The sequence below is a fragment of the Corvus kubaryi genome, unplaced genomic scaffold, assembly GCF_017639235.1.
Source record: "Corvus kubaryi isolate FWS band 111438036 unplaced genomic scaffold, C.kubaryi_AGA036_p1.0 136, whole genome shotgun sequence".
Taxonomy (NCBI): Eukaryota; Metazoa; Chordata; class Aves; order Passeriformes; family Corvidae; genus Corvus; species Corvus kubaryi.
This window is the reverse complement of record NW_024580670.1, coordinates 3575915-3646815: the sequence shown is the minus strand read 5'-3', so window position 1 is coordinate 3646815 and position 70901 is coordinate 3575915. Positions and strand designations below refer to the sequence as shown.

At 42.8% G+C, this 70901-nt stretch overlaps 2 protein-coding genes across 5 annotated transcripts in view; both read left to right on the top strand.

The window, feature by feature from the left end:
- The window catches only part of GXYLT2 (glucoside xylosyltransferase 2), a 23828-nt gene extending 13037 nt beyond the window's left edge, over positions 1-10791 (top strand). For all 4 annotated transcript variants that reach the window (XM_042013927.1, XM_042013935.1, XM_042013945.1 and 1 more), the window contains 4 exons: positions 3150-3401; positions 4379-4502; positions 6791-6963; positions 7583-10791. In XM_042013927.1, coding sequence (XP_041869861.1) covers positions 3150-3401; positions 4379-4502; positions 6791-6963; positions 7583-7765 — 732 coding nt within the window. In that variant the 3' untranslated portion in view covers positions 7766-10791. The remainder of the gene's footprint in view (positions 1-3149; positions 3402-4378; positions 4503-6790; positions 6964-7582) is intronic.
- Positions 10792-14709: 3918 nt separating this feature from the next.
- On the top strand, positions 14710-42542 carry PPP4R2 (protein phosphatase 4 regulatory subunit 2). The gene is made up of 9 exons (XM_042013911.1): positions 14710-14876; positions 15579-15660; positions 32028-32198; positions 36645-36738; positions 37578-37615; positions 37935-38009; positions 38427-38570; positions 38844-39112; positions 40206-42542. The coding sequence occupies exons 1-9, from the start codon at positions 14843-14845 to the stop codon at positions 40517-40519; spliced, it is 1221 nt and encodes a 406-aa protein (XP_041869845.1). The 5' UTR covers positions 14710-14842; the 3' UTR covers positions 40520-42542.
- Positions 42543-70901: the final 28359 nt, after the last annotated feature.

Below are 70901 nucleotides of genomic sequence, written 5' to 3'. Positions count from 1 at the left end.
GAAAACACTTAATCTACTTAAGAGCTTTTAAGATAGATTAGCAATATCCCTGTGTTACAGCTCTCCTCTTGAGGGATGCTCAAGTATCCAGCCCAGTGGGAATAGATGCCAGGGCCTTATCTAGACAAAAGTCTCTGCTGTAACTTGAGTTAATCTCTTACTACAATGAGGTTTAGTAACTCAACTTTGTGGTACTGTTACTCCGGCATCAAGCTTTGTGATTTGTCCCTAATTTTGGATAAAGCTGTGCTAAGCTGCCATATGAGCCCTCACAAACCCTTAGGTAGCCCAGCTTCACAGTACACCAGCGTGTGTTTACTCAGGAGTGTGTTATTCCTTGCCAACCTTGCTAACACAGAGAGAATCTATGGAGACAGAAGTTGTGAAATCAAATTACAGATAATTGAGTATTTAAGTGAAGTGCCAGGCTAAATATAGCCAGTTCTGTGCAGAACTTTTTGACAGATTTACTAAGAATACTCTGTATAGCTGCAAAAAAAAAAAAAAAAAAAAAAAAAAAAAAAACTTTTAAGCTGTAAGTGCCTGTAGAACAAGGGGAAGACAAGCACAGCAAGCCGTGTTTCTGGCCATCCCTTTCCAAAATCCCAGGCTGTCAGGTGTGTCTACATGACTTGTGTGAGTTCAGACCTCCAGACACAGCGTGGCAAAGCTCCTGCTCCAGCTCACTGCGTGTCGCTTTTAACCTGCGCTGCAGGTTCTGCTCTGTGAGGAACTCCTACAGCTGCAGTTGGTGAAATTAAATCCCCCCTATCCAAGGCACAGCCAGGAGAGATGTGAGCAATTCAAACTGACATCTGCAGGGTTTAAAGGAGTCTTAACATGTGAAAGAGAAAGTGTGAAGGGCTTAAAGGAGGTAACAGAGCTCTTTTTTTAGCCGGTTGGGTGTCACTGCAGGGCAACACCTTGGACACAGGAGAAGGAAGAATCTTTTGACCAGCAGAAAGGAGGGCATGTGAATCCTGAGAGGAGGAATACCAGGTAGGGTCAGGTGCTGGTAGGTTGCCATTGCACAAAGAACTGAAGTACCTGCTTGAATCTGTAGGAAAATTGTTACAGTCTGTGGACTTCCACAAACTTAAATTTACTTGTGCATTGAAGGCTGCTGAAAGAATGTTTTTCTGCAGGAAGAGGCAGTGGCCGGGCTGTCACTTATGCCTGGGGAGGATGACAAGGGTCTGTAGGTACCTGTTAAATTTCCCCCTGAACTGGGGTAAGTTTTTCCTGCTGGAAAATGCCTGAACTTGTCTCTCTACCAGGACCCCCTTAGACAAAAATCTTACATGGTCTGCAGTATGCTGTGGTCTGCAGTCTGCTCTGCTTGTGTTCCAGAGTTACCTCCTGTCTCAGATAAAATTTTGGGTGATTTTTCTTTTTTTAATGTATTTTGATTTTATGTGACTTCATATAGCAGGCCCCTATGAATTAGGTAGTGCAGAGTAATTAATACACAATATCCAGGATATCCTTATACTGCAACCCTTTTCTCCTTTCAGGCTGTCTGTCTTCTATTGATTTGCTGTTACAGTAGCTGTCTTTTTTATTGGTTTGGTTTTTTAGTACTGGGCTTGAGGATACTTAACATCTGCAAATATTTACTCTGGGCTCTTAGTGTATTATTGAACTGTTTGTCACTCATTTATTGATACCTCCACATGCTGGTTTGTGGGTTTTTTTGTGGGAAAATGCTGTTTGCTATAATCTTCCATCCAGGCAGAGCGATCTGGATTGTGTTGAATGTGATTACTTGGAGTTTGTTGTAAGCATAACTTTTGTTTAAAATGCAGAGACAGTTCCTTCTCCTGCTTGCTTGCCCTGTTCTGTAGGAAGAACATGTAGTTATCCTGTCAGAAATACAGGTCAGGGATTTGTTAAACTTGACTAAATGTCAGTCTGAATCCCAAGGTGTTCAGTCAGGTGAAAAATCTCATTTAAGTCTTTACTCACGGATTTGGCATCTTAGTGGACTCCTGTTGAGCATGCTTAGAGGTGATATTTTTCACTCACTTGTTGAAAATCCTAATGTTCACTCTATTTCACAGGTAATCCTCAGTCCCAATACATTAGAATTTATGTAAAACCCACTTTCTTTGGTAGAATTTCCTGTAACCTGCATAAATAGGAGAGTTTGTCATTGCAGTTGGATGAGAGAGCGGTTGTTGTGTTCCACAACATGGTAAAAATCCAAAGCCTTTTGGATTTGCTTTTCAAAGAAAGAGAGAGAAACAAATAGGGTTTTTGGCTGAAACCAAAGTAAGAAAATTTCAGTCCTTCGGGAAATTTTGGACAGTTCTACCAATTAATGAAGAAGAGCAGCAAGAATGCAGTTGGAACTGGTGGTCATCTGTAGGTAATGATCTTTATTGCTTTAGAAAGATTTGAAGCACCAGATCATTTGTCCCACCATGGGGTACTAATGAACGAGTGTGTAAGGATTTGGTCAACCACAAGGGGGAACATGGTCAGCAGGAACAGCTGGAATATCCTGGCTCTAATCTGCAGTTTACACCCTTGTGACCTGACCAGCTGTACTGTGGTTATTCCTCATACAGAATCTGGTAACAGAGCTCAGAATACGACCTGGTATGTTCTAATGTGACACTTCTGTTTAACATCCAAATTTTGTTCTTCAGGGGGATGCACATATATTTGTGGTCAATGGGGTTGTCTTAATTAATGTGAAACAGTTATGTATATTAATACTGAATATAAGCTTAGAAGTTTTCTGCTCTCCTGGGTTACCCTTTCTGCCAGTGGAGAACACTGTGTGCTTCACCACTTAGAGATCTTGAAAAGAGCTCTGTAAATATATGTTACATACATGTAACTTCTGAGCAGATACTAAGTAGTCCTTGCAGGTATTTTTGGGAGCTCGGTGGATTGCTGCTTTATGTGAAGGTTAATCCAGCCCCAGTGCTCTGGTAGCTGTTTCATTGTGCAGTTCAAAAAAACCCCACCGCAAACAACAAGCCAATAATCTGATAACTGTTGTTCCTCTGTGTAATTACATTTAGCTGATAAATCAATATCCTCTTCCAAATTATCAGTTTAAAATAAAGGTACTTTGCCAATACTCTTTTTGTTTGTTGTCTCACTGATTTGTTTCTCATCTCGCTGCGCAAACCCCAAAGGTGATTTTAAAGGACGTGGATTCCCTGCTTTACGTGGACACTGATGTGCTGTTCCTGAGGCCCATCGATGACATCTGGCACCTCCTGAGAGAGTTCAACTCCACCCAGCTGGCTGCCATGGCCCCGGAGCACGAGATCCCCAAGATAGGCTGGTACAGCCGCTTCGCCCGTCACCCTTATTATGGCAGCACCGGCGTCAACTCCGGCGTGATGCTGATGAATTTGACACGGATCCGCAGCACTCAGTTCAAGGTGAGAACAGATGCAGCTGTTGCAGAAGCTCAGGATTGGTGTATTTTTCACATCTTGGAAAGCTTAGTGTAAAATTACTTAAAGTTCGTAATACAAAGAATCAGAGAAATATGGAATATGTATAATTGGATACTAAAAGCAATTGTGAACATGATTACTAAAATAAATGAAACTTCCTCAAGGCTGGAGCAGTGAGAACTTGCAGCTGAAGCAGTCTGGTAGCAATGTTAAAAATGGCTTCCCCAACTTCTTACTTTTCCCTGAAAAGATACATGAAAGAACAAACTCAAGGCTCTTCAGCGCAGTTGCTGTCTTGTTTTTAAAATTGGAAAGCTTGATGTGAGTACCAAGAGAAACTGGGAATTTTTGCAGCTGTTGTAAATAGACTTTTGCATCCTGGTGCAGATAAATGACTCTGTGAACTGGTGTAAGTGAGAAGGGAACATTTTCACGACAGATCCGTGTTATTGAGCACATATTCTGTAATCACTACAACTTTGCTTACCCCAAGTGGTTCCTCAGGCAAGGCCACAGGTTTCCTGCATTTTTACAGGAACAGCTGGAGTAAAAAAATAAACAACAAACATTGCTCTTGCTACCATAATTCCAAGGGAAGATGACCTTTGGTCCATGTTTTTCCTTGCTTTTATACCTTGGTTTTCACCTTGTCCCTGCATTTTTCCACTTTTTTACCTTTTTCCCCTCCTGTTTCTTGGAATAGAAAGACTGTGAATAGCAGGAGCTGACATCAGAGCTGGGCCCAGGAGACCTTGTTTTCCTGTTTAGACTAACACAGTGGGTTCTGTTGTTACAGCCCTGTCCATGTCTAACAATTCCTGGCAGTTCTTAATTTTTCACCTGGGTGTCTGACATGGCTTAGCAGAATTCAGAGATATCTCTGTGTGCCCCTCTCTGAGTCAGATATCACAGCACTGATCCTGATATTAACCCCTTGCTTTTGTTTTCATGCCCTGCAGAACAGCTTGATACCAGGTGGTTTGACTTGGGAGGAAATGTTATATCCATTATACCAAAAGTACAAAAATTACATTACGTGGGGAGACCAGGATTTGCTAAATATCATTTTTTACTTTAACCCAGGTAAGGAATGATTCTCGGAGTTGTGATTATCTGTGTTGAGAAAATACCTTGAACTTGATTCTTTTTAAACTGCTATTTGTTATTTATAATATTCATAAATACTCTGGTATGGAGTTACTGTGTTACTGCAACCTCATAGGATTTATAACCTATAAAAATATTTCTGACATTACTGCAGGTAATGGGGCTTGGACTTGGTTCCATTGAATATGTAAATCTGTTTTCTGGAGATTTCAGAAAATGATGAGGTATAAAATTAATGATGAAGTGAAGGGGTGAAGTTCACGTTGTGTCTGTGCTTCAGGGTGTCACTGGACCAGGGTGTAGCTGCAAAAATGTTTTTGTTTCATATGTTTATCTGAATGTGAAAGTGCCAAACTTCCTGCAAAGCTAAGGCCTGCTTTTCTGAAATTCAGCTGACTTGTGATACTTATGCATATAAGTAACAAAGCTAATATCGACAGAAAGTGGAGACAGCCGTTGGAATATCTCATCTAAAGCAGCTTCCAGCCTTTGAACTGAGTGACCCGGCCTCAGCAGGCACCAGGATGGTGTCATCGATGTCCTGCTGGTGAGAAATGCAGGGATTTAAACATTGGAGAGTAGCAGACACTTCCCAGAGAAGCTGAGAACCTTTTTTCATGTTTCTAAATGGATGCTGAGTATCCATCCTTACTGCTTTTCCTGGTTTCCTATGTGACCTTGTCACCTCAAGTGATCTTAAGAATAAAACAAGTTTGGAATTATCTTTATTTATTCTGCTCCCTTTTCTTTTTCTCTAAGGAGTCACAGGGTAGGTAATTGGATGTACCCAAATCCAGGCAAATTGCAGGAGTGAGGAGAAGCAAAGCAAAAAGCAAACATCTGTTTACTGCAGACAGACGTCAAACATCAGTGTCCCTGGTACACCATATATTGCCCCCAGTCCTAGGGAAAAATATAGTGGGAATTAATTTCCAAAAATAAATTAATATTATGGGAGTATGGTCTCCTGGAGAAAGAAAAAGATGGAGCCAGACTAGTGAAGTCAAACTCAAGCTGCTCACTGAAGTGTGCAGGAAAAAAACAAGGATTGTAAAAATCCTTTAATTTTGTGATGAGTGTTCTCTGTCAAAGCCACATGTGGGGACTCCTCTGCACCGCAGTCTGTCCTTTTCTTGGAACCGGTAAAGAATTTTTTATGAATTGCGTAATATCAGACTGCTCAGGAAAAGAAAACAAAAGAACTGGATACAATTAACACAGAAAACTGGACTTTCTGGGGTCTTAAGCTCTGGGTTGTTGAGACTGCCTGGGGAGGGAATTGGCCAAGACTGCTGCAGGTGCCTTTTTACAGATGTGAGTTAAAACCACAGAGAACTCTGTTACCTGGACCTGAGGAGCTGCTGCCTTTGCCCATCTCCAAAGACCGCTCTCCCTTCCTGGAGAACTCTGCTAGGGAGCCCTTAAGGGAAGAAAACGTTCAGAAAGTTTTTCTGCTGCTTTTCAAGAACCACATGGGACCAGCTGCAGGCTTCCCGGGAAGCTGGGAAAGGCCAAGGGAAGAATTCAATCTTCAGTGCTTCTGCCATGCCCTGCTGGCACCAGCCATGATTCATTGTTCCCCAGGGCCGAGGCAGAAAGGTTGCAGGGACTGGAGTGATTTATGACAAGCAGATTGCAAGCACTGTGTGCACAGAGTTTAAAAAAAATCACCAGGAGAAAGGGAGTTATGAGCCCTTTTGAGAAATTAGGTTCATCTCTAAATAACCTAGACCTGTGAAATTAATGGATGATGACTCTTTGGAGGGCTGTGGATAAAATACACCACCCCTTATGCTCTGCTGTGTAACAAATTGCCATGGCCTCTGTGACAGCTTCAGCAGCAAACACTGGATGTACTTTGCAAGTTTTCCCTTGCTGGCTCCAGGAAGAGTCAGAATTTTTCATAACCCTCATTGCTGTGTGTGCTTCCCAAGACATTCCTGTCACTCCAAAAACTCCTTCCTATGGCAGAGGGCGCTGGACAGTGCTGCCTGGTGTGTGCTCTGGTTCGATTCTTCCACTTCAGCTTTCTGGAGGGCTTCCTTGGGTTGTGTTTGGTCCCAGATTTTGTATTGTCCTGCCTGTTCAGGAACAACAGCTGGGGTGTGTAGTTACCCATGAGGGAAGGAAGTGTCTCTGCTGGGGATACTTGCAGAAGAAGTAACTGAATATTTCCTGATCATCAGTCCCAGGTTGGTTTAATTCACTGTAACTCTTGTCTGATTGTCTTTTCTCCTTGCGTGTGCCCTGGCCAATGTGGGCAGAGTGTCTGTACGTGTTTCCCTGCCAGTGGAACTACCGGCCTGACCACTGCATGTACGGCAGCAACTGCCGGGGGGCGGAGGAGGAGGGGGTCTCCATCCTGCATGGCAACAGAGGGGTCTACCACGACGACAAGCAGCCCACCTTCAGGGCCCTCTACGAAGTGATCCGGGATGTAAGTGCTGCCTCCACAGAGCTGCTCCTTCTATCCCAGGGTGGATTCCTGCTCCATTGGGATTGCTCTGCCAGCGAGCAGGCTGGGTAGTTGTGTTTGAGTAAAACCCATCAGACCCAAATGAACATGGTTACTTTGGCCTTGTATGCATTAGGGGTGGTTCAAACATTGCTCCTTCGTACATAGTAATCAAAAAGGCCAATTTTCTGTAATACTGAAGGAAGAAAAAAGGTGCAGGAGTGGAGCTTCTCATGGTGGGGCTGCAGCTCTGGTCCATAAATTGCCAGGGAAAGCTTGTCCTCCCTGAGCACCTGGAGCCTCTGCGCACATGGAGGGCAGAAGCTTGTCCCACAGACACCAGTGCCTGTGTGCACTTAAGGTGTTGTCTACATACAGCTCTGCTTGCCAAAACTCCTGTTTCCTTACAGGATCCTTACGTTAATAAAATTCCTGTAAAAGCACACTCTCAGGCAGGGTGTGAAGTGATGGGGTTGGTGACACTTGGGCAGGTGAGGGACAAGACGTTTCCCACCTATGGAAGGTTTTTCTTACAGAAACTTATAAAATGCCATTTCACAACTAGTGAAAACTAAAAATTCTTATTTCTTCTTTTCTTTAGTTTCCATTTGAAGACAATCTCTTCCAGTCCTTGTACTACCCTCTGCAGTCGAAGTTTCTGGATACAGTGCACACTTTATGTGGGAGAATTCCACAAGTATTTTTGAAGCAAATTGAGAAAACTATGAAGAAGGTCTATGAAAATCGTGTCATTGTCTATTTGGGGGCCAACCACAGATACTAACTGCAGCTCTCTTCTTACACAGAAGTTTTAAATCTTGTACTCCATTTCATGAAGGGTATAAATGAAGAATATGAACTCTTTGACTGAAACTCAGAATTAAAATATTTTTTTATCCAATTTCCTAATGACCCTTGAAATTACAAAAAGCAGGAAATCCTAGAAGCCTACTGAGATTGTTGCTGAGAACAGCAGGAGAATCCTTTCTTTGTGGAGTACAGTTGTAGCCTGCCTCCCCAGTCTCTTACAGTTTAAGAATATATTATCTGGCTTGGTAATGTGAATTGCATTAGGCACAGTCCAAGACTATTGTCAATGAAGAGTACAACCCCAGGTAATATTGATCTATTTTCCTCTTTAATTGCTATTCCCTGCACAGTAGTAGCAGTGTTTCACCACCAGACAGTTTTCCATCTCTGCCTTGGGAGATGGCCAGTGCTGCCCCTGACTCCCCTCTCCTGCATGGAAATGTATTTCTGCCTGGCACTTCCATTTCTGGGATCATAGAACCACAGAATTTTAGAGTGGTTTGGATTGGAAGGAACAATCATGGATATCTTGTTCCACCCCCTGCCATGGGCAGGGTCATCTTCCACTGGACCAGGTTACTCCAGCCCTGTCCAACCTGGCTTTGAATACTTCCAGAGATGGGGAGTTGAGAGCTTTATGCTGGGATCATAATGAATAGTCTCAAAGTGAAGGAGTATACAAGATGCCTTTGATGTTTATTTAAAATACTATATTTAGCCTAAATTTCCGAAGTGTGATCATCTTGTGATATGCACAAAGAGCTTCTTTAAATTGCAGTAGCTGAAAGGTGCTTGGGCCCGGTCCCTGGGGAACTGGAAGTGAGGACACTCTTATAGAGCAGCGATCCAAGAGCAGACTCACTCCTTCAGAGCAGTGATCCAAGGGCAGACTCCCAGAGGGCATTTTCTAGGAGTAAGCCCCAAGGGTGTGTGTAGGAGTGCTTCAAGGAAGCAGCAGAGAAAATGATGTTACTTTTCAAGTCTGTTCAGCAGAAAACATCAGCCACGACTCGGAACTGCTCACTTTTGTATCTAACAGGCAAAGTAGGAGCGGGGTGAGCAGGGTGAGATAATGAAGCCTTCCCGTAATGAAAGGAAAACTGGCACAGATGGGATATCCTGTACACATATGATGCGTTTGTCAGAGAGAAATGGTTGGGGGCTGTAGATGAGGGAAAAGATATGTTCCCAAAGTTAAAACAGGATTTCTGAGGAATTGCAGTTTTGGGCATTCTCCCCTATCCAGTCAGGGCTAATACAGAGTTTCATAAGAAAACAGACTCCAGGAGTCTTCCTTTTGTCTCACACATTTCTCTCTCCTTGTATGGCAATTCCAGAGAGGAGGGAAAACACGACCTTGGTGCCATCCCAGGCTGCCAGATAAGATGTGCACGGGATGGAGTTCCAACAAGCTTTTCCCAGACCCTGGAGTGTGGGAGTGTCTGTGACACAGCCTGGCAGAGAGCAGGACTTCAGGCAGCTGAGCGGGGGAGTGTTGGGACAGGGGCTTGGAGTAGGGGACAGCGAAACTGCCGGACCTCACAGGCGTGACAGGAACAGAAACCTTGTTTGCACCTCTGCTGGAAATTGTAATCACAGTTTGATTAAACAATGTGTTTTGACTCCAGCCCTTATCTCTCAGTGTTTGCCACCTCAGTAAATTGACATGTGAAGGACAGAGGCAGCTCGACTGTTGTGGTTGAAAGCCTGGGACTGAGGCTTAAACTTGAGCTGAGATGCCTTTCCATCTTGCCTTAGGATTTTCTATTTCAGCTGAAGTTGCAGTTGCCAATTTAAAGAGAGTACACTTCTAACTACTGAGAGAAGTTTGAAATGTAACCCAAACAAGCATTGAAGATTTCAGAACCAGAAGGCAGAGAAAAGAATGGGAAGCTGCTGATTTAAAAACTTTAAAATAATGTATGACAGGTAAACCTTTAGGCCAGCAATTCTGAGAGCTTGTATAAAGTCTTAGCTTACTTTTTGGTCTTCATTTTCAAGTATCAGGGTAAAGCTGACACAGGTCTAACGAGGCTGGATGAGCTGTGTGCTGGGCAGGCTGAATTCCTGATTTCCATGGTGTCTCCAAGCCACAGAAAGCTGCAGAGCAGTCTTGCTGCCCAGACAATTGCAGCCCCACTGCTGAGGCTCTGGAGTTTTGGAGGCTGTGGTTGTGTAAGCTGTGATTCAGCAGAACGCTGCAACTATGGGCACATTCAAATGAAGGAGTGGAATTCATTACAAAACAAAGGCATTATTGCATATGAACTGATTAGAGATTAAAGCAGTGCTTTTTATGTTCACAGGAGGTGCTACATTTTATTTAGGAAGAACTGAGTTATGTTCTTAACAGCTATTAAATATATGAAGTATTCGCTTTAACGTGAAGACTCTTGTTAATGTAATATCAGCTGGCAGGAAGAATGGGGGAGGTTCCCCCCTGCTGGGCTTTTTCTGAGGAAAAAAGCAATAATTTGAGCTCTCCAAAGTGTTTTAAAACAATTATGTAACTTTGATTTTTGTTGTTGTTAGAATTATTAATTTATATTTTACTACAGCTCCCAAAACCATGGTATATTTTAGTTTTAACAGTAGTTGATTGTAATATTCATCTTACTTAGAAACCAGTTTTAATTCATTTTGTATTTCATACTTGTGGCTAATTCCATGTTAATTAGCCTTCATTTATCTTAATAATGGGATGTGTAAATACTTACAAAGACTTTATGTCCTCATTTCCCCTTCCTCTCCTGTATTTTAGTTATTTCCAATGGTATAATTGATAGAGCTCACCAGCATTTTGCTTAAAGTGGAAACTGGAAACTGCTCAGTGTGCGTGTGTGCACAGCAGGAGCGTGTGTGTGAAAATGTCCCTTTTCTCGGTCACTGAATTGCTTGTGGATTTTTCTTTGACAAGTGCACTGATTGTTACAGCTCCCAAGGAGGCTGAGCAGTGCGTTTCCCTTGGCTTACAGTACAAATAAATGAAATTTTAAGCAAGCTCTGTACTTTGCTAGTTTTCTTTTAAATGCAAGATTTTGTGCTGGTCTGGTTGGGATAGAGTTTTGTAGGTGTGATGTTATAGCGTGTGTATACAGGGTATGACAGCAGAGAACACAGATAAATGTTCCTCTTTTACAATTTTACTGTAGTGAGAGAGTCTGATATTGGATATAAAGAGATAAATACATTTAACTTTCCCCAGAGTGCTCGTGTGTCATGCTGCAGCTCCAGTTGTGTTACGGTGAGCATAGATCAGAACCTGCTCTCAAAGGAAACAAGGAAACTGAAGTTTTACCTTTTACTCTTTACTGTTTCTCCTTTATGTTTCACTCTTTGGAGTCATTTAGCATCATTTCCCCTTCCTCCTTCTTGTATGCATTTTTTTGACGTTCTTGCATGGTCACTGCTGCGCTGTCCTTGCTTGTGACATGTCTGTGTGACAGAAACTTCTGGGCTGTCTGTTCAGCCAAACCCTGGTGCTGACACTGTTCCCAGCTGGGTGGTGGGTTGGGCTCAGCCTCAGCTCTCTGAAGTCAAAATAACAATCTGGGTGGTGGGTTGGGCTCAGCCTCAGCTCTCTGAAGTCAAAATAAGAATAAAACTGGCATTGACATGGATGGGCAGAGGTGGGGCCGGCTGTAAAACACCAGCCTGTGTGTGGGTTCTGGGAGGGCTGGGGGTGTGTGGGGTGTGTTACACACTCACAGTAACACTGCTCGGTGACTGAAGGTTTTTCACTTGCTCCAGTCAGTATTGCTGTGGGGAGAAGAGAGATTTTCCAAGCTGGGAATAAAGTACAACTAACTGAAAGAAATAAATCTTGACACTTTATCAACTGTCAGAGAATCTTTTTCTCCTCTCCATCAGGTACAATAAACTGTGCTGGTAGTAAATAGAGAGTGAGCACCCCTCCAGAGGTGAGGTGGGATGGGACAGTCACCAGGATCATCCCTCCAGAGTCTGGAAACATTCCCCCACTGCTCTTGAGGCAAGTGCTTGTTTGTGCTGGGATAAGCCTGCACCTCCCACTGGCATGAGATAAGGAATTGCTATCTGAGCTTCAAAAGAAAGAGCAGTGTTTGGAAACTTTGCTTTCATTCTGGATCGGAATAAAAACCAAACTGTCAACGCTCCCTTTGAAATGAAAATGGAGACAAAACACCAAATTGAGAATCAGCATTGAAGATGAACAAAGCACTTTGTTAATGTTTTCTTCTGAGGTAAAATATTTTGATTTGAATTTTACATTTCTATAAATGTACCTTAGTTGCTGCTGTTACTTTGTGAAAACTACAGTATAGCCCAAAAGTGTTTAAGTTTTGGTAATTAATACTGAAGAAATGACATGGCTCGTTATTTTAAAGACCTGTTCTTCTAGAAGCATCTTTTCCTGAATCCTTCTGAAAATGTTAATCCCCTCCTGTGAAGGTTAGAACTGTGCACAACAGGTTCCTTCTCAGGGTTCACACCTTCAAAGCAAGATCTCCTTCCCGTTTTGCTCAGTGCTTCCAAAGGGCACCATGGTTCCTCACACCTGAGGCTCCAGGTGAGAAAACAAGTTTGGTTTTAGTCTGACTGGTCCCGTAGTTTGTGGAGTGATGTCAGGAAGCTCCTGTTACAGGGATATACTGGGAGGAGGGTGTGAGAAACAGCTTGAAAAGAAAACTGAACCGGCCAGTTTGCCATGGGGTCTTGGATTAATAGGAGACAATCCCTGGGGACTGGCTGGGGTCAGTGGCTGAGCTAGGAAAAGCCTGGAATGTTTGTCACATCCAACTATTCTTTGTTTTTTTGTATCTCCTCTGGGTAATCTTTCAAAAGAAACACCAACTCCCACAAATACCATTTTCCTGTTTTCAACCTCTTTTTTTTTAAGGCACTGTGTGTGAGCTGTTCTCATCTTTCAATACTTCCAAGTCTTCCAGATTTTTTAAAAGCGTGGTAAAGATTTTTATTCATTTTCTCAGAGAAGAAACATAATTTGTCTTGAGGTGGCTGTGATGTACTTTAAAGGAAAAAAAAAACTTTCCCTCTCTGGATGGTTCAGAGATCCATGATTTTTAGTGTCATGTTACTGTGCCATACTCAGGTTTCTGCAGCTGTAAATTAAACCAAACAAAATCCCTATGCTCCTTTTGTAAATCCTTTGATGTGTATTGATGTACAATATTTTCTGAAGACCTAAGTGGGTCTTCAAATACAAGATCGTTCTCATTTTCTTATTGTTCTCACTGGATTCTGCTGCATCTCACTCGATGCTATATTGAATTGCTACAGTTTGTTTCAAAGCACAACAATCAATTTTGGTTCAAACTTGGTGGAATACCTTACAAATTGCTGTCACATATCAGTGAAGGGAAACTGCTTTAAGTAAATTTGGGTCAGGGATCTCTAGATACCTAATCTAAGCTTCATTACTGAGAGCAGAAGTAGCTGTTGGTCTTACACCCCAAATAATTTTAATTATTGATCCATGCCCAGGGGCTGGACAGCCTATAACTCTCAAAAAGTATGTTTTTAAATCTAAAACATAAATCTTAACAAGGCTTTGTGTAAATTCAGTGCAAGAAAAAAAACCAACCTGGATTGTAAAACAGTTTCTCATTGTTCTTTAGTTCGATGTTTAAACCACCCCATCTTCCCCAGCAAGGTGATTTTTCTTACTGTTGGATCTCAGTGAATAGTCTACAAGTAGGCTGGGAACTGACACAAAATGAAATCATCCGCTCTGTGTACATTTTTATTACAAGGTGTGTCAAATACCTTACAAGGAGTAATTATCATTTATGTTTCATTAATGAAGAAGCTCAGGTGTGATTGCCTCACCCCTTTGCCTGAGATCACACAACAACCCGATGATGAAACTTACCTACAAGGTTTTTGTGTTCTAGGATTATATTTAATTGTTTCATCTTTAAAAATGGAAGGAAAAGGTGATTCGCTGTGAATTGAAATCTTTCCCAGTTAGTAGAGGGGGCTGGCCTAGAGCTTCTTATCTGCCTCACCTTGGGACCTTGGCCAGGAAGGAGTGACAGGGCTGCCAGGGCTTCACGTCCTTGCCTTAGAGCCAAGTGCTGGCGATGGGTGAGCGAGGGGATCATCCCAGGAGCACAGGGAATGTGTGCCAGGGTGGGAGAGGTGGGAGGAGAGTCTCTTGGAGGAGTCTGAGGGGAGACCTCATGAGGGGAAGCGGAGGGGCAGGTACCGATCTCTTCACTCTCGTGACCCGTGACAGGACTCGAGGGAATAGCATGAAGCTGTCGGGGAGGTTTGGGCGGGATATCAAGATTCGACCCCCAGAAGGTGGTGGGGCACTGCCCAGGCTCCCCAGGGAATGGTCCCGGCCCCAAGGCTGCCAGAGCCCCAGGAGCGTTTGGACAACGCTCAGGCACAGAGTGGGATTGTTGGGGTGTTTGTGCAGGGCCAGGAGCTGGACTGGATGGTGGGTCCCTTCCAACTCAGCATATTCTGTGATCTTAAGAGTAGAAAGACAGGCACGTCCCTGCACAAACAGGGATTTGGGGTGGGCGGGGTAGCGCGGTTACCCTCAGCCGGAAAGCGGGGCGGAAGGCACGAGAGCTGCCTGAGGGGCCGGGGTGTGAAGGGGGAAGGTTCTGCGTTCCCTCCCCCGAAGATCTGCATGGCAGGGCCGGCATGAGGAGGACGATAACCCGCAGCCCGAAAGAAGACCAGAGCCGCCCTCAGACCGTCCCCGCCGGTCAGTCCCTGCCGGTCAGTCGGGAGGACGCTGCAGCGGAGCCTTTCCCGCCGCCTTTCCCGCCCCTCCCTCACGGCCGCTCGGCTCCGCCCCGTCACGCGGGGCCTCCCGTTAACCCCGCCCCCGCCGCGGGACCGCCCATTGGCCCCGCCCTGGGGCCCCGCCTCCGGCGGGCGGGGCCGAGGGGCCGCGGGGCCGCGCACGGGCACGGCGCGGGCGCCATGTTGGAGCGTCGCTGAGCGCGGGGTCTCGCTGTGAGCGCGGCCCGGTCTGCGCGGGACTGGGGCGGGGGAGCCGCGCGGAGCCGCGGGGGAATCGCCCGGGCGGATCATGGACGTCGAGCGGCTGCAGGAGGCGCTGAAAGGTGGTGGCGAGGCTGGCGGCGAGGGGTGGGGGAGCGGTGTCGCCGCGCTGAGGGGAAGACTGAGGTCTCTCAGACCCTGTGGGGGGAGCGCCCCTCGCTGAGGGCCACGGGTCCCCGCGCTGTGGGGAGGGGGCTGCTCGCTGGGGGGGGGTCCCGCAGAGGGGGGAGAGCCCGGAGGTCGTTGTGGGGAAGTGAAGGGCAGGGCCCCCGATCCCCCTACCCAACGATCCTCGGGGCTGCGAGAGGGGGGGATCAGTGACTCTCGGGTCTCCCCGGCTGCCGTCCTGGACTCCCCGGCCTGGCCGCCCCTTCCTCCTCATTCCTGCCCCTTCCCCGCCTCCCGGCCCCTTCCCCCGCATCCCGGCCCAGCCCGGACCTGTCCGCTTCTTCCTCCCCAGCCCTCTCTGTTCTGGGCTCAGCTTGAGGAAATCAGCCTTTTTCTGTGCCGTAGCTGCTCAGAAGAAGTTGCAAATCAACTTTTGCTACTCTGGTGCGTGCGGTTTCTCCTCAGGAGAAATAGTAAGTGTTTCCCAGGGCTGGGAAGCTGGTGGAGTTCGTGGGAACAGCCGGAGCATTGAGAGAGCACGACAGTGTTTGTGTGGGAGCTGTACTGATAGTTGAAGCAAATCGCTAATTATTATGAATTTTTGTTCTGTCCCGTCTTCTTTTACCGTTCTTTTTCTGTCGTTCTCATGCCAACAGATTTTGAGAAGAGAGGAAAGAAGGAAGTCTGTCCAATACTGGATCAATTTCTTTGTCATGTTGCTAAGACTGGAGAGACGATGTAAGTGTGACTGTTTTGGTGGTCCTCAGTTGTGACTTAAAACAAATCTTGCATTTTAAGTCAGTGAGATTCTATTAGGATTCTCTTTTTGCCTGTAGGTTGCTTCATGGAGCTAAATAAGCTTTCCCTAGTTCCCACTTAATTTTGTGTGGATTAGTTTAGTTTGCTGATAGTTTTATCTAACGGGGGCAGACTTCTTGTATAGGCTTTGCTCGGGGGTGTCTGTCAGGTCTTACTGATCCTGCTCAGCACAGTAAAAACCTGTTGCTTTTCCCGGATTTTAAGAGAGATTCAGGTTTTGTAAGTGGCGAGTTCAGCTGCTGTTGCAACGTTTGCTGTACCCTGTTGTATAACCGCGTTTGCAGTATCTAACTGTGTTATTTACATAAAGATATCAGTGGCTCAGATTGTTTCTTTCTGGGCTTTGTAACCATCCTGTGATTGTGTCTGGGTGCTGCTCGTGAAGAGGGGACAATCCGGAGGTGCTTTTTGCAGACCAGAAGCGTGGGAACTGCTCTGAATTGCCGTCGTTTTTCAGCTCGCACGGGAGTTTCCCTTCTGCTGCCCTTTCTGTCGCGGTTCTCCGGGAGGGTTTCCCCCGGAGGTGCGAGGGAGCCGCGCTCCTTTCAGGGATCGGTGCTGCTGCGGGTGACTTCCTTGTGGATCACTATTTGGCAGGAAGGGGAAAGGCTTCCCCGGCTGAGTTGCCGTAGCTGTGCTCACTTTCTGGCGCCCAGGCTGTCTCCTTGTTTTTGAGGCCTACTGCCAGACTACGGCTCCAGCAGGGGAGATGTGCTTTTACGAGTTTTTTTGTGACCAACCAGTGACCGCAGGGGCTTTGTTTGAGTTTCCAGAGTCCCTCGAACTTGTAAGAGGTTTTGTAGGTTTTGGTGGTTTTCTTTTTTTTTTTTTTTTTTTTTTAGCTTGCTAGTACTGCTTGGATTAATGGTTTAGAAAGAAAAACAAGTTCTGAAATGTACTTTGCTCTTTGAATAGAAGGCTCAGGCTCAGCAGACATACACAGCTGTAATGCTTAAATTTTGGTGTAGTGCTTATACAGAAAAAGCACGCCACGGTAAGCCCATACTAAAATATGTTTAAAATATTTTTCCCATTCTGAGATATTTCTTTAGGTTGTTTTTACTGTTTCTGCCACTATCACATATATTCCAAAATAATTTTTAAAAAGTGATTCTATCGGGGCAAGTTCTTGGGAAAATTATTTCCTCTCTGATTTTATTTTCATTTAGGAAATCGAGGTTTATTTTTTATTATTTTTATTTTAGTTTTACAAACTTAAACCTGAACTGGGATTTCTCATCTGATATACAGATCCTGCTTTCTATGTTTCCAGCGTTTTCTTTGTGGTGTCTTTGAGGTCTGTACCTCTTTTCAGCCTTCTTGAACCTTTCAGTTGCATTAAATTGTTTTTTAAAAAGTGTTGGATGTGCATATCAGAAGTGTGTAATATGATCTGGAGCATAGGATGGCATGGAAATACTGTTCTATAATATTAAATTTGTTTCAAATTATCTACCGAAGTCTTTATTTGTTCATCAAACATGATTGTGTGTTCACTGATGTGTTATGTATCAAAATCTCAGGGGAAAAATGAGTAAAAATTAAAATCTCCTGGGAATCACTCACGGGAAGATTGATAATGTGCATTTTAAGAACTTAGTGTATTTTTTAAGCTAGTACAACTTGACCATTGCACAAGTATGCTGGAATAGACAAACCTACCAAATATATACAAATTTAAAATTCTCTAGATAGTCTGTATTTTCACTCATACAAAAGTAACTTTGTGTAATAGAATCTAAACCAGTAATAAATAGATACTTTGGAACAAGGAGATAAAATACTAGTTTGCAGTGACATTTGTTAGGATCTTTACTAAGTTCAGAGTATAGTTTAAAAAAAACGAACAGCAAGGATGGTTTAGTCAGGGGTAATTACATCCATGGTTTGCAGACTTGATTATTGAAAAACAATGGATCTTACTCAGTCACAGCCTGTTCCTAATGTAACAAACAAAAAGTACTGAGGCGAATCAGGACAAGTGAAATGTGAAATACTTTTGCTTTCAGTTAGTAGTTCTAGGAGAGTTATATGGTCTTCATGGGAGTTCTGTCAGCTTTTTAACTTCATCATGACTACTGATTTTTAGAGTATAAACTGCAGTCTGCATCCTGGGGTAAATGTTCTCACCCCCCGTACATCTTCAGACACAGTTGCAGCAGATCTTGGTGACTCTTAGCAAACTTAATTTGAAAATGTACAAATGAAGTAAATTGACTCTTTAGTTTCTCCTCGAAGCTCGATCATGGCACACATAGCTTCCTCAACAGATGGAAAGCACAGGCTCAGGTGAGGTTGCTGGGTACCTCCCTGCCCCCACTTGTTCCAAAGTGCTTATTCATCTGAGGGAGTTGGGAACAGGTATGTGCAGGTTTAGGTGAGGCTCTGATCTTCCTGGGATTTCTCTGGCAGCAGCCTTGTCTGGTGCAGCCTGTGGGTCACTGTTTCACTTGGGGTGTTCAGCTGCTTCTGCAGCCCCATAGGGATCCGGGGCAGGAACTTCTCAGTCCTGACTCTTTTGGACGAGGCTCAGTTCATTGATCCACGTTTCGTCCCTGGTAGCTGGTACATCCAACTGCAGAGCAACTGGAGAGGTAGTGAAGGGGACGAACAAAGGGTGAGAGGTGGTAAAGCCACCACTGCAACTATGATAAGGCTCTTAGAGAGTATCTTTATTGTAATTAGAGGCCTTTCTCACAAGGAAGGTGTGGAACAAAAACGTTGCTAATTTTGGTTCTATTATCAGTGTAAGCTTAGTTGTGTTATCAGTGCTGTGTAGTAAAATCCTGATCATACAATGACATGCATTCACTTCATCTTTTTGAAGTTTTCCTCTTGTGCAAAGTTAACCATTCACTTAATTGCTGGTGAGATTATGGCCTACATTTACAAAAGCCAGTCTAAACTTCCTATATTAGAGGTGACAGAAGCAAAAGTGTGATTGCTTGGCTGCTTTGAGATATTTTTGTTTCTTAACAGTTGCCCTGGTAAGACTTAGTCTTAGGTGAAATATAAAGTTTGTTGTTCTACCTTTTTTAAAGTTGTCTTGAGTCTTAGGAATTTTTTTTTCTCTTTTCAGAGGAGTGGCATACTCCCTATTTAATCTGACTTTTTACTGAGATACTGACTTGGAATTTCCTTAGTGAGACCGAGCACAGTCAGGGAAGTTTGTTATAACCTCCTTGTCTCCACTTTGTAACAGATCGGTATGACTTGCAAAACTGAGAAAAGTGAAGAGAGATGAAATTTTATAGTCCTAATACTTTACTGTATCTGAAAGATGTCTAGAAACAGGATGAGGTTTTGTGCCCTTTTTTTTTCATAAGAAATCCACTTACCTATTTTTTCTGAAGTAGAAAGAGCTTTAAGAGATGGGATGGAAATCAGAGCACTGCAGTACTAGAAGTGACATGGAACAGTGAAATTATTTTGTTGTTTCTGAAGAATTCTTAAAAATAGATATTAGGATCACTTCTCAATTGCAATCTTGTGTCCTGTATTTAAAATGTTTTCTCTTACCTCTTAGGAAATTCTCTTGAGTTTAGAGTCACTCTGCCGCTTCAATAGTAAAAATGTTTTTAAACCATATATTTAGGTATTTCATCAAGAAAATCCAATGTGTTGGACTGGAAAGGAAAACTAGATTTTTCTAAAGTGAAAAATAAAACTTAGAAAACTAAAGCAATCAAAAATTTTGTTTTGGTTTTCTATGCATTTCCCCCACTCCTGCCCTGGGGCAGGGAACCTATAAAATGCAATTTTAATGGCTTACTGTAGTTGAAAGTATAATGCAGAAGCTTTCTGACAGTGAAGGAATCCAGAAAGTAGTGAAGTACCAAAATCTGGAGCAATAACAGCTCATAGGCAGAAGTGATTAATTGTAAAATCCTTCTAGGCCTAAGTAGAGAACTCTGCCCAGGATGTGATGCAGTCACACCGGTTCCTCCCCTTAGTGCAGCATAAACAGCCATTAAAATACATTCTGGCTTTATTTCTTCCTGTAGTGAAATTCTTTTGGAAGCTCAGAAATGTTAATTTGAACCTCATCTGAGCCTGAAAACAACTTGTTTCTTCGCATATTTCCTTGAGGGCCAACACAAGTGGTTTTTTGCAGTTTCTTGAGTCAAGTTTAATTCATGTGATTGTAGGGCAAATATGCGCATCGGTACTGTCATCTTAGAATAGTTGGAGGCAACTGCTGGAGGTGATCCAGGCAGACCCTGTGCTCAAGGAGAGCTAATTCCAAAGTTGGATAAAATTGGTTAGGGCTTTGTGCAGCATTTCTGAGAATCTCCAGTCATGGCAATTCAGTAGCCTCAGTTTGGCTTCCTGTTTCACTGCTTAATCACATGCACTGGGAAGAATGTCTCCCTTGGAGCATCCTGGGCCCAGTGCCTCTCACCCTGCACTTGTGCATCTCAGAAAGGAATCTGTTTCCATCTCTTTGGATGCAATTATCCCTTCAGTGGTGAAAGTCAGCAGTTGGATTCCACCACCAGAGCCTGTTTTCCAGAGGCAGCCGTGCTGCCTTAGCTTCCTGCAGCAGCCTTGGTCACAGCACAGGCTGACAGTGCTCAGCTTCCCCCCTGCCAGTGCAGGGGTTGCCCCGCTCTGGGCTGTGAGCACCAGCGTTTGTAATTGGGTGTGGTTGGACTTTGGATCCCAAGCACCACAAGTACTGCAGTGGAGCCTGATGCTCCCCTGGGGCTGCAGCTGCCCAGCTTTGTGCTGGTGTGCCTTGCTCAGGTTGAACTACAGTGTTCTCTGGTCTTCCCTCCACAGCAGTCAGTCAGGTGGATCAGGGATGATTTGCCTTTAGTAAATTACATAACTGTAAATGTAAGTTACATAACTGCAGTTCCACCAAAGATAATGGCAAAAATACTTTTGACCTTTTGATGCAATTTCATGTACCTTACGTAGCAGTGAACTTTTTTCCTACTATACTTTTAACCTTTTTTGAATCAGTTTAACTTTTCTATTAGTTTATTACATCAGTGACATAGTTTGTCAGCTGTAGGAGAGCTGAGTGAAGATGCAGTAGCCATGAACTCCTACAAGAATAAGTTTGCATCTCAGTTGAAGTGTTTTAAATATGTACTCTGAATGCTTGTATAATATCCTTTCTCTTGTTACAGATGTATAGATTTTTTAGCCATATGTCCTCTGGCTTATTTCACATGCTTAAATTTAAATCTGTTTTTTTCTCCAAAGTATGTTCTCTGCTTTTATTCAACGAACAGTTTTCTTGCTTGACATGTGTGTGCTAGCATTTTTTCTGATTTGGAGACAACTTACTTTCTGGAAATCTTAATGCTTATTTGGGGAATGTAATTCCTTATGATTTTTTTTTTTAACATGAAATAAAACAATTGTCAAGTTTCTGTTGTGATGAGCAGGATCATGTTTTTCTGAAAGAAGTCTCTGTGTGCCTTTGTTAGTATAAGCCTCTTCCATTTCCATGTTCTCAGTAAAGCAAGAGATGTGAGTAAACTTCCTTGCATTGTTGTCCACTATTATTCCTCACTAACTCTATTCTGTTCAGCATCTGGAATTACCCCCCCACTAACTCCCATTCCACTGACACTGTTTTCTGTTTCATAATCCACTGATACCTTGAAAGGACAGGGATCTTTTGTCAAAAAGCCTGCTGATATACCTTTGTCAACACTAATTTAGCTTCCTTGCTCTTTTACCTCTATTATAAACAAAAATTTCTGTATGTGTGAATTGTGTAGCTGTAGTACTTCAGAGCAGGCAGTGGTGATATTGATGAAATCACTTGCTGCTTTGGGAAGCACACACTGTTGTAGTGTTTTATTTTAAGTGCTGCCACTTCATATCTATTGGGAGTGGGGTTTACAGTATAAAGGTCAGACTTTAACTGCCATTATAAAATGTGTGTGATGAACTGAGCGTAATAAACATTAGTCTCTCTATGGAATACACGTGTAAGGAAATGCAAAAGGCAAACTGATTGCAGCACTGAGGTTTTGGGGTGATGGGACTGTTTTAATCACAAATGTAGCTTTGCACATTCAGATTTGCAGTGTGAGTGTGGCTTCCTTCCCTGTTGCTATACACAGTTCATTCTTGTGAGCACATTTCCTGATAATATTTTTGGCGGCCAGTCCATGTCACTTTGCACAGAAAACCACTCCACCGTGTATTCTCTGGTAGTTAATGCAGTTGCACGTGTTTCTGATGATCACTTTTGCTTTTATTCTGTGGTCATCCTTCTCCTCAAGCTCAGTTCTCTGCCTTGCTTGATAGGATTTGTTATCATCCTCAGAGTTTCTCTCGGTTTGTACCTTCACCTCTCAGTGACGTTGCTGTAGTGGATGCTTCAGTGTGACCTCTGATATTTTCCAGTGGCCCTCAAGTCTCTGTTCTGTGGGGGTTGTGCTTGTATTTAATCTGAAGTACTTCCCCAGGCATTTGGGTATTGTTCACTCCGTATTACACTTCTGAGTGGTAAGGATGTTTTTCCATTTTGACTTTATAATTGGTGAGCCTTGATCCCTCTTCCTGTCTGAAGCTTTTGGGAAGGTTTGTGCCTGATGGCACATGGGGGGAAGGAACGAGGCAATAGTGCACACAGAGGGAAGGATACAAAGCAGTCTGGTTGACTTGGGGAAGGTGGATTATCAAGTTTGTGGATGAACCAGACTGATGCTGCTTTTCCACAAAGCTGATACATGTCTGGCAGGTCTCAGTTTTAGAGATAAAAATACTTGAAGACAATGACAAGATTTCCGTGATGGCAATACCTGGTGATGCTTGGCTTGGAAGTGGCAGGGGAGTGTGATGATGCACAGACACTGAATGCCTGTGGATTGGGTCACTGAGGTAGGGTATACCTTGTCAGCCCAAGCATGTGTCAGCTGAAAATGCCTTGTGTAGAAGCCAACTGGATGGCTTTTGTTTCTGGTTTTGAATGAGTTAACAGGTGCAATTTCCCTGGTCCCAGTAGTACTGCTGTGAGACCTGAGTGAGGCCTGTGGGTTTTGGGGACAGTGAGTAAGGTGGCAAGCACAGGAACTCACTGCAATAGAGATGCAGGAGTAGCTGCACAGGGTGCATTTTCCTAATGTGGTTTCCCAGCTCTGTTGCTTGATATAGTAAACATCTGATCATATTATCTCAATGTGGCCTGCCGCTCCTCTGAGGTGACTGGCTCCTTTAACAGTGACAGCTACATTTACCAGAGGAACTGCAGGATTTCTTGTGTGGATTTGGTTGTTCTGGGCAAACTGGTGATACCTGAAGCAACATTGGTGTCCTGTATTGCTTTCTCCTCTGCTATAAGGAAGTTAATTTTTGAATGAAGAGTGTTGTAATCTTGTACTTTTTTGTTCTGTGGTCAGTTTTTGCCTTTAAAATAAAAAAATGAAAGGTGCTTGAGTTTGATTTTAGATAACTCTATTCACAAATGTATTTCCTAGAAAATTTTGGACTGAAATTTTTTTTCTGTTCTGTGGGACAGCTGTATTCCGTTGGAGTCAGCTGAATATTTATCAGCAGAGATCAGAATTAGTCCCTTGATGATTACAGATAGTGCTTTAATGTCTTCTTCAGCTGTCTGTTTCCATAACTAAATCTCAATCTTTGTTGTTCCTGGCAAGAGCAGTAGTAATTTTCAGGCAGCAGAGGTGAACACTCACACTACTGAAGTAGATGTCGTTCTAATGTCTGACAGTTTCCCTGGTTCTGGAATGAGCTTATTGTGCTCCCAAGGAGAGCAAAGACTGGATTTAGGCTGACAACAATCAGTGAGTGAAAATGGAAAAACACCTCCTGTGCTTGTGGGAAATACCAGTTTTTCCTCTTTTGAACACTTCAATATATTTTTAATTAAAGTGAAAGGTAACATGAGGTAAAATCCTACTGAAGATAAAATGTGAGAGTGTTTAATTTTACATGAGTTATCAGGTGAAAGGGAACAGGACGCTCTCCCAGGACGAGTGCTTTGCCAGTGTTTTTCTAACAGGAGCGTGCTCTGCAGCAAGGCACAGTGTTCCAGGAAATTCACCCTACCTGGAGCACCTCAGCTTTTAAAATTGGATGCTCATTTGGAAACACTCATAAAGGATCTAGCACTTGCCTGGGGGTTTGATTTAATGTTAGGTTGAGGGGTTTGTCTGTTTGCCAGAAGCATGTGAGAGGCCAGTCTCCATTGGGGTACAGGGGATTTTACTGTGTAAATCTGTTGTCATTGTTTGTAATTTCCCATGTTAATCTGCACTGTGTGAATGGTGAAAATAGCAGCAGTGTGCAAACTTACGACACTAAAATGAATTGCATCAAAATACTGTTAAAATAAAGCACAGGAAATAGAAAAATAAGTTTAAAATACAAAGAATATTTGACACAAGTGGAATTAGGTAAGGTATATTCTTTTACCTGGTAAATGAATGCAGCTGCTTAAAGGAATGGCTCAGCTCCCTGTTAGTCACATCACACATCTTACTCTGTCTTATCTGCAGCATTAATTTTGTGGTTAGATCAGTGATCTGCCTCACCCCCCTGTGTGTGGGATCACGGGAATGTGTGGGAGCAGCAGAGCACGCTTGCCCCTTTTGGTGTAGACAAGGACAAGGTTAAGTGTGTGTGGTGGGGCAGCACCCTCCTCCTCTGCACTGGGATGAGATTCCTGTGGGAACCTCAGCATGGCTCATCTCCCTGTTAGTGGGAGTTCAGTGCTGCTGCTTTTTATCCCAGAAGTTTTCACAGGTATTTTCTGAAAAAATTGAAAGTCATTTCTCTACCACTGAGCACACCTAGTTGAGAAGCAATCTGTTTATATCATAAATAATGAAATAGTAATTCCTGTACAAAAGCTAAGATGCCAAATGGCAACAGGTTTGGGTTTTTTCATTTGTTGGTCTGAAATCACTGGGAATTGTGTTTTACAGGCACTTCTTAAGGTTTTTATCTTGTGCACCCGTTCTGTATAACTGTGTATGCCCAGGTGTCCTTGTTTATAGCCACTGAATAGATTTCATATTTGGGTGTGCTGGATAAGGTAAGGATTGATACAAAACCCTGGCAGAAAAGGTAGAGGGAGTAGGAGTAGAACAGAGGTATCCAAGGGAAGAGCTGAACGTGGCCTCGGTCTCGTTCTCCCACAGGCCTGCAGTCCATGGGTTCCCTGTGCAGCTGCAGCTCCATTGGCTGCTGGAGAGGATCCCTGGATGCTGCTCCGAGTGCTGAGGCGCTGCCAGGGAGCAGGACAGGGCAGGCAGTGGGACAGGGCAGGCAGTGGGACAGGACAGGCAGTCCCGGGCAGGCTCTGGCGCTGCCTCCCGCTGCTGCTCTTTCCACAGCCTGGGGGAAGGGAGCCACGCTGGGGCTCCTCGTGCCTGGCATGAGTTCTGTGCTCCCTGGTGGCAGACACGGGCCTTGGATTTGAGTGGGCATATTCCACCTAGTCCTTAATATTCCTGTTGGATATATCTTGCATCGAGGCTGTGGAAGAGCAGCTGGAAAGCTGCCTTGCCAGGGGGTTTGAATTGGGTATGTGATTGCTGAGTGCACTTCATTTTCTCTGCCTTTTCACTTTCCAAATAGTTCTGGAGATCCCATTGATAGACCAGAATAGGAAAGGAATTAACTTGTTTTGGATGAAACTTTAATTTTGCCTTTGACAGCCTGGGGAAATTACTATGTCTTATACTTTATCTTTGTCTCCTACAAGCTCTAGAATAAGGCACAAAAGAAAAGAAACAGTTACTAAAGTTGTCAAGTTACTTCACTTCAAAACGCCTGTTTCCTACTAGCAGGTCTCTGTGGGAGTGTCATCTCAGTCAGCAAAAATTGGGGAGGCAAAGGTAATACAAGTGACTCGCATCTCTCATTCCATGTTAAGTGACTCCCTCAGAGATTGTCCTCTGGTTCTTTCCTTGTGTGTTCTGAGGACATTGCCTTAAAATCAGTTTAGCTGGACATAAAATGTTTGCATCCTAAATATACAAATTAGCTTGCCTTTTTTTTTTTTTTTGTTTTGTTTTGTTTTTTGTTTTTTTTTTTAATTTCTGCTGGTCAGAGAGCCAATAGTAGAAGTGTGGAGAAGGAAATACTTCCTTTTACTAAGTTCTGATATTTCTTTTATGGCCTGTTCAATGAACAGAATCAATAGTAGATCTACTTTGGTTTCATTTTATGTTCTGTGTGGTATTCAGCATCTCTCCAAAACAGATGGCATCCTCTTAAAATTTAAATCAAGTAATTTTGTAATGAACTTAGACACTGTGAAATCTGAAGACAGACATCCCACCAGGACTCCTGGGACTCTTCCTGCTTTAAGTACATAGCTGGGTCTCTGGAAGCTTAACATCTCTTCTATGTAATGTTTCTCTTAATTAAACCTGTAATCTGTAAGGCAATCCAGAAAGATTTATGAAATAATCGCAGTACTTTCAGGAGTAAGCCTTGTTTCAGGCACTCTGAATTTTTCCTCCAGTTCTTCAGTCAATTTTAGGTTTTGTCCTGCTTTACTTCAATGGGTCTTACTGGAGTTTGAACCTTAAAATCTTGCAGAGTTTGTCTAAAGTGCGTGAGCCATATGCATTCCCTTAGGGTTATGTCTGATGTTTTATTACAGTTTTCAAAAAGGGAGATGAGTAAGTCAGTGTAGTTGTCTTCTGCACTCCTGGAGCCTCCAACCTCCACCTCATGTCCAAGTCGTGTGTTGGTGTAGGGGGAGCACTGTTAGAGCAAAGCCTTGCAGTGCAGTGCTAAATACATGAGAGGGAACCATATTCCGTTTGTTCAACATGGATAGTTTTCCCTTAAAAATAGTAGGGATTTTCATGTTTGTCAGGTCTTGCCCAAACAACCTTGTTAAATATTTCAGGCTTTTTGCTCTTCTCGTTGACACCTTATCTCCCGAAGTGAATATACCAAGTGGGAAAAGAATCAGGTATAGAAACTTGTCCAATGGTCAGAAGAAAATATCAGTTAATTCTCTGACACACAAAAATAGTGCAGATATTCTCCTCTTCCCCAATAACCATTGTGGTAAGAGAGAAAGCTGCTTTCATAGTTTCACCAGTACAAGCATTTTGCATAAGCAGGAGATAAGGGAATGGGGGGATGTCTTTTACACTCTGGGAATGATATGATTAGATTATTTCCATGTAAAATGCAATTTTGTTTGGATATGCGTGTTTGGAAGGATGAATCTTATGCAAATCACATTAGTAGAGACGCAGTCATTCCTTGCAAGCAACTTTGTGCTACTAATTCTTTGAAATCAAAGCATTGCATCAGATTGCTTGCCCTGCTTTCTGTCTGAGGTGGCCTGTTCCCTGTTGAAGATGCTGTTCATCAAGTAGAATTGGTGCATTTCTAAACTTGGTTGATGTTGCTTGGCAAATTCTGTTGATCTGTAGTAATGGATTAGTTCCAAGAGCAAATCATGTAGTGCAAGTACAGGTGTGAAATAGATTGATGGCTTTTATTAGGGAACAGAGCTATTTAGGATTGAATTCTTCCGTGGTTCTGCTCTGATAATGCTAGATTGTGTCTAAATTAGCCTCTCTTCTTTTTGTTGTTGTTTTTTATTATTCTTCCTTGTACAGTGGAGATATTTTTGTTGCTTCATCAACTCTCAGTGACTCAGTGTGTTACTGTAGCACTGTTCTGACTGTGGAGTTCCCCATCCCTCCTTTGTGGCTTTCATCTTAGAGTTTAACTTTCTTGTCTTCACCTACTAATTTTGATTCCATTCTGGGGTTTTATGTAGCTCTGTGTGGGATTTAAAAAAAAAAAAAATTATTATTGATTTCTTTGCATAGTCTGTCATTTAATTTAATCTCTACTTGCTCATTTCATGCTTATGTATTCCTTCACCCTTTCCTAGCCTTTTGTCATGTTGTCTCTCTAATTATATGTAAATCTTCTCAAAACTTGCTGATGTTTCTTGTAGGATTGGCTGTTTGGTCAGATGCTGTCTGCTTTCCTGATCGACTCTGAAAACCAAACTGAGTGTCTTCAAACACTGAAATCTCTTCCATCCATGTTTCTCTCTTATGTTTCTAATGTTTAATGAAATTTCAAGGTCAGGGACTGCACTGGGGTACAATATTAGGGTGTTAAACATCTTTTCATACCTTAAAGCACATTATTAGCAAGTATTAAATGTTTAAGTAAGGTACAAAGAAATGTTGGACTCTGTGTGAGCTTCCATGCTCTCATTTGTTGCTTGACTTTTATAGGTGCTTTTTAAAAAACAATTAAATTGTTGAGTTAAACTACCAGCAGTTGTGTCTGTCCTGGGAGAATTTGAAATGGGTGGTGTCTGTATGGATGCAAGCTGTAGTTCTGAAGTGCTGTGATTGGTTGTTTCTCTTCAGCCATTCCTTTGCCTCTTGTTAGGTGCTTTTTCATGAAATCAGTTTCTTCCTCTGTATGCCAGAGCAAATCATTTAGGTTGATAGAAGGAAAGGATGGTGCAGGAGCTGGTGGGAGGGAAGCAGAGGACTCTTCCGATAAGCTGGCATTTTTTCCTAAATGATTTGGAGCACATGTGGGACTACAGGCTCATTAGCCCAGGAGAGCTCTTTGTACAAGTATGTTTACACAGAGTGACCCAGATATTGTAGTGATAGGTGCCTTGATGTACATAAAATGTATGTAACTACAGAGCTGTCATGCTCTAGAATGAAAGTACACTGAACCAAAACATTGCGGGATCAGCTAATTTTTTGAAGTATTGTTTTTGAAGGTGTGGTCACAAATCTTAGTGTGTTCTCGGGAACTTTTTTTCTTTGAGTGGCTATAAAAGCTCTCAAAGTTGCTGATACAAATTCCCAAGCTAGTGTAGTGGACAGGAAGAGCATGGTTTGGAAGAAAAGGCTGATTATGTGCAATGCTGAGTGGGAAGAGCAAGTATTTATAAACAAGGCTGCTCTGAAAAAAGTATGAACAGTATTTTCTCCATGGAATTTCTTCAATTTGTTATTCTTACGAACTTAAGATGTTTATCAGTCATTTTCCAGTGTATAAAACTGTAGAAGAATTTTCTTTCGCTTCTGTTTGGCTCTTGTTAGATCAAGAAGGTATTGACCAAACTTTCCTCTTGGTTTTGGGTTCCCACATTGTGTAACAAAGCAGAGAAGATAGAGGGCTTTCTCAGGAAGTTTGTGATACATGTGGAATATTTTTCTTTTCCTGAAAACAGATATTTGGCACTTGTTTGTCTCTTCTGTTTGTCTTTCTAAGCAACGAGTCTTTCAGTGAATGGGGATAACTTAAAATTTCTAGAGGTGTAGATACAGATTACTTTGATAGCTAGTAGGATATGCCACTTTTAATTTTGTATTGTCTAGCAGTTCTACCCATTGTTACGAAGGAACTGGTTTTCTCTATGGACGAGACACATGAGTTTCTAGAGTTCAGCTGATGCCAACTTGTACGTGTCATTTTCATAGACTGGTAAAACAGGAAAGGTGACTTCGCTCTTGAGACACTTTTGATCACTTCCACTAAGTAAATGGGAACTGAGAAAATCTTACTGTCCCTGCAGAAATAGTTTTGGTTTTTTTTGGTCAGAAATGAGTTCATTGTTTTAACAACACTGATGTCAGGAGAAGCATGGGACAGCTCTGTTTATAGTTTGAGCTGCAGTTCTGTCTGAGATTGCACTGAATGTAACAGTGGCCTTTGAGCAGTTCAGCTTTCCTGCTGCTGCTACTGCAGCCCCAGCAGCAGGGAATCCAGCAGTGCTGGGAAAAACTGCTGCAGAAACACAGAATGTCCGAGCAGCAAGGCTGTGCTGAGCCCCTGCTGCTGTGGTTACACAGCTTCTAGCAACAGCTTGTTGGGCTGATCTAAGCTGGTGTTGCTCTGTCTGGATTAGCTGTGGTCAGCCTTGTGATTGCAGGATGAGGTTATCCTTAAACTCTGCTGCCTCTGTGTGTAACCTGTCCTGTGTTACCTGGTCAGCAGTCATTTAGTAAATGGTTTGGAATGCAGGTTGAGAGATGCTCTCTATGTCAGTAGTTCAGTGTGTTGCAGATGTAAGTTCTTAGCCTTTTTATAATGGGACAAATACTAATTAAAATTTTGAATTCAAAATCGAAGTGATAGTTTTCTGGACTTCTGTATATGGGCAAAATGTTACAATCTTTGTTTTCTGTAGCTTCAGCATTGTAAAGGAGCTGGTGGGTGCTGCTTTCAGGCAGTAGATTGCCATTTTAAACCTCATGTTGTTGATTTATTTCAAACACTGATGGGTTAATAGTCTATGAAAAGATAAGTGTTACTATTTAGCAAGAAATAAATAACAATGAAAACACAGAACAGCGGAAGTTTTAAAGTGTGGAAATATATCCAAATGGAGTTGTCAAAGAATGTTTAGAATAATAGTGGAATCCCCTTTCATGAGGCAAGTAAAGCTCTTGCGATGCTCTGTGGGGAGTAATCCCACACTGTCACGGGATTATTTACTGTGTTTCGTGGTGTGTTTATGTATTACATCTGTGATTTGTTACAAACACTTTGGTTTCATGGTGGTAACACTGCAGAATTGTATAGCTTTTTTATTTAACATTTGTAATAGTAATGCCTAATATTGTACATTGGAAAATTATAGTATTCTGCTTTGGGTGTAGAATGCTGATTGGAGACTTAATCCAGTGAGACTCAGTGGTGCTCTTTAATCCATGCCATTCCCTTTGGGACCTTGATGTTTATTTATTTATTCATTTTTATTATTATTATTCACTAAGTCCTATGGTCCCTCCGGTTGTGAGGTGCTTAAAGGTCTCTTGTTGAGGGAAAAGAGAGGTTTGCTTTCCTCTTTGGAATTCCCCCATTCTTGCAAATTTATCATTCCTAATAAAAGACAGGGGCTTTGTGTTTGGATCTCTGTAGATAAACCTGAGCTGTATTTTCCCCCTTTTCATCTCATAATTATTTCTTTGAGACTAAGGAGGAAATTAAGGCAAAGATGACGTGGCCCTGCTTTTCTGGTGCAGGCAGGCTGATAGAGCTTCCTTGGCCTGTGGTTTGGGATTTGGTGGTGCTGGAGAAACAAACATCACCACAAGTGGTTCACAGCACAAATAGTTGTGTCAGCCCCACGGAAGGGCAGCTACTACGTGGGGTTGAAAATAGGGCCACCAAAGGCAGCCTGTAGATAAAATACAGCCTTTGGCTAAATTGTTCTCTATATAGTTTAATATTGCTTTGAGCAGGAGCTGAAGGGCTGTCCAGGGGCTCACATTTTACACTTGTTTGGTTTGAGCCTGCTCATACCAGATCGTGTGTGTTACAGATAAATGTCTAAGATCGTCTCCTCTCCTTGTTTATTGTTTGTTATTCCATATTTCTTCCTTTTCTCCGTCCTGGAGCTGTGCAAGCTCCTGCATTAACAGGAATAGAATCAAATCGATCCTGAACTAAATCAGTTGTTTTCACATTGCTCCCTGTGCTGCTCAGACATGCACGAGCCCAAGGAGGCCCTGAACAGCTCCTGTGGGTGCTCTGTGGGGCCGTGGGTGTGGAAGGGCTGGCTCAGCACTTGTCTGTTGTAGCTAGTGTGAGGGACCTGTTTGCTTGAAAATTTCAAAATGTAGAATTTTATAAATTATGAAACTTGAAGCTGTAAGGCAAAACATAATTTGGAAACATCTTAATAGCTTCCTGCTGTGAGAATGTTTATGGGAGTCAAAGTTGTTTTGCTCAGTTTTTCGTCAACAAGTGCCAACTGAGATATAGAAAATCCTGGCCTTTTTGAGAGAAAGAGATGCAGTGAAATGCTTTTAAGGTGTGTGGAGTTACAGAAGGCTTTTGGTAAGGTTTTGTTAGGGAAGCAGATAATCCTGTGTACAGTTGCTGTATGGATTCCAGACTTGAAACACTTTTTGTTTTGGTGTGGTGGTTGGGTTTTTTTGTTGGTTTTTTTTTTTTTTTCTTTTTTCCCCTTGCTCCTTTTGTGAGCTCAGTGAAAACTTTAGGCAGCATGTAGGCTCACTTTGTATTGTATAGACACGTGCATATTTTGCATTTAGGTTTGCATTGTCAGTGGATATTGGTTCTTTAAGGAAACTGCCTCCCCTGCTGTTAATGGCAATTGATTTGTGTTACATTGTTCCAGTGTAATTTTTGAAATAGTTACCATGCTTTAAATTCAGGAAGGAAAATAGCACTGCATTACTTGCCTTGTTCATCTTAGGACTGGCATACCAGGGTGAATGTTGTTATGCAAACATAAACTTACACTGTTGTTCTTTGGGTTTAGGACTAACTTGCCTATGTCTCAATGCTTGTGTTTTATGCAGGGTTCAGTGGTCTCAGTTTAAAGGCTATTTTATTTTCAAACTGGAGAAAGTCATGGATGATTTCAGAACCTCAGCTCCTGAACCAAGAGGGCCCCCCAATCCAAATGTGGAATATATTCCCTTTGAAGAGATGAAAGAAAGAATCCTGAAAATTGTCACTGGATTTAATGGGTATGTATCCTTTGTTTTCTAAAATCAGGCTAACAAACATATTTCTCCAGTTTTGTAACATAGTTTGTATTGTCTGTCTGGAACTGTTCATCTTGCTTCCTTGAATAGATGAGCAGAAGCAGATATGCACCTTGGAAATACATTGCAGTAGTTTCTGAACTTCATTATTCTGTCACTAAATGAAAAGTGTGACATGCTGTCATGTCATTCACATTGTTTTTTCAATCTGTAGTTAGTTTTTAAACAGTGCATTCAAAGAAGAATCATATTACTGTGCGCATTTAAGAGTAAAGTCAGATTGCTTTCAGTATATTTTGAAATACCAAATGGGAAGAGGTCTTCTGGTGTTCAGTTCCTGATTGTTTTGTGGCAGTTCACTGGCTTTTGAAGAAGTCATGCAGTGAGAAACAGTGTGACCAGGAGGTGTACCTGGGTTAGAATTGTTAAATAATGCCAAATTCAAATTTTCAGCTGAGGTGATACTTATTGATGAAGGACATGGATGTTTGATCAGTTGCTGACAGTGTCCTAGATTAAAATGTATCTGTGCCCTTTGCTGGTTTCCTTCTGGAAGTTTTTGTTTCCTTTCAAATAAAGCTCCTGATGTTTTTGTCTTATTTGGTGTGTCCTTTTTACTAGCTTACATAGTATTTTTGTTGTTTCTAACTGGATTACATGCTTGCCATAAGCTGAGTCATCCTGGTTGTGGTGCTCAGTGCTTGTTAAGACTTTTCAGCATTTTTCTCAGCTTGTTATAAATCGGCATGTTCTAAATTTTGTATTCCTGATACCCTGAAATTTCAGATTCAGCGGTGCTACTGACATGTCCTTAGTATTGTATTTTGATTTTTGATAATTTATACTGTCATTGTTCCATGCTACTTCATTTATTTGCAGTTTAGGAGTCTAAGTCAGATCTCCTCTTCCCCCAGCAGCTGCTCTCATGTAGGAGACTTCTAAGAATGTGAAATTCAGCTTGTTCTCAGCTCCCCAATATTTATACCAAGCTGCTTCACTGCAGGAATTTAAAAACAAACCTATCCTTTATGCTCAAGTCTGCCTCTCTCCCTCCTCCCCCAGCTTTTTGTTAATGCTTCGTTGCCCACAAAATGGGTAATGTTCTCCCAGGGACAGTTAATGAATGGGCTGCTGTTATCTGCTGTTGTTCCCAAGTGCACTGAACAAACCTCTGGATGATGAGTCTGGAGCTTAGGCTGTGCCTGTGCTATTTTCATCCTTTGCTGTAGCACTTCAGGGTGCTCAACTTCCTCATACTTTGCAGTGAAACTCCCAGGCTTTGAGGAAGCAAACTGCATCCATTAGTTACCTTAAAGGAAATAATGCCTGGGGATGTTTCAGGATCTGGGACTGCAGAGTGGTTCATTCAGTAAATCTTGTAACCCCCACAGGGAGGATGTGATTTTAAAAGCTGAATCATGTGGAGATCTGTCCAAAGAGTAACAGCAGCAGGTTTTGGGTCGTGGGATTTGTATATTCAGGCTTCTTTAGAGCTGTGGGTGTCATTTCAGGGTACCAGGGCAGACAAGGAAGCTACTTGATGTGACTTTATTATTGGGATGTTTTTATTAGCATTTGTTTGAGAGAGAGGGAAAGAGTTCAAAGTAGCAAGTTTTTAACAAGTTTTGAGTTGAAGAAGTAACACATTAAAAATGACCTCTTTTTTGGGGTCTTTCTAGCTGAAGTGCCTTTTAAAGAAAGCACAAACTGGCTCTTTTAGCCTGTCTGTATCTTACTTGACATGGTGTCTTCACAGGTTTACAGAGCCAGATTCTCTTTACAATTCTCTTACAATTGCTTTGGAGTAGGAACTTCTTGCCATTTTTTTATCCTTTTATCCTTTGTTAGTGAAGCAGGAAGTTCCAAGGTAAGTTACTGGGGATCTCAATGACAGAGAAATTTTCACAGCATGAATAACTTAGATCATAAGCCAAATTTCATTTATGTGGGTTTGTTTGTTTGTTTGGGGTTTTTTTGGCTACAATTTAATGTAACTGGTATAAGTAATTTTCCCAGATCCCTCTTCAGTACTGTCCAAATGAATTTTTGGTTTGTAATTCACTCTGGACTGTAGTGCTGGAAGTGCTGTTTTGAGTGTGTTGGTATAGAATTTTGAGTGGTTACCTTAAGTGGGCAGATCAGGACTATTCATGCAGCTCATATGCTGAACTAATTAAATTTCCAAGCATTTACAGTCAGTTCTCGTACTGCTCACAAACTTTACTTTGGTGTTCCTTTATAGATTTACACCAGTTTAAATTACTTCTGGTTTAAGATCACGTTGTTGAACTATTTTAAAACAGTAGTTTTTCACCAGAAAGAGTTCCTGAGGTGAAGTTAACTTTGGGTTTTGCCAACTAAAAGCATTTGCAAGTGTTGAAGGAGTTCCATGCTGAGGGGTGATTGTGTGACACCGGGTGCCATCTGCTGCTCAATGCATGAAGTTCACTTTGCTGTGAAGAATTTGGAGGGAAATGAGTTGGCTTTTGCTTTTTTCTTTTTAACTTCTTATAGTTGAGATTAAAATAGGAAGACAGCTTTTCCTTCTGGAGTCAGTTGCAGGCTGCACATTTCTCGAGTTTTCTGTCTTACTTGGGGGATTAGCACTGTGTTGATGTTTCAAAACACTTCATGTCACAGCATTCCAGGTGACCCATTAAGTACAGCTAAATCCAAATTAGCCACATATTGATTCCCCAGGATGTCTTACAGATCTGGCTGATGGAGAATAATTTAAAATTCTGTATGTTTTTGTTTCTGTTGAATAAATGGATCTTTGAATGGACAGTCTAGTCTATTAAAAAAGAATGAAATATTTTTATTTATGGATTTTCAACCAAAACCCAAAATGGCCATCACAAGAAACAGATCAATATAATATTTTATCTATATGGAAAGATGAACAGATCAAGTAAATTCTTTGTGACTTAAAAGTTGGAATGTTAAAAGAAGGCACTGCACAGAAGCTGAATATTGTGAGTATGGACTTGATCTTAAAGGTCTCTTCTAAGCTTGATGATTTTATGAAGAATTTGGGTGTCAAAGATTGCTGCTTGCCCAATGAAGAGCAAGGGAAGGGAAACTAATAATGCCAGAACCACTGTCAAGTTTAAGAGCGTTCCTGTAATAAACTGAATTAGAAGGAACACTTGTTCCTGTGGTTTTTCTGGTTTGTTGAGGATTAGGACTTCCTCAGTAACATAATGTACAGGCAGTTCTGAAAAACATAATTAAATTACTGATACTTAGTCACTCTCTGAGTACTACTTGCTTTTAGTTAAAGTGAGTTGTCATGTGGGATGATGAATTGGAGCTGTGCTGACCTGTTTGCACTGAGCTGGTGGCAGAGCTGGCCATTTCTCACGTGGCTTTTTAGCTAATGAGCAAAGCTGGAGATCCATGCTGTGTTAGCTCATGGCACAGGCTGGAGATACCTTGTACTGACTTCCTCAGAAAATAATAAAAGTGGAATTTGGACAGAAATTGACAGTATAAGGATATACACACACATGCGTGTCAGTCTGTATTGATGCAGCTCTGGATTTGTATTCCCAGCCAAAAAATGGTTCATAAATATTGTATTAAATATTCTTCTTAAATAACTTTTAAAATGCTTATGGCTTCAACTTCCAATAGTTAATTGTAAAAATGCATGGTACTTTATAATTATACTGAAATATTTTTGTCAGAAGTTTGTCAAAATGTGATGCTGAACTTGGATTCAAAGTGTGTGACACCTCAGGTAACTGGGAATTGTCTGTAAAGTATTGCTTGTCTGAAAGGTCAGTTTCTCATTTCAGCAGGGATGAAACTGAGTGCAGAATTGTCAAAAAAAGAAATGTGTTTATGTGGTTCCTATGGGCTTATACATCACTAATTATTATTAATTATTAATTATTTTTCCTGATTTGGTCTTTGATAGATGAGTACATTGTCCAGTTGTAGCAAAATAGATTATTTGTAACAGCTGAAATATAATGGTTCTACTAATTCCAACATTTACTGCTTTTTCTGTAACTGTGTTTTGTAAAACCTGAAATAAACTACAAGTTGAGACTTTTTTAGCTCTAGTGTGTATGACTCAAATTTGTTTTGAATCCCTTAAAATTTCTCTATATTGGAATAGTACAGTCAGAAACTTCACTGTTGATCTGATTTCGTTTTTGTTGTTTAAATGAGTCCTTTGAGTTGTGGGATGATGCATTTAGGATTCTGCTTGGGTTTTGTGGTGGTGAGCACAGGAAACAGCTTTGTGTATGAGATAAATAAAGCCTTGAGGTGCCACCCAGTATTGCTCATGGTAACAAATTTCAGTACTGGTTTTGTTCCTCCTTCTCGGTAACGGGGAGAAAGCAATAATGTTGTTGCTTCCTGAGAGTCATACTTATTAAAATAAAATTAAATTGTTATAAATCTATTTCATTGCAGCATCCCCTTCACTATCCAGCGACTCTGTGAGTTGCTGACAGATCCTAGGAGGAATTACACAGGAATAGACAAATTTCTAAGAGGTGTGGAAAAGGTAAGTATTTCTCTGACAGAGAACACAGCTCCACAGTCACAGCCACCACTTAATTAACTTCCCAATTGCTCCCAAAGGTCTGCTGGTTTCCTTGGGGCTCAGAGCCAGAGTATAGCTAATGGCTGCTCTTAAGTGTCTGAGTTTGTTTCATACCTTTCAGCAGCAAAAAGCAGTTCTAAAATAACTTCAGACATAAAAATTAATCTCAGGGCTGCAACTGCTGTGTTTTGTAATCACTGTGCAGTACTCCAGCTGTAGTGTGTGGGGGGTGTATTGGCAGTTGTTATATGGAGTGCTAGTTAGAAATGATCAGATGAAACCTGAATCTTTTGATCAGGCATTTCCTCCCACATTTGGTTTCAGAGTAGATCGAGAGGTGAAGAAGAAGGGAGGCCCCTTCCCTCCAGTGTCTTTTGTTTCAGTGTTTAAATCCTGTGGTGTAGCAGAGTGTGCCTTCAGAAGAGCACACAGGTGTCTTAACTGGCATTTTACAGCTTATATCAGAATGTGGGATCCTTCAGAAGCCAGGAACAGATTTTCAAGATATGGTTCCACAATTGGATTCAGCATTTCTGGAGAACTTTGTTCTCCAGACATCCCTCAGTTAGAAATTACAGGCACTCAGGCCTGAGGCTTAATGTGCTGGTCTTGTTAAAACAGCAACAAACTTATTAAAATCCTGAATTTTGGTGTAATTATGGCCTGACCTTGTAAGTGGGAGCAGAGCTACCTTTACAGATAGGACCAAAATCCTGAAACTTTTGAAGTTTTGGGATGTTGTCAAGAGCTGAAGCTTCTGTTTCTGAACTCTTGATGTATTTGTTGTTTGTATATTACAGAATGTCATGGTTGTCAGCTGTGTATATCCATCTTCAGAGTGAGTATAACCCTCTTTTCCATGAAACTTCAAGCTTGTGTTGCTCACAGGGAGAATGTATGTGTGTGTCTAATGCATTTCTCTTGCTGTCAGTAGTTGTATCTAAAAGCCAGACAGGGAGAGTTCACATTTTGTTATCCATAGTGCAGTCAGCAGTAGGGATGGTGTCTGCAAGTGTAGTAATTGGGAAAAAAGTAAAAATTCCTTGGGGACTGACAGTGGGGGCTTTATAAGTTTGGGATTGGGAAGTTCTCTGCAAACAAGCTTGAAGTGATTTAAAGTTCCTTTATTCATAACATTTTGTTGTTTTGTTTGTTAGGAAAAATAATTCCAGTAGTTTAAATCGGATGAATGGTGTTATGTTCCCAGGAAATTCACCAGGGTACTCTGACAGGTGAGTTCAGTTCCAGGGGTTAACTTTGACTGGATAGAAGCAGTGGAGTTCTGGGAATAGCTGGTTCAGATCCCTTTTTACCTGTTGTGATCCCAAATAAGTAGCCTTAAAAATGAGGTGTGCCATGGAATGCACTGGGGAGTGGGGGTAGAGGAGGCAGGAACATGTATGCTACATACTGTGTATTGTCGTCTCTCTGTCACCTCGTTGAGAATTTTTTCTTGTTATTTAAATTTTTTAATCAAATTTGCACATTGGAGGCAAGGAGTATTTTATTCAGTATAAAACAGCAAAGCCCCTCATCTGTTTGTTTAGTTTTGTTGATCTTATAAAGGAAGGGTATAGCTGCTTTCTGCAAAATAGGAACAAGTTACTTTGCTGAGAGGCTGGGTTAACTTTCCATTATTATTTTTAAAGATCGAATGTAAATGGCCCTGGGACCCCCAGACCCGTGAGTCGAACGAAGGTTTCATTGTCAACTCCCATGACAACCAACGGTTTGCCAGACAGCACAGAGCATAAAGAGCCCAGCTTGCAGCAAACAGAGGAGAAGAAACACAGGTTTGTCAGAAGGAGTGTATTTTGAGCTTTTAGTATTCTCAGGTTTTTTATTTATGTTTAAAAATAGTTTAAAAAAGACATGTAAGGGATGCATAACGGAGTCTTAAGTCAGGAGTGATGACTTTAAGGTTTTGTTATGTAATAAGTGAAGCAAATTCTGTTGTTGTGACTTAAAGTGTTTAAATCGAAGTAGTTGCTACTTTTTTTTAAAGTGTGACGAGATACAGAATGTTTGTCTTCAATAAAAGCTACATCTGCTTTTGTTGCTTGTAGTGAATCACCAGCGTCTGAATCAGAAGGTGCTCAGAGCAGCCCAGTGAAAAATAAGCACTCTGAGGATGATCCTGCAGAAGCAGAAGGACATGAGGTAAAAAGACTTAAATTTGACAAGGAAGGGGAAGCCAGAGATGCACCAAACCAAACTGCCTCTAGTGAAGTCTCTTCAGGCATGGGGGAAGAGACAGAAGCATCCTCTACATCTCAGGATAAAGAAAAAGATGCTACCTGTGCCAGACAGCACTGTACAGAGGAAGAGGAGGAAGGTATTTCAGAGTTCACTGTCTTCTTTTACTTCCAAGGAGTTGGGATTTTCTTTGCTGGAGACCAGTGCTGCTGGGATTGCTGAATGTCTCCTGTTGTGCTTAAAGATGAGCTGCTTGTTCGTACTTCAATTTTGCATAATTTACCAAGTCTATTACTTCTTTTTCCTTGGTCCTACACTCAATTTGAAACTTACACAAGGGTACTTAAAATCTTTTGGGGCCATAAATTAGATCAGGGTGCACCAAGAATTCAATAATGCCTACTTTAGGGTATCATCAGGTGTTCTCATCTTTTCTCCAGATGGGGATGGGTCATACTTACGTTTTACTATCTTTATTAATAATGGAATTTACTTTATTACAGCTATAAATTTATGTTTTTTCACTGAGGAGACTGAGCAACAATGTCTCCACATCCTGTCAGAACAGTAAAAATTATCTCACTGAAAGGCAGGCTCTGTACCTAAGTAAAAAAAAGAAACTAAAAAACCCCAAAAAACCTGCAGTTAAGAGACTAATCTAGTTTTTACATATTCTTCAAAGTTTCGTTTTAATTATTTTTTGCGGCTGGAGAAATAAACATCTCTCTGAAACATCTACCAAGAATCTGTCCATATATATTTCTTTCCCACGGGACTCCTTGTTTGATACATTGTGTTACAGTATCCCCACTGTAACAATTCTTTATGGCTCAAGTATTTGTACAATGTTCCTGTAGATCATGATGGCTGTACATTTGAAACAGCCATGTTTTCATAATTTCCCGGAGACTGATTCTGAAGGCAAGTGGAGGATGTGGGGAAGCAAGAAAAAGTTACTTCTTAGACTTCATCTTTATCAAGTGAAGCTTCACTAAGTGAAGCCACCTGTTAAATAAAATAACTGGACTTTATTTTATGGTATGTTGAGAGAGTTTGGATATTCTGACAAAGGTGGCCACTGCTTTATCTTCTAATAAAATCGGGGTTTGTCTGTTTTTCCTGACCTTGGCTGTGTTGTGGAAGTTCTGCTCAGCATAGCTGGGAGTGGAAAGTAGCAGGATTAAGGTATGTTGAAAAATCCCTTGGTAATACTGTACTTTCTCTGTTCCTAGAGTCCTTCATGTCTCCCAGAAACGTTGGTCCAGACAGAAAAGAGCAAGACAAAGACAGTGACTCCTCAAGTGTGGCCGAAGAGAGCTCTGAGGAGAACAATCAGATGGAGGAGTCTGAGCAGTCGCGGGCAGAGAAGGATTTGCACTCGGCTGACAGTGACATCAGTGCATCTGCCACTAGTGGAGCTGACTGCAGTGAAACAGAAGAGCTGGGCTCCTATGCTAGTGAAACTCCCGAAAACTCCTCAGAGACCCCGATGGAAAACAGTGATGAAGCCACAGAAGCTGCAGATGAACCTATGGAGCAAGACTAATTTAAATAAACTTAGAGGCAGTATTTTCCATAAGGCTCCGGTTTTACACTGTATAAATAATTTTATGTAATAAAGTGGACCTTTAGTTTTACAAAAAGAAGCAGGTTGTAAAATAAACTTCTCCATGGATTGAACCTTGAAAGAGTTGTACATGATAAGAACTGTGAATACCAGCTCCTTCAGGTCCTGCTTACCGCTGAACTTTCGTTTGGTCAAATCAGTGGTTTGTGTATAGTTTTTTTTATTTAGAATAAAAGTTTTTAAACTGGAAGGTAATTATAATTTTGACAACTTTTTTGGAGATCACCACACCTAGTTGTATGTAAGCAAGAAAGCTTTTTGTCTTGTCTTTTTCTGACAGCTCTAGCAGTTACTTCATATTTTGGTTACAGTTTCAACATTTGACATGTGAAATTCGGGGTTTCAGGCTGGTTTCTGGATTTTTATTTGAATACACACCAAGAAACCTTCTGTTGTGTGTTTCAAATGTGTTCCATTTCACACACACATTTCACACACACATCTCCGCACAGCATGCACACCTCCGTGTACCCTCAGTGTTCTAAGGGGGAAAGGGTATATTTTTCTGTTTCTATAAAAGATAAATACAGCAAATACTTTTTCTATAGGGAAAAGACTGAGTTCACCTCTCAAGGCACTTTGCCTCTGGAAAAACAAAACACATGAAATCTGGCCCATATGAAACCCTGGAAATAGTAACATTGTTGAAAACACCCGAGTAAACACATTCCAAGAGAACTGTTCCAATGACATTTTTGTATACTTCTGAGGTGCCTGAGTGAAAGGAGTTCATTTATTTATGACAAAATGTGCTTTATGTTGAGAACGTTGTAATCAAAATATTAGCTTAAACTTTTGTAGAAGAAATGTTTGAAAATAAAATACCTTGGAAGAAATGAGCAGGTATTTGCCTTTCTGAGTGCTTCTTGGAGCTTGTGAATATTGTAGAGAAGTCTCAAGAGTTCCTCCAAGGTTTGCAGGTGGCATCGGGCTGATCACACCACTGGATGGGAAGGATGGAGACGTGACCCTGGTCATGTTCCTGAGCTACAGGGCTTAGGGGTGCAGAGGAATCACCACGATTTGTATAACATTTTGGAAGTGAACTAAATATTTTTGAACATACTACTTTGACAGCCAGTGTTACATTTTTTTCAAACCAGCTCAAAGCACAAACTACTGCTTTAAACTCAATATTTTCCAGTTCCCATATTTAAAGACATGCAAGCTGCAACCTCCCAGTCACAATTACTGGCTGCCAAATTTATACCTGTTTCTTCAACTGTACCTTTTTGATATTTAGAATTTTTAAATTTCTGTAAAGTAGATTTTTTGTAGATTGTAATGAGTGCTCACTGCCATTGTGAAGCGGTATATAATTGTATAATTTCTGTGTGTAAACTGAATGCTTGGGCTTTCAATACAGTATTCATATAAAGCAATAAATATTAATGTTATGAAATATCTGAGTACATTTTTATCACAATTGTCCCTCTGGTTTTAAGTTCATGTACCTGAAGTACAAAAATGACCTCTAAAATGCATGCTGATAGTTTCTTGTACTACATGGTCTGCTTTGTATTGTTTGGGGGAAAATTAGGTTTTGATTAATACCAGAATTAATTTGGCTCAGTTGGACTATTTATAAAGTTATTTCTTGCTGATGTTACCTATCAAGTTGTGAGCAGACAGGATTCAGGGAGACGCTTGCAAAAAAAAAAAAAATCTTACTGATCGAGATCCCCTTGCAGAAGGAAAATTGTATTTTGACTCATTTTCATTGTGCTGAAGGGTTGGATGTGTGTCATCAAATTAAAGGACTGAACCAAAATGTTGAAATTAGGGAAGTTTAAGATTATAGTGACATCTTACACTTCTTTTTTTCTTTTTTTAATATTTTGCCAATGAGAAAATTTTAAAATTTCTAAGTTTAGAGATTTCTGAAATTTTCTTTAGATTGTTTATTTGTGACGATACTGTCAATAAACTTGTTCTTTAAGCACCTGTGACCTTTCCAGATGTTTGTTTGAGCAGCATTGGTGCCACTCCTGCAGAGACCTGCAGAGGGACTTTGAGGTATGGATCCATTTCTGTATCTGCAACTTATTTTAATGGCTAATAAAAAGTTAAATAACGCTTCAACCTCACAGCAAAGATCTTTATCCTAAACGTGTACCCTACATTTAACAAAATCTGCTTTAAATTCCCTAATTACACTCCAGAGCACGTGGCTTCAGACTGAGAGTGGGTTTAGATTGGACTGGGGAAGAAAGTCCTGACTGAGGGTGGGCAGGCCCTGGCACAGGGTGCCCAGAGCAGCTGTGGCTGCCCCTGGATCCCTGGCAGTGCCGAAGGCCAGGCTGGACACTGGGGCTTGGAGCAGCCTGGGACAGTGGGAGGTGTCCCTGCCCATGGCAGGGGTGGGATGGGATGAGCTTTCAGATCCTCCCAACCCAAACCATTCTTAGGACTCCGTGATTCTGTGTTCGTATGCAGCCAAATGGAGCATTCTGCTTGGCTTCTTGAAGGAAATACTGGCTTCTTGAAGGAAAACCAGCAACAGGTGCTTGATACCATTTGTGGGTGTCTGTTACAGCGGGGATACTGTAACACGCCTGTATCAAACCAGGAGTCCCGTGGAAAAGAAATCCACGTGGACGGATTGTTGGTAGATGTTTCAGAGATGTTCATTTCCCCAGCCCATGGCCGGGCTCTGCCGAGGAACCCTCACAGTCTGGGCCGAGGGTCCCTGCCCGCGCAGGGAACACAAACCAACAACGGGGAACGAGGCTGCCCAGGGGCAGGGAAACACCGTGCCTCCCCTCAGGGCCCCTCTCCCAGGGCTCCATGGCAGGGGGAGGAGACCCCGACAGGTGTCTCTCCTGCTGGATGCGGGCTTCGGTGGATCGGTGCCGTGTTTGTCCCTGCCGGTCCCTCGTGGCTCCCAGCACCCACGCGTGCACCCATCTCACCCTCGCAGGTGGTTGTGAACAGCCGCTCACAGCCACAGTCTGGGCACGAACCGGAGACACAGAGCCGAGAGGGGCTCTCTGCCTGCGATTCCGAGGTGTTTAATGGCAACACCCCAATGGGAACAGAGGCAAGAAAAACACAAAACCAAAAGCTCCCAAAGGCGGGCAGAGCATCCAAAACCAATGGTCTGAGGGCTCGGGGGCAGAGGCAAGGCTGAGTGACATTACAGGGGCCAATGGGAAAAGGGATGGGAGGGGGAGAGGGCCAGTGGCCAGCAGGATCCAGACAAAAGGAGAACTTTCTAGCAGTGTTGCAGGGAGAGATCACTTTTAGGGTAACTTCGGGGGTGTAAAGTGGACTTAGGCACCGCAACACTTTCCTATTAAAAACTCACATGGGACCAGAATTTAAAGTGAAATGGAGTTTATTTTTCAGAGTTTTCAAAGGCAACTCTTAATTCTACTCTTGATATTTAAAAAAAAAAGTTTAAAAATTACTTCCTAATAGTATTCAAGGTTCTCTGTCATACTTGATTTTTAAACCTCAGGGAATACTTGAAAGTTTTCCCTGGGAGAGCTTTCTAATACAGCATGGATTTGGGGTTGTAGAGACTGGATTTGAACTTAAAATGTTGCAAAAAAAGTCTTTGAGTTGAGTGAATGGCACAGAAGTTGCTGGATTTTGGGGTTTACTTCTGTTCAGTAATTTCTGCTGAGAGACCATGCAAGGGCATTGCTGCCCGTGGGAGAGGTTTGCTGTTGGGCTGCCTGGAATCCTCATGTCTCCCAAATGGAGCTCAGGACAGCAAAGCCCATGGACCCCTGGGACTGTCCTTGCCTGCAGCTGCCTGAGGCAGCACAAAGCTTTGGGGTAGGGATTATTGCTGCTTTTTGTATTGCTGACCAGCTCCAGGACTGAGTGCGATTTCTTTTGTAAATCCTTTTGCATCTACTGCGGGCTCCCTCAAAGTGAACTTTTTTTAATACAAAAATTGTGTTCTGGAGGCTTCCAAGGCTGGGGCACCTCTGCAGCACCAAGCCTTGTTTTTGAATATTTCAGCAGGAAATACTCCTTAGCTGGAGGGGAAAATTGGAATTGTGTTTCAGTTGATGCCTGGCCTGGGGGATGCAGGAAACAGGCTAAAAAAAAATGTTATGCTTCAGCCTGTGAGTGTTTTGTGTGTGTGCTGTCCTTTGCTTGAGCAGTTCACTGAGAAGCTGCATCATGGCTGTCCTGGGTCTGGTGCAGAAGAATCAAGCTTTTATTTTTAGCTTCTTTGTTAATTGTATGTGAGGGAGAAAAAAAACCCCCAACAACCCAGAGCCAAAGCCTTGAAGAATATTAGTTCTATGAGTTTTCTGTTGCAATAGTTAAGTGGCAACACAGTGATTTATTAAAAATAAATAGATTTTTTTCCTAGAATAGATGCCTTCTATTGACGGCAACTGTACAGAACACCCTTCTGCACTCCTTTGGCATTTTTTATTCATACAGTGCACTTCTAGGAAGAGCTTAGAGGTTATTCACATCTCTGTCTGTCTCAGGTCGTGTTTTTTCAGTGAGACACGTATGGAAGAATTCTGGATTGCTGAAGGCATCCCAGTTACATCCCTCCGTTACCAATGGGAGCCCCGTGTTTTGTAACTTGTAAACTTTTGTTAATCAGCTCTTCATTCACGTCAAGGACTTCTTGAAGTAGTTCTGTAATCCTGTGGGAAACAAGGGGTGTAAAAAGGGTTGAGGAGAAAGTGGAGCTGTGTGTGCCAGCAGCACGGCGGCTGTGCTGGGATAACCCGCATGGGGACAGCGAGCCCAGCACGGCGTGGCCTGTCCTGGCGTGGCGGTCACACAGCTCAGCACGTCCACGTGCAAGTGGGAGGACGAGGATTCCTTGGATGGGTGAGAAAGCTCTTGTGCAAGCTCGTTGCCATGACGGGAAACCCGAGCTGTGGAGCTGCTCTGGGCACGGGGCAGGGCACGAGGGGAAACTGGAGACGCTGCGGGAGCGGGGCTGATGGAAGCGGCGTTCCCCGCTGACGGACGTGTCCCGGTGCTCCCTTGGGTACAACATTCCGTGTGCCAAGGGCAGGAAGGGCCGGGGACGGGGACAAGGAGGGGACGCGCGGCCGGCAGAGGCCGCCTCGGGAACGTGGGATGTGAGGAGACAGCACTGGAGCTGCCGCAGCAGCGCTGTCACAGATCCCTGCCCCGAGAACAAACCCGCAGATCGGGCCACCTTCCACATTACAGAAATCAGGGATGCCTGAATCATTTTAAACCTTGCCTCTTAAAAGTTCACAGCTTTTGCAAACTTTCAAATTTACACCCTGATTTCAGTGAGAGCTGAGCCGTCCCTGCGTTAATTCCGTGGCTCCAGGAGATGGAGCTTTAGAACAGACAAACATCTCACTGTGGGAAAACGGGCGCGGAGATGCTCCAGCAGCAGCAGCCTGAGAGATGGGAGGTGCAAAAGTTTTTTTGCCTTCTCCCTGTCCTGAGTTGTAAAGATGTTAAGGAGATGCTTTGTTCTCCATCAGCTGAATGACTGTGTGGGAGACAGAGAGACTCCTGCCTTCCACTGGCGTCACTTATCTCCCTGGGAATCTCAGCAAGGAGTGACAGTCCCTGTCACAGGGGCCTCTCTCAGGCAGTTTCCACACCCAGGATCTTGCCTTTGGATGTTCTGTTGCTGGGGAGTCTCCATAAATCAGCCCCTGGTCAGTGACTGCTGCATTCCAGGGTTTATTCCAGAAATGATTCATGTGAATTCCCCAACAATTTGGGGAGCAGGAGGTTGGCATGTTTTCCCTGGCAAGGTGACTGCTCTCATCGCTGGGCTAGAGGGTGATGCCCAAACTTGCTTTTTTGCTTTGTTTTCCTGGACCAAAGAGACAACTTCGACTCTTCACTTGTACAAGGGATAAACTAAAGTCATGTGGGAAAAAAAAAATCTGTGATTATTAGGGTCTTCTTTCTCTGTAATTGCATAATTTAGAACAAAATTGACCTTAAACAACAAAAGAAATGCCTTGTATTCCTGGTGCTGCTGGACTATCAGAACAGATCTCTGCATCTCAGAGTCTTACCAGCTTCTTTCTACTCCTGGTCTTTTGATTATTTATTCCTTTCTGCATTCTCTTTGACTTGTGGAGGAGCTGTCTGCCCTGCACCAAAGGCCTCCTCTTCAGATCTCCCTCTGTCTGCTAAAACACCACACAGAAAATACAGGTCTTGACTGTGTGATCCTAAAGGGGTTTGCTCTCCAAGCACAAGGGCTTGGCTTTATTAGGGCATTGTTGCAGAGCTCTCTGGGGTCACAGAACCCTCACCAGGCTTTCCTCAGGCAGAGGCAATGCCTGACACAGACAGCTGTCTTGTGTATCTGTGTGTGAGTATGGAGAGGTGGGACCTTTTGGAGCTAAGTTACTCTAAATAACCAGCTTCTAAACATAAATATTTTCTTCCTGATCATTTAAAGTGTTTACAGTGGGAATTTCACCTTTATGTAGTCTTGAATTCTTACAGCATTTTAAAATAATAACAGGAACTTCCAATTTAGGAACTATATGGAAAACATTAACCTAATCTTTGCACTTTCATAAGAGGGACTGTGTATTGATGCATTTCTGGCTGTGCCTAGCAATAAACCTCAGGTGTTTATAAAGTAGGCTTGTGAGTTTTTAGTCTTAAGGCAAATAAAACTATGAAGCAAAAAACGATTCTTTAGTGAAAAACTGAGGGCTGAAAACAACCCTTGCCATGGGTAGGTAGCAGGAATCTTCACCAGTCACACCTGATGTGTTTCAGGGATTTTGGTCACACCTGATTTGTGTCAGCTGGGAGCAATACAAAATCCCTAATCCAGAGTGGTGGATAAAAAGAGGCTGGGGAGAGGCTGAATCTTTTGTGGTGGGAGGGGATGGTGGGGTTTGCTGTTTCTCTGCAGGGAAGGGCTCTCTTAGTAGAATCTCAGCTACTTGTTTTAAGCAGAAGGAAGATGATGTGGTGAGATCTGATGTGTTATTAAATGGTGGAGGCACTGACCTAGCAAAGCAAAGATGAGGTTTTTGGAAGATGATATGGCTTTTTGTAAAAATGCCTTATAATTTTAGGGCATAGAGTCAGATTTCTCCTGACAAAGGGGGATGTTTAACCCAGGCCTTGCTGTGCCCTGGGGGCAATGGAGGGGCTGTGGAGGTTGTGTAATGAAGAGTGGGATGGGGGGGTGCTCCCCTCTGAAGGGGAAGGGATAAGGAGTCCAGCTCTGAAGTTATTCCAGCTGAATTTGAGCTGAGCAATTCTGGATTGACCAGAGACTGCTCTCCCTTGTTTTAAAAGGACTAAAAAGAGCATTTGTTCAACTGCTGTTGAGCATTGGCTGTTAGGACTTTAGCCACCATTTTCTTTTAGGAAACTGCAGTAGCTTATGGAGGGCTTTGATCAGCTTTTGTTAATGAGCAAAGCAGCTAATTACACCTAGCCTTCCGAAAGAAGTATCTCTGTCTTATGAGATGCTGGTAAGCAGTTTTGTAGCACTTTCTCAGGGCTGAAACAGGACTTTTTATGTTACCACTGGGTTGCACAGGAAAAAAGAGTATTAGGTGCCCTCCTTGGTGAGATGAAGCACCCACACAAAGTATGAACTGTGTGACTGACATGGAGCATAAAAACAAATGGATATTGTGGAGGTGTGCTAAAAAGTACAGGCAGATGGGCCGGTGAACCCTCTTCCAGCTGTGCTCCTCAAAAGAGCAGAGTGAGGAGTAGGTGAGCTCCCAGAAATAGCTGCATAGTGAGGAGAAACCAGCCCCCCTCGGGCACCAGGTGTGATGGTGCAAACTACCTGTGAGCATGAGGACTTCTGAGGCTCTGTGTGCTTTCCTGGCTGGGGCAAGTAAGGTACTGGTTCTGAGTTTCTCTGTGGTATGTGGCTGTTAGCTCTGGCTTTGATTTCTTACTAATGTTACTTTGACTGTGGTCAGTTCCCACCCTGCAGGAATAAATGACTAGGTTTGCATTTTCCAGCTGAACTATGGAAAAAGCTCACCTGGGACTGAAGCAGCTTCAACTTGCGTGTGTGCACCTGAAGACAAACTGGATTTGCTCTGTGAACTGTCAAAGGGTCTTAGGTGGGAGTGCTGAATTCCTTTTCATGGGGGTAAAAAGTCTGAGCAAAGTCAGCCAGCCTGCCGTGGCTCAAATAGTTTCCCTGTGTAGTAGCAAAGGGATAAATGTCGTTTCAGCTGTATCGCTGCCTGCGGTCAGTGGCAGCCTGGGAGCTGCAGTGCTGACACTGCCGTGCTGGGTGTGTGCTCCGGCTGGAGCTGAGCCCCGGGGTCTGACAGTGCAGGTTCTTGGCTGTGTCCGCGGGAAGGAATTTGCACTTGTGCATGTCTGAGGCTTCTCTGGAAAGCTGCAGCTCAATTCCAAACACAGCTCAGCTGCACTTCTGCAGCCTCTGCCTGGGACTTGCACCGGGACAGAGGTGTCAGCACATTCATCTCCTTCTTCCAGGCTGCCCGGGTGGCTGTGCTTTGTGTGAGTCTGAGAACGGCTGCTGGATGGGCTCTCCCCTTTCCCGCCCATCCCTGGAATTATTTAGCACAGGCTGAGCCGAGGAGGGCGTGACAGATGTTCAGAGCAGCTGTGGTGCATGAACGCTTGGGGTGATCTATGGACAAACTCGGAGAGGTCAGCCCTGAGATCTTTGATCAGGCAAACCCCCTTGCAGACAGACTTGACAGGAATGCAGAATTAAGCCTGACAATAAAAGTGGCTTTTAAAACTTTCTCTTCCTCGCAAGCTTCCTTAATGGGAGTTCCAAATCTTGGCACATTTCAAGACTTGTGATTTCTTCCATAAGTCATAGAGAGCAAATGTTTTATACAACTGCATTTGAAAGAGAGGCGTAGTTTTATGTTGGCGTCTGATGCTTTGAAAGTATTTATGTGATGGGGAATTTGTCAGTTGTGGCTGCACAGCCTCCCTTTGACTGGCTGGTTGTTAAAAGCACCACCCCAGAGCCAGTGGCTGCACTCTGGACAGACTTGCGTACATCTGGTGCTTTTTAAGCTTGTGGGAAGACTGGACAGTTTTTTTAAAAATCAGCATTGTTTAAAATAAGACAATCCTTGTAGGAGTGTAACAAGAAAATTATAATGCAGGACAGAGGTAAAACAAAGGGAAGGAGAAACTGGAGATGGGTGAGGAAAGGTAGAGGGAGCAGAAACAGTCTGTGGTGCCAGAGTGGGAATCCAGACCTTTTGCTTCCGAGTGCTGAAGGCTTTGCTTCCCAGAGCTCAAAGCATGAAATACTGTTTAACATTACCCTGTCCTTAGCCATCAGCTGGCTGTTCAAAGGATCTGAGTGTGTCTGTGTGGTGTTGCTAATCTAAATCTACTGCAAATGGATGGAGGAGCTGGTTAACTTCTTGTGTGAAAGGTTATTCTGTAGCTGAAATTGCTTTAGGTGGCTCAGCTGTATTTTGTCAATAAAATGTGCCATCAATGGAGGAATTGGCAGTAAAGTTGCTCCTGTGAGCTTGTAAATGGGAAGCACGTTTGAAGGGCAGCAACAGAGTGTTTGGGAGATGTAGTTGACAATTGTATTATCACAAAGTCTGCTTTTTTTGGGGGGATTTAGAATTTCAATGTGTTTAATTGCAATAGGCTGATATGATTTATAGCCTGGACGTGATTCTTTCACCTCTTACGGTGGCTGTAAAGTGAACTGTGTGATGTGTACGAGTTCAGTGAAGGGCAGAAAAGAGTGCATTCCCAATATATCTATGGATGTGCTGGGAATACACCCTGTAACATCTCTGTAAAGCACAGTGAGTGTGTGTGGGGTGGTCATGGTACATGGTATCGAGTCCTTTTTCATTTGAGGCAGATGAGATGGAAGGAAAGGTCTTGCCAGGCAGTGAACTTCTCATACACTTCAGCAAGTTTAGGTGTTGATTCCTGTCTCCAATGTGACCACATGGGCCAGGTTGTTCCTTAGTGCAGCTCCTCCTCCTGAAAAAAGGATTAGTCTTGATAATAATGCTGGATGCTGATGCCTTGTGCTTTTTCCTAATTTTAAGAGCAAGAAAGGATGGTCTTGACAGTAAGACACTGGGAATCAAGTGTCCTTCTTGGTTCTGATGCAGACTTTCTATGTGACCTGGGGCAAACTAATTTATCTTTCCATTTGCCCACTCTATGCTTGTTCTATTTATTTAGGCTCTATTGAGTGGCACCTACAGGCTTTTGCTGTGGTTAATGCAATGAGGCCTGAGCTGCTTTAGGGTCTTCAGGTGTTGTGGCACAACAGGTGAGCTTGAACAGCATTTCAACAGATCTTATTTGTAAAGGACTTTGCCCAAAAGTTATTAGAGAGCAACAAGCTCTGGTGTGTGTAGAGGGAAATAGCAAAATGTGATCAGCTCTGTCAGGGTGTCTGCTGCAATCCATGAGGGCAGCAAGGGTACCCTGCCTGTATTTGGAATCTGGCCCTTGAAATCATATGCTATAACTAATTCTATACCAGTGTTTAGGAAGTGATGCCATTAGTTGACAGAAACATGAAATCTGCTGGAGCCGGGCTGTGTGAAACTCTCTAACGAGTCAGTGCAGCACAACGTGTGTGTCTTGTACAAAGCAATTCAGGGTCACTCCTGGACACCATTTCAGCTGTTCTGCGGAGGGTTCTGTGGGCCCCCATCCCACAGGGCTGGTCTGCACATACACAAGTGGGTTTTTTGGAGCTTGTTACCATTTCAAGGCAAGTTGAGAAATGAGCTGGGACTGCTGCTGTGCTGAGCTGCCACACAGGGCACAGGGCTAAGATCCCTTTTTCCGTGGGAATACAGATGTGCCCAGGCTTTGTTGTGACTGTGGTTCTGTGAATCATTTCTCCCTGCTGTAATATTAGTGGTGGGAGAGGGCTGGCTTTGATAAAAATGGAAATATTTGTCTGTGGGTGGAGAGGCTGTTCCACCTCTGGGTTTATCTGTTCTTCCTGCTTCTCTCTGTCCTGAGCAGCGGCAGCTTGGGTAATTGGGACAGAAGATTTGTTGGTTTAGCCTTTTTTTAGCCTTAGCTCTTTATTAAGAGTCCTGAACAATGGAGATGCTCTCGGATATGTCATCCCAGAAAGGTGGCTGTGCTCAGTTTGGCATTTTGGAGAGTGCTGTCCTGCCTGATGATGAAAAGACAGGATTATGGAGCAGCTGTGTTACCTCACTGCAGGGAGGGGGAGCAAGGCGTGGGTTTGTGAAAACTGCTGGGGGATCAAGTGTCTGTTTAATACCAAGCAACCTAAAGTAAAAATGATGTGTATTCAGACTAGGGAACTGACTCAAGAAATATGGGAATACTAAAACAAATCCTAATTATAACCTTCCACAAACCTCAGGAAATAAACAGGTTTGTTCTTTGCAGCTTATATATATTATTTTGTCATACAAGCTTTTCATGACTTTTCTTGTTACAGTGGAGTGTAGGCTTGGTAGCTTAAGGAGCAATACAATTCATATATTCAGTTTGTATTCATGAAGCACCTGGCAGCCTCAGCCAGAGATCAGGGCTCTTTCAAATGAGATATTGTGCAGGTTTCTAAAAGAACAGTGAAAAGCCCTTCTACCACACTCTGCAGTTTATCAGTTTCCTACAGCTTAAGACCCAGGTGGCTTCTGAGGGCGCGTGTTCAGTGGAGGCTTAAATCAAATATGAGTGATGTTATGTAGGAATATCAATTGAAAAACTAGTTTGATGTCAGCAGTTTTGACCAATGTGGGATCGTTTTCAGCTTTTGCACAAAAGCAGCAGATGGTTTGGTTCTCTGGTGGCTGCTTGGGAAAGAGAACAAGCTCTGTGAAGGTGGAAGGGGAGCTTTGATGGGGTATTTACTCACTCACAGGGCAAGGTGCTTCAGGAACATTGAGAGGGGTGGCCAGGCTCTCCCAAAATCCACAGGATGCCCTGAGTGGTGATAAAATGGTGTAGAAGAACTGGCTTGTTAGCTGTAGCACTAATTACCTGCTAGGGGAATGTGTCTAGGTATGTCTGGAGAGCCAAACATTGAATTAGGCTGAATATGGTGGGTCCTTGGACTTTAACTTCTGGTTTTATGGTGGTTTTTTCACATTAAATAAAATAATAAAACTGGAATTCATAAAGATCTGGAGTCCAGGGTTTTGAGCCTCCTGGATGAAGGTCCTTGTAGCTCACAGTCAGTGAAAAACAACTCTTACAGCATCCACAAAAGCAGAGTTCCTTGATATTGGGGCAATATATCTTGGTTTTGATTAGTGAGTTAGTAAAGCCACAGTCAGGCTGGGCTGTGCACACCTCTGCTGGGTTGTGTGTTCAAGAGAATATTGCTGTGCCTGGCTCACCAAGCAGCAGAGTTGGGTGGGGACAAGGAGGGAGCACAGAGCCTTTGCTGGGGTCTCACTGCCCCCTGTCAAGGGACAGAACAAGGAATTTGATCCAGGCCATGTACCAGTGCCATCCTGACCATGCATTGCACGTTCTTTGTTTTCCTCAGCCAGAAGATCGCGTCCATGGCAGGACAAGATTCTTTGTGATCCTGAAAGGGCTTTTTCAACCAACTATGTGGGCAGGCCTTGGTGGTTTTCATTTGGCCTGGGGAAAGATGTAGAAAGATGAAATTTGATTCTGTGGTGCTCAGGAAATAGATTTTTTTGGTCTTCTTGCTGCTCCTGTTGCAAACTTAATTATAAAACCTGGATAAATGTATATTTTGGTATTGTCATAGGTTAGCAAGCATAGTCCCGGAAGGGACGTCCTTGCTAAGGGGTGCTTACAGTTTCCTCTGGGAACTGATAGAACCTATCAGCTGGCCAGTTTGAATATGGACAATTCTCTAAGCCACTTAAAGTTGTGATCACCTCTGTGATCCACATTTAAGAATAGGCAAACTCCCCCTCCAAGCTCTCTCTCGTTTCCGGCGCTGGCACAGGTGGCTGCAGGCCCCGTGTGGGGGCCAGCGGGCCCGGCCAGGCCCTGCCTGGGCCAGGCCGGGCCGGGCCACGGCCATCCTGGAGCCATGGACCTGTTCCAGCCGTGGAACCCCCCCCACTGCCTTGCCGTGGGCAGCCGGAGCGGCTCAGCTCTCCCCCCTCTCCACTGCGATAAGAAAAATTCAACATTCCAGCTGCAAAGCTGCAAGGCCGAGGTGAGAGTAACCCTTTTATTGCTGTGAAGAGCTGAAAACCTGAGGGAAGAGAGAGAGGAGATGCTTAAAGCTGAAATTCTGTTGTGAAGCTATGATATATCAGAGTATCCTGTTGTAATTTCATGAAGATATGGGGGGTGGAGTGTTCAACTCGTGAGCAAAAGCACCTGCGCTGAGATAGGCAGATGCTGACGCAGCTGTAATTTCATGAGAAGTTTGGACAGGGAGAGATGGACCAGATGAGGACTTTTGCTCCAAACGGGAAAGGAGAAAACCTCAGCCCGTAGAGATGAACCAGATGAGGACTTTTGCTCCAAATGGGAAAGGAGAAAACCTCAGTTCCTGGAGATGCTCCCAGAGATAGTCCTAAAGATGAAGATGATGAAGACCCTTTGCTCCCAGGGAAGGAGAAGGGCCTCTGTTTTTGTTTCTGAACGGCTCAACCTTAAAATTGTACCCCAAAAATCTTCAAGAGTGGACCCTCGAAAGCAGTTGCGGGAAAAGCTGCAAGTCGGGGGAAAGGACTCACACGCAGGCAGAGACTCCTCTTCCTAAATGGACTGAACAATATTTGGAAGTGGGCGGCTGTCTCGTTGTGATAATGTTTTCATAGCATGAGCAAGAAGAGACTTCTCTTTCTAAATGGACTGAACAAGGTTATGGAAGTGGTAAACAGACTGAACATCTTAAGGGTTGTCTTTTCACATTGTCAGTGGGAGAAGGGAGGAAGGTGGGGGGAGGAGGAGAGTTCTGAAGGTGGTATAATTTTTTTCTTCTTTTAGGTCTGTTAATAAACTTCTTCATATTCTTTCAAGTTTGGTGCCTGTTTTGCATTTCTCCTAATTCTTATCTCACAGCAGATAAACAGTAATGAGTATTTTGGACCAAACCACTACAGGTATAAATATTACTAATGTTGGCAGTAATTGAAGGTGAACCTGGCAAATGTATCTATCAAGCTCTTTCGCAAAGTAATCATTTATGAACATAGCTGTATTAATTTGTTTAGTCAGATGCAGAGAAGCAATAAAAGTGATTGACTAAAAACAATTAAAACAGTAAAAGTAAATTGTTGTGTGCATTAAAACCTGCTGAGGCTGTCAGATGAAAATTGCAGGTTTAAATGTGAAAATTAAAGCTATTGATTTTAGCTGGTGTGTATGTGGCCACAGAGTCCTAATTTGTTCTAGTTTCCTTAGCTAAAAGTTGCTGAGACAAGAATAAAGATAATCCTAAAACTCATTCCCAAAAAGGCATAAACCTTCAAAAAGACATATATGATAAATATTTGTCTTGTCTTGGGAAGATGGGAACATTTTTTGGAAGACTTATCTCAACTGTCAGTATCTTGACACTGCAGAACTGAATATAAATATTTACCAATAATGGTAACTTATTGTTCTTCAAAGAAGGTGAGGAATGAGACAGAGACAGGAGAGAAAATACAGCAGTGGTACAGACCAGATTAGAGGGCTTCTTGCTTAATTCATGTGTATGACTTTATTGTCATTTTATTTTTATGTCTAATAGTAAATCTTGCGTTCAGTGAACTATTAGTTTTTAGTATTGAATTAAAATGATAGCATGAAGAGAGGGCTGTATCTGGACAGGTATTAAGGAACAGTGATTGGGAATGAGGCTCCAGCCTGTGCCCAGGACTTCAGCCACTCAATAAGGGCTGTGGCAGGAGCCCACTGAGCCAGGGCTTTAAGCAACTATTAAAGGGTGTTGGCTTGCCAGTGTTAAGCAATAGGTCACTGTGTTATTTCCTCTTACAGTTTCTCTGTCTCTTTATATATCATCCCTCTAGACTGTAAGATGTGTCATTTGATAGTTAAATACTTGATCAATAGACAGAAGTTTAAGTCTTGCTTTGAGGAGTGTAAAGCAGGTTTTCCAACAGCCCTGTTTTTTTCTCTTTAGGAAGCAAACTGAGAATTTCTGTGACCTACAAACACTGAATCTATCTAGACTAAAGTGAGAGATGGGGGAGTTTGAATTTTTCTGCATGCTTGAGCAGCCCAGAATTCACAGGCAGTGTTTGTCTCAGTAGGGGATTTTTTAAATGAAAAATTCAGATACTGGGGCTGATTCATCTGAGAACTGTGGCACACCACAAATTCTTGTGAGCTTGTTCCCCCAGATGAACTCTTTGAGCACGTCCTTGCAGTAGAGAACGCGGTGGAGGATACAGGGAACTCGCAGTCACTACACAGCTTGCTGAAGTTTCTCTTTAAGCTTGTCAAAGTAACGAGTTCTGTCAGCATGCAGTGGGGCAGCAAGTCAGGGCTGGTGTCACTGAAATGCCATCGAGAGAGAAGTGAAAGCTGGCTGACTCTAAGGCAGTTGGTTGGTGGTTTTTATGCAGTAGCTCCATCACCCCTGTTCAGCAGTAACACTGTGCTGGCTCTGAATGAGTGTTTGAAAGGCAGGGCTGGAGCCAAGTGCAGCTGCTGCCTGTGCAGGGGCAGTGTCCCACAGCACCACAGGGCCACCCCCAGCCAGATGTCCCCTCCACCAGGCTGCGAGGGTCCCCACACAGGGCTGGCTCTGGGAAGCTGTCAAAGGGGTGTCACTTCTGGGCTCTGCTTCAGCAAAGCTCAGGAGCATCTGCTGAGGTGCTTTGCTGAATCAAGGTCCAGCAAAGAAACTTGTCAGAAGTGTTTTACCTCTATCCATGCAACTGTCAGGGTGATCTCAATCCTTCCAGAAGCTTCTGTGGCAAGTGTATTTTCCTAGCAGTGACTCAGTTTGAAGGAAGGTTTATAGTGTACAGTGGAAGACTGTGTTATGCCATACTAGGTTTTTTTTCCCCATTTCTGGCTTTTAGATGGACACTGTATTTCTAGAAAATAACAAGAAACCTTTATTAAAAGTAACAGTAGGCTTTTGTGTCATGTTGATGCAACAGCCTGTGTCAGTAGCATGTTTATTAAAGCATTGTCTTGTACATCTGTATCATCTCTGGCATGACCTCTACCTCTGAAGAATTTTCATCTGAAGCAGAGACTGTGAGGAGGAAGAGGAGCAATGACTCTGAAAACTAAGCTGAAGCCATTTTCTGATGTTTCTTGTTCCCTTTGTTTTAAATCCTTGGTGATAGTATGACTGATGACTGGGAAATGTAGTGCTCAAATGCAAGGGGGAAACAAACTCTACCCCATGACCTGAGTGGGTCTTCTCACTGCTCATCCAACAACTCACAGCTTACTCCTAAAGTAGTTTTACCTCATTTTCCATTAAATAATGGAATGCACTGCTCAGGCAGTGAGCCTGGTAGACAATGAGGATAAATGTGTGGCCACAGATGGACAATGGCTTTCCCCAGTATGCTAAAACAACAAAGTGAGATACTTAAATTTTATGGCCTTACATATGTAGTCGTTGTCCTGACTGTGCATTTTCATATAAATAATAATTTATTCACACCAATTTTGTTTTCTCCAGTCCTAAAATCCAATGTGTTTTATGTTTAGCATTATCACAGGAGGAAACTATTCCCTTGAGGGCAGGAACTTCAGTGAATTTTCACATAAGCACCACAGTAGCATTTCCTCCCTTGTGGAGACTGTAGCATTCAGCAGTTCCAATCCTCCTGGGAACTATAGTGTGGCACCTTTATAGCAAATAATTGGAGTGGTTATGCTCCTATGTGCTGTTACTGGCAGTGCCACACTGAGCATCTGAGGCAAAGCAGGTGTGATTTTGAACTCTGGTTTAAGGAGAAGAGTGCTCCTTTTCCTCTTTATAAGGATGTGACTTGATCAGGATGAATATACTGAAGTGAAGGTTCGTTTAAGAAGATAAATAGAACTCGCCTGCCTGTTTGCAAAGGGAGCAGGGATGTGGTGTGTGGAGCTCCTGTTTCCCTTCCTGTGAGCAGCAGGTCAGTGCCCCAGCCCAGGGTGGAAAAAGGATAATGGCTGTGAGGCAAAGGACTCTGAATGTGAATAAGAACTTCTGAGGCCCTTCCAAAGGGGAATGTCCCCACTGGGGAATGGAGCAGGTAGAAATAACACTGATCTTTCCCTGAATGCATTGCTGGAGGCTGGAGAAGTTGTACCTCCAGTGGGGTATTAGAACTACTTTGACTCTTCTCCACATGAACCTGTGACTGTTCTTTAGGAAGCACACAGCAGTTAAGAATAAATACTCATTTCTATCCTGGGTGTATCTCCACATCTTTGATAACATTGATTCTGACATGAGCTCAGTTTGGTACTGAAAGCTTGGCTCACCCGTGGAGAGGATGAAGTTTTGAGGGACTAAATTTTGTGATCTGAAGCACTGCAGAAATTCTTGTCTGGAATTGTGACTCCTCTTAGTCCTGAAGCTGAGATGCAGTTAGAGGTGCTCGTAGTCCTGAGTCACCTTCCTATCCAGAAAATTACTTAGTTGGAAGCTGAGTTCCCAGTGTGTTAACCCCTGCTTCACATTTAGCCTTTATATTGTGGTGAGAGGAATACAAACTTTTTGTAGAAGTGACTCTACTCTTGGGATTCTTAATGCACCACAGTGCTTTAAAATGTAAATTTGAAATACAGTAATAGTTTTGTAATTGTATTTTCAGTAAGGATTGAATAACCTGTTACTTAAGGTATTGCAGAAACTCAGTTTTGGTTCTTTCCCTCCCAATGTATTGATATTATAAAATTCAACTTTGTTACAGAACATTAATACATAACTTTCCCTGCAGTTTTAAATGCAAACTGTATTTAATATATATGCAAATGACCTTTTTCATAGAAGTAAAATTTCACATAAATTGGTAATTAGCAATTCAGCTTCTGCTGTGTAACATGCATTATGACATTATAGTGCTAAACAAATTTGATTTTTAAAAAATTCAATGTGAACTATGACTTTTGGCAGCATATTATGAAGCAGTGCAATGAAAAAATAGGAAGTCCTAAACATACAGGCCCAGTTATCCTAAAAAAGTTTTTTTTGTGATCATTAGAGTGGATCCTAAAAGCTAAGTTTTGTATTTGATCACCCCTGAAGTTTATTGGTTGGTCTTTAAGTGTTTCGGGATATATGGAAGGTTTTAAAATGGGATTACCTGTAATTAGCATGCTAAAAGCTAACATGAAGGCAGAATGCCATTTTTATTTGTGTCAGGGTGCCCTGTGGTCCCTGCATTCATTAGGCAGCAGGTGGGGATAACAAAAGGTATTAAAAAGCTGCCAGGGTAAAATCTGCCCTGGAGATTTTGGTTCCTACACCCTCTCTCAGCCTGGCAGGTCCCAGACTGTTTGTTTGCACTCCTCAGGTGGAAGCTGTGGATTAACTGTGGCACTAACTGGGGACTTGGGGGATGTTTCTGAGGCCCACCTCTGTAGTAGGGTAAAGCCCTGCCCAGCAGTTCCCCTCTGGCTCAGTCAGTGCTGCACTGCTACACTGACTTTTTCCAAAAAAAGCATCTGGTTTTCTGTGTGTTGCTCCCTCAAAGGGGAAAATAAGCCAGGAATGTTGCTGTAGAACTGCTTTCCCCAGTACCAGCCCTCTTTGTCCCACTGTACTTTGCTCAAATCTGGTGGATGAAGCGTGAGCTGCTGTTCAGCTGGGATATTAATCATGAGAAATGTGAAGCTGTTTTGCTGAGTGCTGTGTTATCGGTCATTGTCTTTGGAACCTCTTTTTTTGGTTGTCTTGACACACTGTGGAGAAGCTTTCTGCACATCTGCCTCCTTTTGGAGAGAGAATTCTCATCTTCCAGGAAAAATGAGACCACTCCATCGAGCTGGATTGAGGGGCTTGGTGGAAACCTTACTTAATCATAGTTTTGGGCATAATTTCAAACAAAATATAAATCAGGCCAGATCTGTTTGAGCTAAAGCTCAAATCTGCCAAGAAGATTTGCAGACTTGAGAAAATGCAGTCCAAGTTTTACATCTTACACCGAAACCCATACTTGTTACAATTTGATCACCTTTACAGAAACTCTGTACAGCTCCAAAGAGGCACCTTTTTTCAAACACTTCATTTAAACTTTATGCCATGGGAAGATGTGATCTCCCACTTTCTCCAGCTCTGCAAGGAAAAAAAATGGCTGTTGTGTTTGGAAGTGTATGTGTGCTTACAGGAGGGGTTTGCAGAGGAACAGAATTTGTTTCACTGCGTGGCTGGGGGAAGAAAATACTTGTGAACTGTTCCAGTCCTAATTTAACATGTGCAGCAGTGGATAACTGCAGCACTGCCAAGAGAGGAAATGGAACAAGATGTGATGTAGAGCGAGATAGCACTTCCAGAAATGAAGAGCTGTTTCTTCTGGAGGTTGCTGGTGAGCTGGGGTTCTCCACTGGAGTAAAAAGTACTGAAATGAAATCTATGCTTATATGAAGTGCTGGGGTGGTGTGCAGTGCTACTACAGAGAATGGAGATGTAGGATAAATCCAGAGTTTAATGTGAGTGTTCTTGTGGACTTCACAAACTCTGGGATTTCACCTGGCCTCTCTGAGGATGAATGCTGATAGTCCTCTGAAGGGCTGAGAGATGTGCTGTGGCAGTGATGTGTGTCCTGCTTGTGGGGGTTTAAGGTCCTGGCTAGATAGCTTAGACACAGCTATGCTGGCTTTCAGTTGGTCTCCCTGGTGTGGTGGATTTAATAAAGCTTGTTTAATGCAGGCACATAATTCCCATCCAGCTTTTCTGCCTTGGTCTCACCTGCTAAGGAGTTTGCTTAACCATTTTACAAGAAAAGGTCAAATATGGAAAGACAGACAGGTGGTGTTTGACAATGACTGCTTTTGGCTAGCTAAATATTTTAATTCCTTCTTTACTCTTTAGCAAATGCTGGAAAAATAATTATTTTACAGACCTGTTTTATTTTTTTTCCAATTCTAAGAATGCTTGAGATTAGCCAATAGTGGTTTGTTCTTCAAACTACACTGTGTTATAAGTGAGCTTTTATTTTTAAATATTTTTGCAGCAATAAGTTGGGGGTGAAAAAAGTGCCTTTGTTTGCTTAATGATGTTGGCTTTATGGATCCATAGAACATCAGTGCCTTAATTACTACAAATGGATAATAAACACTTTCCTGGATATGAGAATGGGAGAGACACAGTGTGACTGTCATTAGGAACAATTGGATTTTCTCGTGATAAGTTGGTAAAAAATGTAAATACTACAAATAACAGCCCAAGGGCTTGTTGAGATAGCGGTGCCAGAAACCAGGCAGCAAAACTGGGTTTTACAGAAATTGCTTCCTCTGTTGGAGCTGCATACAGAACAAGCTGAATGCACATTCTCACATAAGCTGCAATATTTTTTAGTTTCTTTGTGACCATTTTGCATTAAGCTATCTGGTACATAGTTTCCTTGAATTACTGGAAAGACCTGAATATTGGCAAAGGAGTGGTTAGGATCCATGTTTTTTTGGGGAAACTGTCACAGGGCTGCCAAAATCACTACACTGCTCGTGGATTCCCTACCAATATATGAGAAATTCCCACCTTGCTGGAGCCCCTGGGAGCTGTCAGAACACACAGAGGAGAAGGGCACAAGGCAGTGCAGAGCTGGTGGCCCAAATCCTGGCTGTGGTTTGGGGTGTGTTGGCTCTGACAGCCCAAGCAGGTGCCAATGGAAGCACTGGACAAGCTGGTGCTGGTGTCCAAGGGGTCACTTGGCTGTTCCAGGCCCGTGTGGATCCCTGCACCATCAGCTCATGGCACCAGAGCATTTCTGTGCCTTTTCCCATTTCCCAGTGCCAAACAGGGCTGGGCAGGAGGGAAAAGCTGCCCTGGGAAGGGCTGCACTTTGTCCTGTTCTTGCATTGGGAATCTTCATTCTGTATGGAGCTGCCATGCCATGAATTGAGGAGGAGGAAACACAAGATAAATTAGCTGTGCCATCCTTTATAGGGAAGGTTTTATGATGTATTCTTCCCTGTCCAGGGCTCCCATCATACCTACCCCTTAAAATGAACGCTGGTGAATAATGGCTTAGGCAGGCAATAAATACATAATGCAATGCCACCTTTGAACCTTGTAGCTTGTGTGTAGGTCAAAGATTATATCGGTTGTAACTATGATTTATGCATTCAGTCTCTTGATATTTTTTAGACCATCTTTGCTTGATTGCTGGTATGACTTCAATTATTTAATTATTCTATTTTAGGAGGCCACTGTCATCCTTCTGATACTGCTACAAACTACACTTTTTATTTTTCTGAATATGAAATAACTCAAACTGTGTTCAATGTACAAAAACTTGTGTTTAAGGCAAGTAGGTTTAGAAAAATGTCCATAAGTACATCCACGCAAGTGTCTATATTCAAGTTTAACAATTTCTTAAAAAGAGAACTTGATTTATTACTAGTACCAGGCTTAGCAATTGTCTGTCTTTGAGCAAATAATGTAAACTTCCTAATTGTTGCAGAACAGTAATTACACAAAGAGATCTCGACAGCTTCTGTATTAATTAAGCTCTCAGTTGTTGATTTGAAATTTAACTGATGAATGATGGCTTGATCTCAAAGCTTCCAAGATTAATGTTGTTTGATGTTAAAAGTGCATCAATCAACCCTTAAGCAGAACTTGACAAAACAATGTGATAGAGATGTTTTCACATCTCTCCTGATCCTGTTTCTTTGCTGTACCTGAGGTCTGGGCTTACCTGGCTGGTGCTGAAGGGCTTTGTGATGAGATGAAAGCAAATATTGACATTTAGTTTCACTCTTTGCTGTTCTTGACGTTCAGCTCACAGGAACTTCACTGCAGATGAATGGGACTTGCTCCCAGTCCTCCAGAGAAATAGTGCTCACACAAAGCTCTCTCTCATCCTCACCCTTCCAGGCTGAGCTGCTGGATCTGGTGATGTGTGAGCAGCTTGTGTTTGCTGCTGTAAAGCAGCTCCCGCCTTCCATTCAGGCACTTGGAAGGACTGTGTTCCTTTTCTGGTTGTTCATTTGCTCTGATGTTTGAAGTTACCTGTTCTGTGGAGCAGTGGGTGCTTGTGACTCACCTTATTTCTTGTATGGACCTCTCACTGTGCAGCTTTCACGCTGTGCCTTGAGCTGTATTTGGCAGACTCATTTTGTGCTCCTTGAGTCCCAAGGATGCCTCGGGTAGTTTTCTCCTGGAAGAGATTGGCTTCATGGTATTTATGCTCAAACAGTGATGCAGCAGCCAAGGAATCACTGCACTCCTTCTTTGCAGGCATGCTCTGGGAGCTTTGTCACCTGAGGTGAAGGACTGGCAGGATCCTTTCCCTCCTTTCCAGTCTGAGCCCATCAGCGTGTGCATTTCCACAAGCGTGGTTGTGGTGTGTTACTGAAAACCTCAGGCTGTCTCTCAGGAGGCTTTTCTGTGGTACTTGGCAGTCTGTAGGATGGAGGAGGATGCTGGCTGTGGGAGGGATGGTGCAGGGTGTGCAGCCTGAGTGCTCCGAGGGGCTGCTGCCCTGGCTCTGCCACAGCCATGCTGGGAGGGTGCTGGCACACCACGTCCTCAGTACCTCTCCCATTTTTTAACCTGCTGCCTCTAAAACACACGACCAAAAGATTTCAAAGCCATCCTGTTGTCTGCTATCACTGATATTTTAATCCACTATTAGCTATACTAATGTATTTTCACTCTGTGTTTCAGTTCTAATGATCTGGATAATCCCATTAACTGTCTGGGAGCTCGAGCATGGCCCATCAGAAGGAAACCTCAGGACTTCAGCACTCAAATGTAAGTGGTCCTGAACATATACAGTTAACAATCAACTGTAATTGCAAGGAATAGTGCTTGGAATAGATGACTGCACTCCAGCCCCAGGGCATTGTGGCAGATGCAACATAAGGTTTAATAAACTAGGTCCCTGTTGCCACTATTACTATATAAGAGTAATAATAGCAGTGAGAGTGAAAACATCCATCAAAAGCTGACAAATCTGTCACAGATTATACATATGCACATGTACAGAGTAAAGATGCCACTTAAATCTGATGGAACTGCTAATAAAAAATTGTTAATGGTCCTGTGAAACATCATTTTGTGCTTATTACTCCTTTCACGTGAGGTTATTTTTGTGGAAACAATTATTTGAGTCTTGGAAAAAGGTGTTTGTAATTACAAAAGTAAATAGCAATATGTTGCCTGATAAATCAGACACAATAATTCCATTCAGGGAGGACCTTGTAGTTAAAGCTTAAAGTCAAAACTAGAAGCATGGTGAATATACACACTTATTTTTAGCACAGAGGCTGTGTCTTTCACATTGTGTATTCCACCAGGAAACCCTGCTAGACTAATGACTCTTATTTGAGTTTGTGGGTGGCCTCGTTGCAGATGTGCTTTTTTTTAAGAACCAGAAAAAGAACATGTGTGTGATTATAATGAATTTGTGTGTGGGTAGGTTTCTTTTTTAAACAAAGAATATCCCGAAAGAAGTAGCAAGGAGGACATTCCTTTGAGCTGATCCAGATATTGCTGCTGGTAGTGCCCTGAGTATCCCATTCAGGGGGCTGATGTCTTTATTGGAGCTGGCAGTGGTACCTCCAGGATACAGTTCTGACATGATTTAGGCAAGTGACAGCTTTGGCAGTACCTGATGGACCCAGGTCGTCCTTCCTCCTCCTCTAGAATGAAGTGTTCTGAGATCCATTGGTGAAAACCAGTGTGGGTGTGAGTGGGCTGGGGGGAAACTGTTCATGTAACTCAGCAAGACTCAGTGCCAGTGTCCTATTTAAATAAGAGCAAGCTGCATGTCACATATGAACTTCAAATGGTAAATAAAACAAAGGCCTGTGGTTCAACTGAGCGTATGCAGCCGTTTCCATCTTGTTTGCTCTTCACTGCGCACACATAGTTTTGGAGCTCAGCTTCCAGATCAATGTTTCTGTCTGAATTTCAAAGTGTGAGGTGAAATGCAAACCCTGTGAACTACTCATGAGCTGTGTGCCCTCCCCAGGGCTGGATGCAGATGCCTGCAGCTGTAGATCCCAGCCTTGCTGTGCTGCCAGCTTTGGGTTGTGCAGTCTTTGCTCTCTGGCTGGCACCTGTGTCAGACACATCACTGCTCACTGGAGCAGCAGCTGCCTTGGGTGCTCTGGGACTGTGCAGGGAGCAAGGGACTCCCTCCACCAGGCAGAGTCTGAGATCCCACTAGAAATCCTGTTATCCCTGTTTTGTGGTTTGGTTACGTAATTTTTCTTGGGTTATCAAACATGCTGGCAGTGAAACAGTCTGCAAGCTTAGGGACTCTCTCTTGTGTGATCCATCAGTTCAGAGCAATTCTGAACACTTCCTGCTGATGGTAGTGGGATATCCAGGGAATCTGGGTACCAGTGTCCCTGTGCCTCATCAAAGTCAGTGGAAGCTGAGATTGTGATTTGTGCAGCTGGGCTTTCTTTGGAGCCTGTTGCAGAAAAAAATGCACTTGTTTTCAAGCAGACATCCTATTTGCATTCAAATGTAAGTGCTAACAATTGTGTGAACCTGTTGCAGGTGCTGAAGTGTGGCACCTGCTCCAGTGGGGTTAATAACACCAGTAAAAGAAAACGTAGCCATGAAGCTTGCTACATATGACCTTAGAGACTGGGTTTGTGCCTCTGGAAATGTATGCTAATGAGAGAGCTATTCAATAAACCTGCACTTTTCTACAGCATAAAATGTGTGACTATTGGAGCATTTTGGTTTTGGCTTTCCAAATTAATACCTTGAAGTATATCAATGTTGCACATCCCTTTGGGGAGACTTAGGGAGAGAGACACTCTCAACTCTAGTTTTTGGATAGAATTGTTCATACTTACTCTTATTCTGGGAGCATTTGGAAGCCTGGGCTTGTCTTTGACTCTTGTTTTGTGCTCACCAAGCCCAAGGAACTATGTGGAAATGCTTATTAATTGTTATTACTGTTGAAAAAAAAATATAGCAGCACCTGAATTATACAAAGGTGCTTCCCAATTCAGGAAGGTGATGTATAGGCCACAGCAGAGATCACGTTTGTTGAAGTTAATATTCTTTAAGTGTGTTCTTTGTGTATCTTATTAGACTTATTTGTGGCCAGTGACCAATAAAAACACCACTGGATTTTGCTGGGTTTTTTTCCCCAAATGTGTGATATATTCACATTTTCCACAGAGGAGGGGTGTGTTTGCATTGCATGGCTGTGCTGCAAGAGCTAATATATTAAACATTTTCCCAAAGGATATCAGTGGTCTTTAATTAACTTTTTTTCCCATAGGCCTATAATACAGCGTTATACAGTATTTGGTCAGTACCCTGCTCTCCTACTCCTGGGTAGGACTTATTGGCTCTCATTTCCTGGGGGAGCATTATGAGTGCAGACAGGAAGAATGCATCAAATGAAAAGTTAATTGTGTTTAAGCTGTGGGTGAGAGGGAAACAGGGTTGAGACTTCCATTCTGTGGTGCCTCTACAATAGGAAAAGCTAAATATACAGTTTCCTAGGCCACTAACCCAGGAAAGCAGGGGAAAATTAGCTCAATCACAGAAAGACAAAACATAAAACATGCAGGCAGCCACAGGAGCTCCCTACTTCAGTCTGAAAGCTGGCATGGTGGAGGTAAGAACATGCCAGCATTCATGGGGATTACTTCCTGAGGAAGGATAAAATCCTGTCTGCTCCCCAAAGGCTGCTCTGATTGGTGCTGTTACCCAGATTCCACAAAAGCAACAGCGAGGGCTGGAATAGAGGAACTCGTCCCTTTACAGATTCCTCATAAATCATGACAGAGTATTTGATGCCAGCCCGTGGGCAGGGTCATGCCCAATCCCTGCTGGCAGGGGTTTCTTTAGGGGAAAGCCAAGTGGGGCACATCTGAGATGGGATTGTTGGCACTTGGAGCAGCTCCGAGTGCTCCAGCCCCAGCTCGCAGCTTCCTCCTGCAAAATCTGTTTTGTGCAAGGACATCAGCTCCCAGGGGGGTGATAACATGAGAAATAGCAGCTGTTTCAGAGCAGGATTTCCAATATCCTCCTCACTGGAGATGTCCCTATTGCTTATAAGACATTTTCATTGGAAAAGCTCCAACTGTCAGCAGCAATTTACCCGGTGAGGGTCTGTTATTTTCTGCTCTAATCTGGTTAATGGGGCTTTGTGGAAGCAGGTCCTCAGATGTTTGCTTGATCACTGCTCCCAGTGAGACAGTTCTAGATTTTCATTTTCTTGGGTTTAAGGTTTTTGTATGAACTAAAATTTGGTGAAAATTGCTGGGTCAAAAAGGTGGCTTCTGCCTTAATTCTGTGCCAAAGCACTTGAATCTTACCTAGCACTGGAATTTCAGCTTCAATCCAGATTTCTTTGATAATTCACCACAGTTTACTCAAAAATTCATAAACCAGAGGATTGTCTTGCCTGTGAAGTGTGTAACTTTAGCAAAAATTGGTTGTGTTTGTTTAGGATTTATCACAAACTGTGCCTGGTTGTATTTCAGGTTTGAACAGTAGAGGCCAACTCCAGAGACAGAGCTTTGTTAACTTCTGGTGAATGGGGCATGGGAGGAGGTGGGGGAAGACAGACAAAAATGCAACTGTGATGATTCCCTTGGAATTTGATTAGGATATTTTCAGTCTGTGGAGTGCACAGACCAACATTCATTGAGTGAGAGCAGTTCAGGACCCTTCCCAACAGTGAGCGTGTGTGTTCTTGTAAATCAAAATTAACTGGTGTGCTGGGATCTAATGTGCCAACTGCACATGGCAAGTGACAACACCTCTGTGGCTTTATTGCTTGGATGCTTGTAACCTCTAGAGATCTTAATTGAGGTTTCATTGCACTGTTCATACACTTAATTAAAAAAAATCGGTTCAGTCTAGTGTCCTGATTCTGCAAATACCTGCTTGTTCTTGCCTTCATTAATGAGTGATTTTGCTGGAAATATTCATAAAATTCATAACATTTGAATATAATAATGAACCAAGCACACTGAGTACTGGTACATGCCCCAGGGTGGTTGCTGTAAGGCCAATACTGATGATGATGCTTTAAGATGGGTGGGTTATTAGTAAATATGTGCTCAGTTGTCACAGCACAATCAGAGGAGCTGCACCTTGTGCTCCACATTTATATGCAGGTGCACCAATCACTTTGGATTTTCCTCTCAATGTGATGTGACAGGCTGTGACTGACACTGGCTAACAGTGAAGGTGATCATTGCCTGGAAACCTTGATTAGCAACCCAGGGAGGTAAAAGTAGTTTTCTGAAAGAAGCCTGGTGGAAGGACCTTAAAATAATAAAAAAGGGGGAGGGAGGAGTATTTAGCTTTTAATAGAAAGGAATTCCCACATGCATCAGACTTTTTTAAAAGATATGTAAATTATGTACTAAAATGCATTAATGCCTCTCCTCTAACACACTGGTTTTATTTAGATTGCAGGCACAGATGCTGCTGTGCCTGACTTTAGCTGTTATGTCCATAATACCAAAACAAGATGATTGGATTGAGGCATCCGGGCTGTTTGTACAGAACACATTTAAATTAATTTAGAAATGGTTGTTTTCATTGAGCTGGACAAAGTTAATAGTTTTCTTGGATATTTGTTGTGTGATGGGCTCCTCTCTGCTGTTGGGCATTATGCAAACTCCCATTTTAAACAACTTCTTTCCATGTTGTTTTCCCCTGTAGCCCAAACAAGAACATAAAATTGCTGCTATGCTTCTAATCCTGGTGACAGCACATTATAAAAAAATCTCCTGATCTCAGACATCATTAACTGTGATCAAAACAACTGGCAGTGGTTTGATGAGCAGCTATAAAGGGGTGTGTTTAACTGCCTTCTCAACCTTTCGTTCTTCTAGCAGGACACTTAGATCAAATTCAATATCAGTGGAACTTAAATTATGCAGTTTCAGGTAGGATGAAATAAAGATGATCACAGCTTGCATTCATTTATGGAGAGAGCTTGGAAGACATCACAGGAATCTCTATTTGAAGTTTGGACAGGATTTTTTTCTTGTGTAGACAAAGGAGATGCAATTGAGATGAGCTCAGGTCTCCATGGATGATGGGGGGAATAATTCTGCGCGTTGATTCGTGACAATCTAACTCAGGGTGCTGATGATCCAAGGTCTGGCCTTACCCAGTTATTACAGGGAAATGCAGGATGAATTCTGGATTTACATGGTCAGTAGTAACCAGGCCTGTATCCTTCTACCAGCTGGATATTGTGAGTACTGTAGAAACTCTTCCTGAAGGAGCTTTAGTTAGAATCTCATCTCACTGCCCCAGGCTGCATAGAAAGCATTCAGCAGTAACAGAGCCAGGTCATCACTTGGTTTAGCTACATGTCAGAGATGTATCTGTAAAGTAAGAATTACACATAGTCTGTATGTGTGCTTTAAAAGGAGTGCCACCTGTTTCTTTCTTTGTTTTGGTGTCATTGGCAGTGGCAGGGTAAAGGCACAGAGCAGGTTTCGGCTGTTGGCACTGCAGAACTCACCTGAGCCTGAAGCAGGGTCTGTGTTATGGAATCTTTGCCGAATTCCACAGGCACCTTTGCTCCAGCTGTTCACTGGGGCAAATTCACCTGTCAGCAAGGCAGGTTTGTTGGTCAGCCTTTAATATTTTGCAGAGGTGGCCAGCCTGAAAACCTCAATTAATTATTGTGTTCTTTTCCTTAGTGGAGGTTGTGTGAGAGAACACCCAGTCTCTGGAGAAGGGTTTGATGCCTGGTGTCAGTTCTGTTCAGATCCATCACAAGATGAAGGTTCATGCCGTGTGGAACAAAGGGTGCTTGAAGTCTCCTGCTGCTCCTGTGCCTGTCTGGAGCTAAATCTCCCTCTGGAGACTGGCAGGGCCAGCCAGTGCTGCTCTCGTGCTGCAGCCTGTCCCATCTGTCACTGGTGCTCCAGCAGTGGCACATCTGAAACAACAAAGGCCTGGACCTATTTTGACCAGTTTAGAACTTGTCAAGACTAAGTTCTAAAGTTAGGACCTACCTATACTAATAATAGTAGCTGGGGAGAGAGAATCTGTGCTCTGCTAGGAGCCTTTGAGTACTGAACTTGCTTGAATCGTGCTCTGAAAGCAGCAGGGCTGTTACCAAAGCATAAAGGAGTTTGTATGTGGGTCTATATATGGATTTCCCAAGATCTTGAATCTTGAGGAGAATTTAAAGCATCTGAATCTTTCATTATCTCAGCTCTGGTAAAATATGAAGGCCTTTTATGCTGTGGCACAGTGGTATTTTATTATAATTTATTTTTCGGTAGGCCCCAAGAAGCAGAGGAATTACTTTCAAGCAGTCTAATTTATAGTCTAATATTTATATGAGACTGATTCACAAGTAATTAGGTATGTGCTTGCATTGAATTTCCTTTTAAAGAGCAATAACTTCAGTCTAGAGAAAATGCTGTGGGATTTCACCCATTCCAAAGTCTGAAGGTGTTTGTTTTTTCGAAGTAAACAATGGATGGCACTCACTTCCCCGCATATAAAGCAGGGAAAGAGGTGAAAAAACCTCTGTCTTTTTTGGCTGCAGAAGAACACGGTTTCACTATTTTCATGTCCAGCAGTCATATTCCAAGGCTGATGATCTCAACACTAACTGGATGGTTTGGTGCCTCTTTGATAATTTGAATTCTCCAGAAAAACTGAATTTGAGGTTCCTTAAATCTTGTCCAGGGAGTTTTTTTCCCCTCAAAGTTATAGAATTCACACACCTCTCTTGTGACTGCTGTGTGCTTGACAGAGTTTCCTTAAAAATGGCAAAATGGGAGCAAGAGAAGCAGAAGAGGTAAAAATCAAGGAAAACATCAATGCACTTCTTAACTGCTTTTCAAATTCCTGCTACAGCAAGTTGCAGGTGAGCTGAGCAGGTTTGGCAGGAGGCATTTCCCCCATTTCCCAGACACTTCCTCCCCTCATGTCCCTGTAATGGGAGCCAGTTCTGTCCCATGGCCACTTCTTTGGTGGCCCGTGAGCCTTCCCCTGGGCAGGTGGCACCATGGCATTGCCAAATGTGCTGCTGGCAGGGGGAAATAAAGATTGGATGCATCAGGATAGTCTGGCTGAGCTCTCCAGAGACAAAGGGTACCAGGGTCATGATGTCATTCACTTCCCAAAGGGTCTCTTTTTTTTTTGTTAATGGAAGGGTTATTTTCTTTTGTTTTATCAGCTTTACCTGACATTAATTAAATTGCTGACTAAAAGCTGTGTTTTGGAAGGGGGAAATGGGGACTTGCAGAGGAAGGGCCAGGATTTAAAACCAAAATTGCAATGGTTCTTTTCTAATAATGTTCAAACTGTTTTCTC

Excerpts from the sequence above, each read along its gene's own strand:
- PPP4R2 (XM_042013911.1), top strand. The coding sequence starts at position 14,843 with ATGGACGTCGAGCGGCTGCAGGAGGCGCTGAAAG. Across the intron at positions 14,877-15,578 it reads GCTGCAGGAGGCGCTGAAAG|ATTTTGAGAAGAGAGGAAAG; the intron begins GTGGTGGCGAGG and ends TCATGCCAACAG. Across the intron at positions 32,199-36,644 it reads ATTGTCACTGGATTTAATGG|CATCCCCTTCACTATCCAGC; the intron begins GTATGTATCCTT and ends ATTTCATTGCAG.